This window comes from Aphidius gifuensis, linkage group LG6 (genome assembly GCF_014905175.1).
Source record: "Aphidius gifuensis isolate YNYX2018 linkage group LG6, ASM1490517v1, whole genome shotgun sequence".
NCBI lineage: Eukaryota > Metazoa > Arthropoda > Insecta > Hymenoptera > Braconidae > Aphidius > Aphidius gifuensis.
The window spans coordinates 12598008-12670096 of NC_057793.1; the positions used below are offsets into that span (position 1 = coordinate 12598008).

General features: G+C 29.0%; 6 protein-coding genes across 6 annotated transcripts; all 6 read right to left on the reverse strand.

Annotated features, from left to right (window-relative positions):
• Positions 1-2517: 2517 nt before the first annotated feature.
• LOC122859526 lies at positions 2518-3662 on the reverse strand. The gene is made up of 3 exons (XM_044163160.1): positions 3170-3662; positions 3022-3087; positions 2518-2884 (listed from the first exon to the last, which is right to left on the reverse strand). The coding sequence occupies exons 1-3, from the start codon at positions 3504-3506 to the stop codon at positions 2649-2651; spliced, it is 639 nt and encodes a 212-aa protein (XP_044019095.1). The 5' UTR covers positions 3507-3662; the 3' UTR covers positions 2518-2648.
• A 1302-nt stretch (positions 3663-4964) lies between these two features.
• LOC122859515 lies at positions 4965-7054 on the reverse strand. The gene is made up of 2 exons (XM_044163143.1): positions 5715-7054; positions 4965-5441 (listed from the first exon to the last, which is right to left on the reverse strand). The coding sequence occupies exons 1-2, from the start codon at positions 6208-6210 to the stop codon at positions 4978-4980; spliced, it is 960 nt and encodes a 319-aa protein (XP_044019078.1). The 5' UTR covers positions 6211-7054; the 3' UTR covers positions 4965-4977.
• A 258-nt stretch (positions 7055-7312) lies between these two features.
• LOC122859859 lies at positions 7313-15129 on the reverse strand. Its single transcript, XM_044163538.1, has 7 exons — positions 15006-15129; positions 13928-14433; positions 13518-13792; positions 9281-9287; positions 8242-8797; positions 7856-8028; positions 7313-7773 (listed from the first exon to the last, which is right to left on the reverse strand). Exons 2-7 carry the CDS (start codon positions 14415-14417, stop codon positions 7457-7459), a joined length of 1818 nt encoding a protein of 605 aa, XP_044019473.1. The 5' UTR covers positions 14418-14433; positions 15006-15129; the 3' UTR covers positions 7313-7456.
• A 3183-nt stretch (positions 15130-18312) lies between these two features.
• Positions 18313-21480, reverse strand: LOC122859519. Its single transcript, XM_044163148.1, has 3 exons — positions 21028-21480; positions 20773-20948; positions 18313-19959 (listed from the first exon to the last, which is right to left on the reverse strand). The coding sequence occupies exons 1-3, from the start codon at positions 21282-21284 to the stop codon at positions 19550-19552; spliced, it is 843 nt and encodes a 280-aa protein (XP_044019083.1). The 5' UTR covers positions 21285-21480; the 3' UTR covers positions 18313-19549.
• Positions 21481-41435: 19955 nt separating this feature from the next.
• Positions 41436-42743, reverse strand: LOC122859521. The gene is made up of 3 exons (XM_044163153.1): positions 42276-42743; positions 42114-42216; positions 41436-42015 (listed from the first exon to the last, which is right to left on the reverse strand). Exons 1-3 carry the CDS (start codon positions 42606-42608, stop codon positions 41654-41656), a joined length of 798 nt encoding a protein of 265 aa, XP_044019088.1. The 5' UTR covers positions 42609-42743; the 3' UTR covers positions 41436-41653.
• A 5076-nt stretch (positions 42744-47819) lies between these two features.
• On the reverse strand, positions 47820-49155 carry LOC122859517. The gene is made up of 3 exons (XM_044163146.1): positions 48491-49155; positions 48273-48368; positions 47820-48158 (listed from the first exon to the last, which is right to left on the reverse strand). Exons 1-3 carry the CDS (start codon positions 48987-48989, stop codon positions 47878-47880), a joined length of 876 nt encoding a protein of 291 aa, XP_044019081.1. The 5' UTR covers positions 48990-49155; the 3' UTR covers positions 47820-47877.
• Between the last annotated feature and the right edge of the window lie 22934 nt (positions 49156-72089).

Below are 72089 nucleotides of genomic sequence, written 5' to 3' on the forward strand. Positions count from 1 at the left end.
TGGCCGTGTTGTAGTCTCCTACACGGGATTGAATTTGTTCTTAGATATATTAGGTTATACATGAAGTTCTGTTTTCTTGCTTTATAACATATTTGATTTCCTCAAAAACGAAAGTGTCTAAATTTTAGACAATTCGGTTTTGACGTAAATCCATGTATGTGTCAGTTCATGGATCTTATATACACAAATTGTCTTCATACATGCAATAATAGTTTCGAATCAAAATAATTACATTCTTTTTTCATGAACAATATTGCCTCGAATCAAAACTTAATTTTATTTTTACAAGATTCTATTTCTTAAGTAGAAAGCAATTTTAGTATGATTCAAGACGTATACAGATATTTTAAAAAAATTTCAATTAAAAAAAATTTTTAGTAACGAATTCGTTCTATTGAAAATTGAAAATTTTCAAAACTCCGGCGAAAGCCCGTGTGGTTTATCTCGATTATTTCAAATTCATTACAGTTTAATTTTTTTTACAATTTTAAATTATATGATTGAATTTTTTTTTTTTTTTTTTTTTACCCTGACGTGCGTTGTCAAATTATGTACACAAATCAAAATACAGATATATAAAACAAATTTGAGGTTATACTTCATGTAGGTATTGATATCAATGATTCTATTAGATTTGTTCAAGAAATAAATCAATACAAATATTAAAAAAACAATCGTTCAATTTACTTTTTTTTTAACTAAACAAATTTTTTTTTTCAAATCATTTTGTGTGATACTTTTATCTATAAAAATTTTTCCGTGGCAATTTTTTTTTTTTTTTTGAATAACGTGATAATTTAAATAACTATTTTATCGATCAAGCAAATTATAACCACAGCAAAGAAACTTTTACGCATGCGCGCATCCCTTTTTTGTCAAAAAACAGTGTTAAAATTTAAATTGTTAGTTGTTTATACTTTCAATAACTTTTAAACAAATAAACATAAAAAAAATTTGTAAAGCCCAAAAAATTCCTGTTTAAATTTCTGAGAGCCACACTCTTTTCTAAAAAATCGTTTAAAGCAATCCTTCATGTCTATTTTTTTATTAGAACATACGAGACACTACTTATTATTATAAACAATTGTTGATAACTAATTAACGCGAGCTCGGAGCATTTTTTATCAAGATAGTGTGGCTCTCGGTATTTAAAAGGCCAACAATTTGAGACCAAATGGAAGTATATAAGTTAATTTTTTAGAAAGTTATGCGAGGTATAAAAACACGTAAATTTTGTTTTTTTGTTAATTAACAAATTTCTAACAATAGCAAAAAAAAAACTACCTCTTAATTATATAGATTTTGCAATTTTAAATGTCTAGGCAAAAAATCGCACCCACGATTTGTTTTTAGTTTTCTTAATATTTTGATTTTAAAATTTTTGCAAAAACATTTTTTGTTGACAACTAATTTATTAACAATGAGAATATTTTTTTTTCTATTCTCGGTTGTAGTATTTCTTCTAGGCTTTTTATTTGGTTCTAATACGAACATCCTATCTATATTATTTCAGAAGATATGAACATTTTGCTAAATTCATATAGTGAAAACAATACTAGTAGGCTTATAATAAATGCACTGGTATTCCTCGTGTTTTTTTTTATTTTTATTTTTCTGGTTTTGTCAACACAATGAGATGTAATAGTGGTGGGGACTCGGTGGAGGAGAAAAAAAAAAAAATTATTTCTACTCCAGCGCCACTGTGTACGATTGACTTAAACTTTAACTTACCGACATTAACAGATTTGATTGGTCGAGAACTGATCGAATACAAGTTTTTACTAGTAAAAACACTAGTTCAACATCTCATTGGCTGATTCATTTCAATTTCGTCCTAGGCTCGAATTTAACGAAATACGGGAGGTAAAAGAGTGGCGAATATTGGACGAATTCGTGCGCGTGTGATAAATAAATAGATTTTTGTTTCCTTAGCTAAAGATGTCTCAACAGGGATTCGATATTTACAGTTTATTTTTTCTTTGAGGTAATACATGTACATTGAACCTACGACTATCTAAATACTGAACGCATGCTTATGCCCGCGTGGCCATCGTAACGTCATGTAATCAGGAGAGATTTTTTATACGAATGGTATAAGTCGGCCAAGATGACTCAGATATTCGATAGTCCGTGTCACAAAAAAATTATTTATTCATATTTCTCTGGTATAAAAATAAAAAAATAAATATAAATAAAATAAAAGGTGTCTGAGAAAAAAGTTAGGCATAGAAAACTGAATGGACGTAGATAAATTTAGATTCGTGGCACCCCTCGTGGCGCCTTATTATGGATTATGTCTATTTAACCATTCGTAATTCCCTTTGCATTTTATTTGGTTTTGGCTAGTAAATCCAATCAATTAATAAGTTAATTGAGCAATTTTTGAGATATTTTTTCATTTCAAGATTGATAGCAACAAAAAATTAAAAAAAGCAACTATCATCAATTTCAAGTTGATTCCATATTATCTTCAAACCATCAGGAATAAATATATATATAAATTAATTAACACAACTATGAGCTTGTTCAAATTATCTTTAATCCATCGAAAATAAATAAATAAATGAATAAATAAGTATTATAAATAAATACAGCATTGAGCTTCTTCGTTTTGATAATGTGAAATTTTTTACATGAAATATTTATTTTTACAACGAGGGAGCATGACCAAGAGATCTTTGCCAACCACCATAAGCGCTGCTACCACCGAATCCTCCATGTGGTTCGGATGCAGTCGCATAAATGACTTCATGATTTCCTCCTCCGCTGGATACCAGTTTTTTCAATCCAATAATTGCGCTCAAAACTAATGCAATTTTCGCTGTTAAGAGAGCTGTACCAGCGAGAAACGCAATTTTTCCGAAAGCCAATTGTGCAAGTACACCTACAAGCCAATTAAATGAAAAACAAAGAAAAAATAAGAATTTTTATTCATTATTTACTTGTAATAATTAAAAACTATAACCAATTAGCTTTTGCAATAAATTTAAAATTTGACTTCTGAAATTTATTTTATCTAACCTGCCATTGCTATTCCACCCATCATCATAGCAGCACCAAGTCCTCCTTTGTCTTTTTTTTTACGTCCTGGAAAACATTTTATGTGTTTTATTCATTGCAATTTGGTTTTATATAATTCGAGGTTTGAAAAAATTATCAATTTATTTACCTTGTATGGCATCACCAGGAATAGTGAGCTTAATACTTCTTGACGATACAAAGTTATGAAACTTTTTATCTAACTGTGCATCTAAGCTCAGGGATGTCTGATTATTATTGTCTTCAATTACAGTTGCTGGATCTTTAGCAATTGATACATAATCATTAACCACATATACTGAGTCATCCTTGAGAGCTTTGTCAAGTACATCAACTGCTTTACGTTTAAAGCAATCAAACGTATTTTTTTCATAAGCACATTTTTCAAAAAATTTTGTAAAATCTGCGGCAGTACTGGTTATTAAACAAGCCAATAAGGCAACACTCACAACTTTAATTTGCTTCATTATTATAAAATCACGTAATAATCTGGATAAGAATATTTTTAAAAAAGAATACAATCAGCACTTAATAACCTAATATGATATAAATTTTTTTGTCTAAATATATCTATCTATCTTCTTGAAGACTCAAGTACAGACTAACCAAACGACTTAGCTTGTACCGTTCTTTTATACGAGAAAATATTAGCTATATTATATTATATATATATATATATTTTTTTTTTCTATTTTCATTTCCTACTGCCATTACAATTTCATACGCAATTCAGTAACTCTATATTTATAATGAACGTGTATTGCCCTGCTCACAATATTTTTTCCTTTCATGTATACCATGAGCTGGTTAACGCCTCGAGGAGAGCACACCTCAACCAAAACAATGTCGTATAAGGCTTACGAGCAAGTATCCCTCTGACCCTGTTGCCAAACGATCCTCGAATAACTATTATACAGACTAACATTGAAGAAAAAAAATATCTATTGTTATTTTTATTTTTATTTGGCTACATGACTAAATTGAGCATTTCCAAAAAAAAACGAAAAAATTATCATTTGTTAACTTTCAAAAACTATTCAATTATTCTGTATTTCACAACTAATTTTCATTAGTAATCCAAAAATTTTATTGAATACTATATTGCAAATATGTTAAAGATATCTCTATAAGATTAAACGACGATGAATATCAAGTGAATGAAACAACGAATGTATTAAAAAATATATTCATATGCTTGCAAAGTTTATGGTTTCAAAATTTCGACGATCTTATATGACTATAATGTATGGTGTTACTCAATTTGTATATATAGTACAATTATCTGTGTAAAAATAAACAATAAGAACATACAGAATGTCTTAATGATCTTTTCATTTAATCATTTACAAAATATATATATATATATATTTGAATACTAAAAAATCTGAATACTAAATACAGAAATAATAGAACTAAATGATTTTCACATTGTAAAAAAAATCTTCAGAAAAAAAAAGTAATAATTATTTTTGGGACAATTTTTTTTTGATAAAAGCAATAATTTGTAAGTTAAAACACTCTAATGGCTTTTTTTATAGATATGGTGAATGGAAAATGTTTAGACTTTGTTATTTATAAATACAAAGAGAAAAAAAGAACAAAAGTGCGAATATGAAAACAATAGTTTACAAGAATTCATGTTCTCAATCGTGTTAATTGAGAAACAAGATTCGTTCTTCTTTGTGAAGCTTTGTCCATTCTTCAGTTATTGTTTTTTTTTTATTATTTGATCGGTTGGAACGTATCCAAGATCAATAAAATTCATCGTGTCGTTTTATTTTTGTGAAAAATCGCATGAAAAATTCAGATAAATTTAAAAAAATGATGTGAAAAATATTCTCATTATCATTTATTATTTAGATTTTTATTAATAACTACTTAATATAAACAATAGATAAATTCTTTTTTTTTTTATTAACAAAAATATGAATAATTAATTTAAGCACTTGCACTCCAAATGAAATTTTTTCCAGATCTACTTGAATCAACTTTTTGATGTCCATGATTATTTGTAGGTTCATAAACATTAAGAATCTCCCTGATTATATGTTGGTTATTGTAACCATCAATGCTTGGATTACGTTCTAATTTGTACGGACCATAGGCAAATTGATTATAATTTGGATTATTATTTCCATTAGATCCATAGTAATTATGATTTTGTCCAAAACCAATATTAGGATTACCTAAATTATTGATATTTCCGGTATCCTCAAAACTCGGTATTGTCCCAATCGAATTCCAGCCGAAAATGGCATTTAAAACGAACGCAATTTTTGTTATAATCAAAGCTTTCTTCGTAACTAGTAATAAAATTCCAAAGATCAAGGGAATCAGTGATGAAAGACTGAAATTGAAGCCAAGGAGAAACGGAAGCACTAGGTTTCGCATTAGCATTCTTCCTGCAAAATATTATTATCAAGTTCAAAACTAAACTGTATACTATAGTTATTTATGTTAAAAAGAAAGTCATTGGCCTTGACTGTGCTGCGAGCTATTGGAACAATCACCAAGTTTTTCAACCTACGGCTCTGCCAAGAACAGTCAATGATTATTATTTCAAGATCTTTAAATTATCGACTGAGTTAAATATTTCAATAACATTTATTTCACGAATTTTAAACATTATAATTTTCAATGAAATATAAAGACAGTAATAATGGTATGATATTTACCCATTCCAATTCGTCGGTCAGTATATTTAGCAGCTTTTTCGTCAAGAATAAATTCTAATACACCGTTACCATTGATCATCGGTCCAACATGCATTAATAAACCTGGATAGATATTACTCAAATCCCATTGAAAATTACGTCGTTCCACTAATCTTCCTGCAGCTTTGACGACATTACCAAAATCTTGAGGATCATAGTCAAGATCAAGAAGGTTCCTTTCGTCAATACTATCACTTCTATCCATTTTGATATTTCCAAAATCTAAATGGTCAATATCATTAAGTGATTGCAGTACACTGAGACTACCACGATTAAAGCACTCAAATGTACCATGTACTTTGTCTGCAAGACAATTGCCAAATTCTTGCGAAAATTTTTTATTATAATTATCAGCTTGAAAATCAGGCTCATTTAGTTTATCTTGACGCTCCAAAATCACAGTTATACCACTTGAAATGCAAATGAAAAATATAACTTTTTGTAAGTTTTTTTTCATTATATCTTTGGCTAGAAAACAAGTAAAATATTAACGAAAGAAAACTGAATGATCAGACAATGAATACAGACAAAGTAAAACTGTTGATCTTAGAATAAAAACATGGTAGCTTTATAGCTTCTGGGGATTTACACTCCAAGGAACAAACAGTTTCACTTTGCAAATCTTCATCATAGTGAAAGTGAGTATGAGTATATCTATTTTTTATTCATATTGAAGGACTATATAAGCCTTTGTCTCATTTTTCGATACACTGGATGCACCCAACAAATAATTTTTATTCTTCCTGTATTGTCTTCCAGTGTAATATGCCAGTTTACTTAAAACTGCTAAGCACCTTCGCTATCATGCAGTTGAAGATAAAAGCTATCCCTTTCTCTTGGTCTATTCTGTTTGCTTAATTTTATCGTAAAATTTTTAAATGATTTTCAAAAGAAGGATAAAAAAAGAGTTTTTTTTTTTATATTAAAAATTTATTTAATTCATAAATAACAAATATATAAGTTACATGGTTCGAATTTAATCGATATAAATAATTGATTATAGGTAAGAAAATAAAGGAAATGAAGGAGAAGAGAAAGATAAAGGAAATGATAAAAGGACAAAGATACATTTTATGGATTTTTTTTTTTTTTTTTTGAGACACTGACTAAGAGTATCTCGATTGCTGATGGTTAAATCAACAATCATATTTTTTAAGTTACAATAATGATGGTAATAATAATTACGATATTTTTTCCAAGTAGTGAAAAATACGAACTGATCGATCTGTTAATGTCAAGTTGGTTTATATTCCAAGAAAATTGGGAAGTGAGCTGAACGAATCCGTGTACGAGAGTCAAATTCGTTAGTATGTTTTTTTTTATAACGCTGTCATTCCATGATATGTTTTGTTACAGTTTGAGTCATTGTTTTCGTCCATTTGTATTGTCGTCCAAGCATTAGGTATTATTATTATAAAAATTTTTTTTTTTTAATTATACCAACGTGTTGTCAAAAAAGTTGTCTGTGTAATTGTAGAATCGGTCATTTTTTAAATCACTTTAAGTGGACCATATATGGCAACTAAAAAAGCTTGTCGTATGCATTAAACTGTCCGATATTTTGTACTGACTTCTTTACTAAAATAACCGTTTTTTTTTTTATATGTATGAGACAATGATGATACTAAAATTGAGCACAAAGACAAATATTTCGAAATATTTTTTTTTTGTCTTTTTGTATCAGTGATTTAAAGTAACTATTTTTAATTTGTTGGTTTGTAGGCGTTGTAAGCAAGTTCAGCTGCTGGAACTGCTGATCTTCCCCATCCATGTTCATGTTCGTCATGATGAGGAGCTGGATGAGCAACAACTTCATAACTCTGTTGTCCTTTGCTCGCCAAAAGTTTCTGGAGTGCCAAAACTCCAGAAATGATGAGGGCAATTTTACCAATAACGAGGGCTTTAAAAGCCAGAAGAGCCAAACCACCAAGTAAAATTGGGATTAAAAATATTGCTTTGACTTTCAAAAGAAGAAGAAGTGGCATCAAGGATTTCAAAACCTTTTTTTTCTTTCCACGTGCTGGAATATAAATCGAATATATGATTATTTATTATTTTTGGTCTATTACTATTTGAACTTATTCTTAAATTAATTTAATTACCTTCTTCGACTGATCGAGAACCTTCTTCAGGCATACTTAGCTCAAGTGTATGTGTTGCAAGGAATCTGCTCGCCCTTTCCAAGATTGCTTCATCAACAGCAGCTTCACGAGCTTCAACCTCAGCTGGTAAATTTGCTTCAATGTCATTTAATGCTCGTGCGTTGTCAGCACGACTGGAATTAAAAAAATAAAAAATTAACAATATGCTTTATATATACAAGATTGAGTGTATAAATTCAGCCATAGAAACATAATAATAGCTCATTTTAAAAGAAAAATATTGCAAACTTTGAGTTGGAATCAAAAAATGCATGTCTCACTTTCGTTTGCCATTGATCTTAATGATGTATTATTTATTATTATTTTAAATTAATTGTCATTTTCACCTGATTACGGCATCATCTGCCTTAACAATTCGAACACCATCAACAACAGTTATGTCTGCAAACCTTGCAGCACGATCAACAAAACGAAGTGCTTTCATTTTAAGACATACTGACAATGCTTCCTCAGCTCCACATGATGCATACATATCAAATGCATCTTCAATTAGAGATTTTGATTCAAATGATGATTCTTTGGTTGGCGCAGCAAATGCCACAGTGCCAATTAATGCAAAAACTATCACGTAATTCATCATTCTTAATATATGTATATTTATATATATATATATATATTTGCTATCCTCAATGATTAACAATATCACACTATTTTTACTTTGAAAAACTTTAAATTGATAATAATTTTTTTTTTTTAAACTCCTTGACCGACGCTGATCGTATCGACACTGACTGAAAGAATCACGATTCCGCCTTTTATTCTCAACGCGAAAGGGGTCCGTGTACGTTTTTGAAATTTTGATGGCCCCCACTTTTTGGTCATCGTAGATGTACGGTTTGTCCCCCCAATGTAACACTGACCCTTCCGCCTCCTCGCTTTCAACTTACAAAAACACTGAATTTCTGTTTCTTTCGTTTATTTTTTTTATTTTTATTCCAGTTTTTTTTTTCTTAGTAGCGCCCTCCAATGTTAGGCCTACATGAACTGACGATTTGGCTCGAACGAAACGCATGGGTATTAAGGGGGAAATGCCGATAAAACACCCCCCTCCTGTCCATTCTTTCTTTTTTTTTTTACTGCCCAAGTGTATATTGGCTGTTAGGTCTCACGATTCTGTCGTTGAGTCGTTCATCCTTTACTTTAATATGTGCACACAGTGTAATGTGTTTTCCAATCGTTGTCTTCATCTGTTTTCTTCATTCTCATCTCTTTTTTTACGCACCAACAAAAAACTTGGTTTGTTGGCAAATTATTTGCCACTTTGGTATTTTATATACGTATATGCACACTGAACCATACAAGAAAGTTATATTCCGGCTAAGCTTTTTTTAAATTCACCTTTTTTCATATTTCAGCTTCTGTTACAAATATTCTGAATAAATATCAATGAAAACTTATTGCTGTTTTTGAATTTCATTTTACGTATAAGATTACAATATACGATATTTAAAAAAAAAATATAATTCAAAGATTTATTCTATTTTGAAATGTGGACTGTATATAGTTGATTATCTTGTTGACAAGCTATCTTCACGAGAAAGTACATATATATCACTTTTTTTTTCCTTGTAGTTGATAATACTAGACAAAATATTGAGTACTTTTGGGTTTAAAATATCTTTATTAATTTACAGTTAAAGTGATGAAGGCTTTTCAGAAATCAAATAAGTAGGTAACCCATAAAATTTATGTCAAATATGAGTGGGTTAATGGATGAGAATATGGATGATGATACTATGAATAAATTATATTTGTAAAATTTCATGGTGAGAATTTGTGATTTTTTTTTTCTTTGTATAAGAATATTCATTTCCTCTTAAAATTATAAGAAAAATTTAATTCTTTAATTTAAATTTTAATGATTTTTTATTTAATTTTTTAATTTTTTTATGTTATTATAGAATAAGATTAAGAGAAATTTCAGATTATTTATTAAGTTAATTTTTCGTTGATATTAATTGATAATAATTTATATATAAATATAAACATATTCGTGAATACATATTACATGTAATATATCCTAAAGTCGAAAAAAAAAAGCCAGAGGGACATTTAACGGTTTTTATGGAATGCGTGAGTTGGACCTGAGCCAGACCCTCCTCGATGAGGACGGCCGCGCCTCCTGTTGACCCGAAACTCATGTATGTTGCTCTTGCCTAGAGCGAGAAAGATCATAAGTAAAGAAAAAAAGATCATGACGAAAAAAATGCGAAGATATAAAAAAAATATATAAAAAGAGAAAAATAAATGGGAAGAAGCACCTGAAGGAATAAATGAAGAAGCAATGAACTTTCTCCGTTTCAATTCAATTATTGAAGACGATAATTTTTTTTCTCCATTTCTTGTGTCAACTGGATGAACGGATGTTCAGATCGAATGATCAATTATGTGTCAAACATCAAACTATCGTATTTATATCGTATAAATTTATAGAATAAAATTTGTCATAATATTCTTGTCATCAAATATGAATAAAAAAAAATGTATTTTATGATTTTTTTTTCTTTTTTACAGTTTTATTTTTCCGATGAAAAAGGTTCATTCATTGAAAGTCTTATTATACACGCAATAATTATAGGCTTTTATTCGAAAAAAAGTGATAACTGAAGAATTTTAAAATAATAGTGAAATAATATCAATAATAATAATAATAATAAATAATTTCAATGAGACAATTCTTTGATAATTAATCCTACTTGCCTAGTTACTTGATATATGTAAATGAATAACAATTCGAAAAAATATAGATAACACAAAAATTATAGCTCTCTAAGTTCAGTATAATAATAATAATAAAAATTTGCAACTAATGTATCTTATAATAATAATAAAGAGAGAAGGCTTGTTAACAACTCATCGCAAATTAAAAAGAAAAAGTTTAACTGAGACACATATGCTGAGTTAGAATTGGATAAATATAATCGTGGAAAAAACTGACTTTTTGTATCATAGCTGTATCTATATCTATGATTTATATTTCCATCAATTCAAATATTGAAAAAGAAGAAAACTTGCAGTAGATTAGAAAAAGAAATAAAAAAAAAAAAACAGAAAAAAAAATTTAAAGATTGAGGATACCAAAATTTTTCGGAGATGTGTGAAAAAATGAGCCAAACTGACTTTCACCAAAATCAAGTGAGGACGAACCCAATCTTCAGAAAGTTTTCAAACTTCATCAGCTACAATAAAATGAAATCATCTTTGAAAACTTCTACACCTTAATATACTGATTCTTTTGTTTCTATCAAATATGTCTGTGAATATGATAATAAATATAGTTAACTTATCAGACGTAAAAAAATTACAGACGAAGAAGTTGAAGTCTGTGGACAAGAGCGTGTATATAGTAGTAGTGGAACACTTTCCTCTGAGTCTGGTGAGAGTGAACTGACTGAAAGATCGAGGTCAGGTCAAGGCCCCCGTTCGACCGACGCAGACTCTCAAGAAGAAATCTAATAAATCCATATAACTTTACTTTGCAACATTTTAAAATTTGGTGACTTCAACTTCAACTTATTTCGAATCTTCACCAATTTAATTTTCACCATAATTTGTCCAATGTGTTCCACTTTTCTTCAAGTATCATCATTTTTTTGTGTCAAACATCACAATGTAGAAACCAAAAAACAAAATAAATTACAAAGTAAAAAAATATTTAATGGGGTATAAAGATTCAAAACAAAGATAGCTATATATAATATCTATATATAATATCTAAACAGTTTTTTTTTTTGTTATCAAGTATATAGATATCATTTAACGGCCATTCTATTGTCAATAGATCTTTTTATTTTAATTTCAAACTTTGAATATGAATTGCATAAATTTGAATAAATTGCAATATTGAACTTATCATGATGATAATGTTGATACTGAAAAAAATATAGTTAATTTTTACATTTGTTTATAAAAAAAAAAAATTCACACAATTTAAAGTGGATAGTTTATTAATTAATTATTATTCATTTGTACTTTCGTAAAAAAAAATATTAAAATATGGTTTCATATGGGTATTAAACGTATGGCTTGCAATTGTTTTTAAATTTTTCCGTATTTATCCGTATGTAAATAGCTTTGTTGATGAAATTATTATTTCGATTATTACAAATGGGTAGTGAGTGGTGTTCTAATGTTGATGAACATGTAAGTCAACGTGGGTATACAGTAACAGTTTTTAACCATCGGGTACCTCAAGAATTGCGCACGGATGCTGGCCTTTATGGCCTGGTTTACTTTGATGAACGTGAGCGAATCAAGTTACAAACACATTGAATTTATATATACTACATGTATGAATGTATTTGAACAGGAACAACAATGCATAGAGGAGGTGAAATAAATGCGTGAGGTGCGTGAGTTGTATTTTTTTTTTGTGTTTATTTCATTTATTTAATTCGTTCATGTTGATTTTTATTTATGTAGGTAAAACCGCCGGACGTAATGCCGACAAGTGTTCTCATTGCTTGCATCGTACCTCTTCTTTTGATTTTTTTTTCTTCAAATTCGAGTAAAAAGTAAGTTGTAAGCTTATCATAAGTTGTGTTGGTTTTGAGATATTTCATTTTTTTAAAATAATTTTAAACTTTACATAAGTAGACTTTAATTCTTAAATATAAGATCTGAGTCTCTACTTTATTAGTCTTAATCAAGGGCTAATTTTTATTTTTGAAGATTTTTTACATTTTAAAATGAATAAATAAATGAGATACAAAAACTTTTTTACTCATTTCTCTTGCAGTTATTTTATTTTATTTTTTTCGTTACCCCTGTGTGATTGTAAAATTCCGTTAGTCTATAAATTGTCGCGTGTCCCGTAATTCAACTTTTTTTTTTTTCTTGTAATTTTTAACTTAATCATACTTATTGCCCAAGTTTTAATTTCACCGTGAATCCAAATTTCGGTCAAATATTTTTATATGTATTTTTTTTATATTTGCTGAAAGTGTGTAATTTATACGGAGTTGAATTAGAAAATAAACAACATAAAGAAGCATATAAAGTTGTTTGGTATGCATGGTATAAACACATGATTTATCTTATAATTTATTAGTCTTATTTTTTTTGTTTTTTTTTTGTTTATATTTTTTTCTTATTTCGCTTCATTATACTTTTCATTTTATATTCATTTATTACTATAAATACACATTTGATTTTTTACACTTTTTTTGGGATAGTTAAAAAAAAAAATAGTAAATACTGTGAAAAGGAATGATAAAGATCGTGTATTGAATGACAAATTAAAAAAATGAGAGGTAAGTTAAAGATAAAGAGATGATTGAATTTAAGAAATGATTTATGGTAATAAAAATAAATTAATGTTAACGGTTGGTATGAAAGTATTGAAAACAATAGGGAAAAGAGATCTCGTATTGTCTTCCGAATGATAAATGAATAAGAGATATTAAATCACAGTGCAGCAGTGTGGACAAGTTAGAATAGACTTTTATCAAAGATAAGAGGTGATTTCAGAAGAGTAATATGAAAAAATTTGATTAGTATAAAAAAAAACAATAATTTAAATTTTCAGTGTTGATGTTATCGCTCATAGTTTACGATGAATGAAAAATATATGTCCTTAAGGATTGGTTGTTCAAGATGAAACTGGCTTATAAGCTGAATAGGCGAGATCTTGGGCTGACCTTGCCCACCCACTACCGCCATGTCCACCAACCTGGACTACCTCATGTCCATGAGATTCGTGACTCGAGACGAGTTTTTTCAGACCGATGATTGATGCCAAAACAAGTGCAAGCTTACTGACAATCAAAGCTTTTCCTGCTAAAAGAGCAAGTGCACCAAGAGCTAAAGGCACCAAAGTACCACCGATTAAGAGTGGAATTGCAAGAAGTCCACCCATATTCTTCTTCTTTTTACGACCTGAAACAATTAATGAAATATTAATCAACGTAACAAGTCTATTTAGTTTAACAATAAATATAAGCACAATCTTCAATTTTAAAATAATAAAAGTTGACAATTTTCACAAAGTGAATATAATACATTATTGCTCACCTTCCTCAGTAAGACTTCGAGAAAATTCATCAACATTTGGCATCTTTAATTGCAATGTATGGCTTTGGAAAAAGCGTAGAATTTTATTAAATATCATTGTATTTAGAGCATCTTCTTTGTCATCAAGTGCTCGTGGTAAAGAAGCTTCAATTTCTTGTTGTGTCTTTGGTATATCCTCATTTTTTTCAACTGTATCCGTACCATCATAAACAATTGTAATACCGTCAACAATATTTAATTGGGTGCTCCTAGATACTCTTTCCATTGCAGTTAAAAGCTTGAGTTTGAGACAAGAACTCATCTCAGCACCTGTGCACTCCTTGTATATTTGATAAACATATCGTAAATCTCCAAATACACCATTTGATCCAGATCTAGCAGTCTGATCATCAATTGAGTTTGATTTGGATGCTCCTTCTGTTGACCTTGCTGAAGCCGTAGCTACTAATAATAGAGCAAGGCAAAAATAACGGGGGGCAAAATCCATCATCTTGGTAATTAGTTATCTATCGAAATGAAAAAAAAAAAAATTTTGAATATAAACTTGATGAAGTATAATAAATAATGATAGAATATAAATTATGATCTTTATAATATTAACTATAATATGCAATAATCATAGAAGAGTAAATTATCTAACTGTTAATATCTAACGTTTCAACACGAACCGGATTAAATTTCAACGCACATCCTGGATATATATATATATATATATACTGGGTCTATATGAAGAATCTATGGTTGAGTAGTTCGATTAAAATGAATTAAAATTATTGACAAACCGGAAATGGAATATACACAGAAAAGATTAGAATCTAAAAAAAAAAATAATACAACTTTATCCTTTTTTTCTATTTTTCATTAGTTATAACTCGGTTAAAGAAATTAGGTTAATTCAATTTGATACAATAATGAACTTTTTCAAATGGAAAAAAAAAAATTATTCCGAAATAATTTTAACAATCAAACTAAAGATAAAAAAAATAATAAACAAATAAAACAAAAACAAACTCGTTTGCGATAAATAAATAAATAAATAAATAATTTTATTTCAGAGTATATTGTTTAAATGCGTTACCCTCAAGAGCACTCTACGTAGACTGTACGTAACAGAAGCCCTGCCCTAGCTCTATATATCTGGTCAGGTGTACCTCAACACCATACAACTAATACTCGTAGGGGTAAAACATTGCCCCCTCCTCTATTATTTTCCTACCATAGGGAATATAAATCGCCCCCGACTATTTTCATACCACCATACAACACCAATGTCATGTCCACTATCATTTAAACGACAATAACTACCAGAGTGAAACGAAACCAAACGAAATAGAGGTCCGACAATTTTCTTGGCTCTACATTAACCAACGCAAAACCACATGATCTAGTCGACATATAAAACATTAATTATACATATACATTATACACGTACTTACACATTTATGACTTTACCTAGTTGCAATTTTTATTTCCCTCCGTTTCCTCTTTTCCCATAAATGTGCATATGTGTTAAATACCGATATATTTACTTGATCATGATGTCGATGCAGAATCCTACGTTCCCCTGCATCAACATCCCATGTCCAATCCTGTCTCGCTAGATTCCGTTTTTATTTTTTTTGTTTAATCCAGACTCCTCCTACTTTACAGAACTTCTCTCACATTAATTTATATCTCTTTAGACTTAGACTTGTTTCTTATTTTTTTTTTTTTGTTCTTTTTATTTTATAAAACACTTTTTTCATGTTTATTATATTCATAGAACTTTTGTTATAAAGGCATGTATGTACACAGATGTACACAGATTTCTATAGTTGAATGAATATAAGAAACTCTGAGGTAAGCAGTAAAAAATAGAAAAGATATCTAAAAAAATTTATTCATTTTAAAAAATGCAAGAAAAAAACTTTCTAAGACAAACATCTAAACTTGAAAATCATTCATATTTATTTGATTGATTCTATACATAATTTAATTACTTATATAAAAAGGACAAACATCATCGGTCTTCCGAATATTTGATTGGTCGTTTTTCTTCTCACTTACTCTTATATAGTTTTTTGTTTTTTTTCGTTTATTTCTATGATTTTTTATTTATTTCGTTAGCAACAAAAAAAGAGTGAGTGAGACGTAGTTTTTTTTTTCTATACATAATGTATATAAAAATATAAATATTAATTCACGTAAAACTGCCGAGGGGCCATTCATGAACGTAGCCATGGTGTCACTCGGCTCGTAGTTAAGTCATAGTCAATTATACTTATATAAAAAGGACAAACATCATCGGTCTTCCGAATATTTGATTGGTCGTTTTTCTTCTCACTTACTCTTATATAGTTTTTTGTTTTTTTTCGTTTATTTCTATTATTTTTTATTTATTTCGTTAGCAACAAAAAAAGAGTGAGTGAGACGTAGTTTTTTTTTTCTATACATAATGTATATAAAAATATAAATATTAATTCACGTAAAACTGCCGAGGGGCCATTCATGAACGTAGTCATGGTGTCACTCGGCTCGTAGTTAAGTCATAGTCAAGTTGTGTAGTCAAATGTAGTCACCAAAAATTTTTGACTACGTATTTTTGCAGTCACTTTCGTAGTAAATCGTATTCATCTTAGTACGTTGTAGCCAGTCGTATTATTGGTGGGTGTATTGCATTTTTTTCAATACATGCCTAAACCAGTACCTAGTTGATAAGAACAATTTCAAGACTTGATTTATAATAAAATCAAGCATACTTTTAGAATAAAATATGTAATAGTTTAAATATTGTCAAGTACAAATTTTTCAATTATTTATTAGTGTTTTCAATAACAGCAATTGTTTATTGATTTGTTATTGGCAATTATTATTTTTAATGAATTCTTTTGTTGAAGTGTAGTCAAAACGTAGTCATATGTAGCCATGGTGTCACTAAATCAGGGCATAAATGGCCCTACGAAAATTATTCAAATAATGCAAATGTGGAAAATTTCAATGACTATCAATTTTTATTAACTCTGTCAATATGCACAAAAACTGTCAATATCGAAACTATTTTTTTCGTCATTGTAAAAATTATAAAATCCAAAAAATTCGGTTTTTTTTTTCTAATTTTGTTAAAATAATAATTTACAATGAATTCAAATTTTATTTCCTGTACTGCCTACGTTTTATGATTATAAACTGGGTCAGACCAAGTGAAAACCATAGAAGTGTGTATGGTATGTACAAGCTATGTGAAAAGTAAGAAACAGAGAGAGGGAGAGACAGTCATAGATCAGCACAAACAACATAGAAAAGTGTGATACTTATATCTCTTTCCTCTTATAACGCGCGATTCTACTGGAAAAAATCATTTTAATTTTCTTCATTGAGGCTTGTCGGAGCTTTCTTGTTTGATTAACATTATATATTTTTTTTAATACGTAATTGCAAAATAATAATAATAATAATAATAATATGCTGTATAAAGCTGTAATTAATTATTTTATAATTAAAATTCTAATATTTTGGTGGTCGGAAATAATCAAGTTTGTTCGTATACTTCGCATGATTGACCAAGAGAGTCGATAAAAAATTAAAAATATTTCCCTTTTTTTAGGTTTCGAAGCAGGTCATCAAGTCTTAAGTAGAAACAGATCAACAAATATTCTAAAAAAAAAAAACCTTGCAGTAGAATATAGAAATCATCATTTCATTAGAAAATAAAATTATTAAAATGAATAAAAAAAAAATCATTTTTGACTTGATGTTGTACAAAAATTATTAAAATTCAAATATCATCCATTTTTATTAACTATTTAATTTTCTAATTGTTTATCAGTGGAATTTAAGCAATATATAGATGTAAATAAAGTGACAAGTCATACTAGCATATGTACTATGCATATTTAAATGACTGGATATGAAAATTACAGTTAGACATAATCACAGTAAAAATATTGATGGATCTGAAAAAAGTGTGTCATCGATGTACATATGTTCAGATCTTGCAGTGCGGAACAAACATTGCCAATATATGTGATTCTTCGATAAAATTTCTCTCTCTCTCTTTCTCTCTCTGATATAAACATATAAATTTTGCCATTTGCTTGATTATTCAGGTGAATGGTTTGTTTCTATCAATTTATTGTTGTCTTGATATAGTGAGTGTTTTCTAATTCTAAAAATTTCTCGCATGTTAACAATGAATAACACTTATATAAAAGAATAATTACAAATTTTATATTTTCGTATTAATTGTTTGTATGAATTACAAGGACTATATTCTGTAAAACGCTGAAGCAAATAAATGAGTATAGTTCGAAAGTTCCAGTAATTATAAAAAAAAAAAAAAACTTTATTTTTTAGTATGTTGTACCAAATTAATAATGACATTATGAAAATGAAATATCAAAACAGAGTGAATTTGATAGTTTTTTATTATTTGAAAAAATAAGTAAATTAGTCATGCTTCACAGCTTCTCTTCGAACTAATAACACTGACGATATTACATCCTTGAAAACTTTCTTGTTTTTTTTTTTTTTGGGAATAATTATCTATAGTTCATTATTTTTTGTCAATAAAATTACGGGATTTGTCAATAAAATTACCATCATGAAAAAAAAATAATCAATTAGAAAAAGTATACCCACGATTTGTCAAAATGTTAATCTGACACCGCTATATTCGCATGTTTTATAGCGGTAAATAGAATCATCTTGAGATTCCCGCATATGTATCTCAATCAAACAGAACTCACGACAAATAGTTTATGTTTTGCATCTTTATAAGCCATATGTGTGATACCTACTTCACTACCGCTTTCAAATTCACAAGTACTTTATCAGTCTACATAGACATTCTATACGTAGCAGCATATCTAATTTTAGATACTAAAACACCAATTTAATCTCAATAAAAGATATTATTTGTGAGGCCAGCAAACAGGAAATTGTCTCGACAAAACTCATATTATGGTCTTTGGAAATTTAAATGCTCAACCCGGATTTTTCGAATCTCGTAATATTTGAATCTGGTTTTTGTTTTTTTCTTTCCAGTCAACAGTAACATAACACAGTCATCGCTATTATCATTTAGTACTTGCATTTTCATTTTAATACTTATACATTCATCTATTCTAGTGTTTTATTGATTTTTTTTGTTTTTTTTCTTAATAGTTTTATTACAAATTCAACAAATTCAACACAAATGTGGTATACAGTCATTGTTACAATTATATAATACATATGTATTAATATTAAAATTAAAAAAAAAGAAAATAAAAAACAGTTCCTATTTTATAAAACTATAGTATACACACAAAAATAAATATTATTAAAATTATAAAATACGTAATGGATAACAAAGTTTATCTTAGAAAACACAAATTAACGAGGATTTTCAAAGGTACTAGTAATTTTAGATGGTTATAAAATGTGAAAAATAGTTATAAAAAAATATGCAACTCAAAAGTATATAGTAGAAAAGAAATTGTAGAAAATAAAAGTAAGATGAAATAGAAAAAAAAAATAAAAAGAATAGTTAAATAGTGAGGAATTTTTACAGAGTGAATAAAATGACAGTAAAAAAGAAATGAAAAATAAATAAATTCAAAAAAATTAAATAACGTTCGGTGGTTTTTTGTCATGAATAGCTTATTAAGCAGGAATTTGTCCTCTATAAGCTAGTTGTTGGGCATCTTGTGATAAACTTCTTGCCCAGCCATGTCCAGATGAACCACCACTGGCTCCTCCAAACCCACCGCTACTGAAGTCACTAGCTCCACCAAATCCACCAGAACCATGACCACTGTCATCATGACTGACAACGTGACTGCTACTACTACTACTACTATGATGTGGATGAGCAACAACCTCATATGTTACATGTTTTTGACCTCCAAGTAATTTTTTCAATCCTATAATTGCAGAAATGACAAGTGCTATTTTTCCGACCAAAAGAGCTTTACCGGCAATTAAAGCAATTGCACCAAGAGCTAATGGAAGTAATGCTGCAGCTTTGAGTGCAATTGCCATCATCAATGGCCCCATCATTTTCTGTGATTTTTCTGTAAAACAAATTATTTATTTTTTTATTAAAAAAAAGAAAACAAATCATTACTAAAGTTAGCACTCTTAAACAGTCTGCCATGTTCATTATTAAGAAACTCAAAAAGTCAAGAAATTAAAAAACAAAAAAAATCAAAGGTCAAAATGTAAAATTGAACTATGAACCATTGGTAAAAGAAAGTATGTCAAAAATCTCCTTATAATCTGATGAAAGATTATAAGAGACTGTGATATTTTCTTTTTCATGACCAATAGGTTTATTCAGTTACTTTTACCGAGCTCCAATCTAAAGAACCGTGGTTGTGGTACTACCATACATAAATTCATGTGTACTATATCATTATATTACTTCACTTGTGTATGTGAGTGTATGACATTCAAAAGGGGAAGCAAAAAAACCAGTTTTATTCAGTAGGTCAACAGCTTGGTGAACGTAAAGTGCTTCTTTATGTTGACCTCTCTATTCTCCCTCGTGATAGTATCACATTCAAACAGCCAAAAATCACAAAAAATATTGACATTGACGATGATTTTACTATTATCTTTCTATACATGAAATTCATTAATTCAATCATCACATTTTTACGTTCTAGGAATTAATATTTTATGTTGAGTCATGTCTATGTTTAAGAATCGACTTTACGTCACAAGGTAATCAATTCAGTTGGTACCATAAATCATAACATAAAATTATTGTCCCATGAATAATTAAAATTTATTTTAATTATAATTTTCAGGATATCGATCCAAATACCAATTTTTTTTCTGCGATTTTGATGTTTGTATTTAATGAGTATAATGATATTACGTACTTTTTTTGCCACGACTTTCAGCAATACTGTCATTGATGTCTTCAAGATTTCTTCCAGCAGATTCAACAGCACTCAAAATTTCACTTCCTTTAAAATCAATTTTGATTGAATGTGACTTAAGAAAGCTTCCTAGACGATCAAAGATCAAGGTATCTACATCAGTTGAATCAATCGATCTAGAAATAAGATTGAAAAAATGTATTAATCTATCTGTTTAATGTATAAAAATATAAATAAATCAATAATCTGACAAACCTTGGTGCCCCTTCTTCAGCTGATGATGTTTTGACAACGGTAATGCCCTCAGACAATGTAATATCATCCTTATCAGTAAGCATTTTGTCAACATATGAAAAAACCTTATACTTGATGCAGTCAAGTGATTCCAGTTTTAAGCAATCAGAATATATAGTTGCCATGAGATCAGACTCACCAGAATCTTTTTCATTTATTGGTGTTGAAATTACTCCTGATATCAGCGTAGCCCACAAAATTGACACGAACATTTTCATAATGTTTTTGAGTCTTTGGTTGATTTTTAAAATACTGAATAAAAAATTTTGTCACCCACTTAAACAAAAACTATGATTCTATATTAATTTATAATTTTAGAAAAAAAACACGAATGACGCTTAGACGCGGGATGTTTAAGATGCGTGGAACTTGTATGTTGCATCTAAAAGACGTTTGCTTTGCTTTTATACTGATGCAGACAAGGAAATTTATGTGAAGAAGTGGCAGAAAAGGTTTGAATATCTCAACGCTTAAGATTGTGTTCTGCCCCTTCTCGCTTTGTCAATCTCTTTTGGATTCATATACAATCTTATATGTTTATACCATCACAAGAGAGTAGCATCTTTTCCCCTACCTACATCCCTCCAGGAGTACGATCTGATTCTACCCTGACATAATTCCCTTCACATATCTTATTGCCACATATAGTAAGAACTTATCAATTGACCAGTAAAAGTTAAGGAAGTTAATTTAATTTTCTGTCTGGAATTTTTTTTGTGATTTGAATTTAACAAAAAAATTGATCAAACTAAAATGTGATACTGGATTTCCTGATTAATGAAAATAAGAAAATACGATTAAGGCTCAAGATGGATATCAAAAATTGTAATAAAACAATCATTATCACCATCGTCATTATAATCATCATCATCATCATCATCATCATCATCATCATCATCATCATCATCATCATCATCATCATCATCATCATCATCATCATCATCATCATCATCATCATCATCATCATCATCAGGAACATCATCATTATCCATGTATTTGACTTCGTCTCTGTAGAATAGCATGCAGAACTACGTGAGGCCTCATTAGAGATATTGACGAGAAAAAAAAGAGAAAGATCGTGATCACTTGGTTAATCGGGAACTGAAAGCGTTGGAGGGAATGAAAAAACTTCTTTTCAGTCGATTTCACATTGTAATAATTGGTCCATCAATCCAATTGTCTGCAGGCTAACTTCAAATTTTGATATATACCTACGGAAACTAAAGGCGTTGGAGGGAATGAAAAAACTTCTCTTCAGTCGATTTCACATTGTAATAATTAGTCCATCAATCCAATTGTCTGCAGGCTAACTTCAAATTTTGATATATACCTACTTTTTGTGCAAACATACCTTTGTTTAAAAAATTACATATAAATGTGATGTTGCAAAAAAAAGAATTTATCTATTAAATTACTTATCTCAACTATATACAATTATCTTTGTTTTCGTTAATGACTTGCTGTAGATTCCATCAAATGCTATTCTTTATTCAGAAAAAAAATTTAAGTCTTCAATAAACAGTGCTTGTTTTTCAATTGGAACTTGGTGCTACTAACTATTCTTAATATTTAATGAATCTATACTAACGATCAAAAAATTATAATAGTTTCCTGACAAAATTAAATATCATGGTTGTATTATTAAGTTTTTTATGTAAAAAAGATTTATTTTCCATGGAATCGAATAACCAAATATATTTATATGTTTATAAATATATAAACAGTTTTTAGGTCGTTGAGTTCTTGTATCAAAGTAAAAATAAAAATTAATTATATGCACATATTTATATTGATTATCATTACCCTTCAGACATCAATGTATTTAATAGCCCATAACCAGTTAATTATTTATTTACATAATAGAATCTATTAGTGTAAAATTAATGAAGAATGTTTTAAAATCACATTTGTATGATGAAGCACTACTTTTATGAAATCATTTAGGACAAAACAGTAAATTATCACCAAATGTGAGAAAAATTTACTTAACGAGTGATTGTAAATCTTCCCAGAATACCATGTCATTTGTTCCCACAATGAAGATCCATCAGTTACCGTAGTAATTGTTAACACACCAAATGTTACTTTCAACAAAATTATATATACATATATTATATCTTAAGCTCATATAATATCCAAGGTACCTGTAGGTTGAATATGCAGGCCACCCTAGTAAAAATGATTTGGCGGATTATGACATAATATGCCATAATCTGACATCATCTGTCATTATTACTTCCCAGAATTTGTAGGAAAATGCCGAAATTTCTAAAGTTATTTGGACTTCCGAAAAACTCCGACAAATTCTAACAAGATTTTTTTTTGATGATTATGCCATATTATGACATAATCCGCCATTTTTTAACGTCAATTTATGGCATTTTATGTCATAGTATGACATAATCCGCCAACTTTATATATTACGTCATGATCTGCCAATTTTTTATGGCATATTATGCCATAATATGACATCCCTGGCGGAAATGACAAGAGTTGATTTCGGTGCTTTTACAAGAACGAATCAATAGCTATTACAGACCAAATTAAAATTAATATTACAGAATCCTTAATTATAATATGAACCATCAAGTACGATAATAAAATATTAAAATATTTTACTGACACACTCAGAGAAGGATATGTTAACAGTTAACATATCCTGTTTAATGTTAACATATGCCATGTTTAAATGGTTGGTGGCTGATAAGTTTACATCAAAGATATATATGGCTAGTTGCACGTGAATTTTAAGTCGAAAAATTGAATTCACTTGGAATATTTTTTTTATTGTTCTCGAGCGAAAAATATAGAATAGGTATTTTTTTTTTTTTTTTTTTCCAAAAAATTTTCACTTGTGATTTTTTTTAGTTTTGATTTTTAAGGATTTTTTAAGAATGTACCAGCTTTTGGATGCTTTTTACTCAAAAACTCTTGACTGAATCAAAAAAATTATAGAAACAAAAAAGTTTCACTTTTACTTATAGTTTATAAAAAAAACATTTGAAAAATTGTTTAAACAATTTTTTTACCATTAATTGTTAAATAAACAATTGAAATCGATTTTTCTCAAACTTGGACCCGATTGTTTTTTTTTTTTTTTTTATCAATAAATAATCCTTAAAATATAAGAAATTTTTGAGCAAATTATAGATTTAGCATTTTCATAACTTTTTGAGATACGAATAAATAAAGAGTGAAAAACACAAAATTCCCGGCGGGGGAACTTCGTTATTTTTTCTAAGTTTCTGGTTTTTTTGAAAACCCGGGTTTCGAACCCGGGTCTTTTGCTTTCCGGGCAAACGCCTTGACCACTAGACCACAGAACTTCTTATTTTTTCTAAGTTTCATCAAGTTAACTCCGACGTCCTTCTATGCGTCAATTCATTTTTTAAAAAAAAAACCAGAAACTTAGAAAAAATAGCGAAGTTCCCCCGCCGGGAATCGAACCCGGGTCTTTTGCTTTCCGGGCAAACGCCTTGACCACTAGACCACAGGGCTTCTTATCTTTTCTAAGTTTCATCAAGTTAACTCCGACGTCTTTCTATGCGTCAATTCATTTTTTGAAAAAAAGAAACTATTAAGATATCTGTAATTGACACAATTTGAAGGTTAGGTTGATAATTGAGGACATTTACGTATGTAAATATGAAAATTTAATGTAAAATTAAGAATGAATTTACAAAAAAACTAAATTTAAATAAATTTATGACAACACGAGTACATATTGTATTATCAGGAGACCCGGTAGGGTCTCGCCTCAATTTTAGAACGAAAAAAATATATAGAACGAACGCGAACTCTCTACCGGGTACAACACTGAGAGAAATTTTAACTAAAAATTACAAACGTATAAGAAAAAATTACAAAGCGAATAGTAAAAACTGCGTTCCTCCGATTATTTGTAAGAATTATTCGTATATTGATAAATAGTTTTTACAATAAAGTTATGTAAAAAATTTGGCCATTGACTATATACAATACTAAGCCATAAATTTTACATAATGTTATTGTAATTTTTCTTTAAAAAAAATGACTAAATTCACGATACTCACAAGTAAATTCTAGCAGACTGAGAATTTACGCACTACCGGTTTTAGAATTTACTATATTTTATTATAAATTTTATATAAAAGTTGGACATTTTTTGTGCTAAGTTCGGCAGTTTGTGCTAGATTCACGGAGAACGGCAATCAATTCCCGGCAACATTTTTTCTTTTCTGTTTACACGCTCAAAACTCGAAAACTAATTGATAAATAGAAAAAATTCATTCTTGATAAATTGTTTAGAAATAAATTACCAACAATAAACCTCGCTTAACCCCATTTAAGAAATTACATGACAATTCAATCATTTGTTCAATCAGTCGGCCATCTTTGTATTATTTCGCCCCACAACCAGAATTTTTACAAAGCGATATAGTAAAAAATATTTAAGTCTATGCTAACTTTTATATGTGTACATGATGACTATTGGCCGAAAAAAAAAATGAAAATAGTTTTATTATATATATCGATGACCCTCTTTCTAATAAGCCTACTTTCGATTTGTTCCAATAACTAATAAAAAAGATATCAACATCAGTAAAAGCCGAAAACAAAAACTTATTAAAAAATAAATTTCTCAGCTAAATGTCCTCGTTGCCCCCACTCTCAAGACGTTTCATGTCGTACATACGGATATGTGCATGTATGCATAGTTATCGATTTTTTTCTTGTCCGAGTGTGTGCTTGTTCTTTTTTTTTTTTAATTCTCTCTTAGCTACATGTAAGTATATACATATATATACATGTATCAATTTTCGATTTATTTATATGCAAGAAGATTCGTTATTTCTTATATATAATTAATATCGTTATTATTTCATCATTCACGGTTAAATGAAAATATGTATAAGAATTATACAGGTGCGTGAACCTGGCTTGCATAATAGTCCTAGAAAAATTATCTAGAATATACTCATTAGAAGCGTCTTAATTTGTACCATTTTACACCGCAATTGTTTTGATTTGTACCTTAAAATTAAAGAGTGGAGAAAGGGTTAAAACCGATTTTTTTTCTAGATGACTCAGGGGGAAAAAAAATTGCTACAGACGCAGAATAGTTTGTACTAAAGCCCTGAATTTGTACCTCAAAAATAACAACAAAAAAAAAAATTATTTACTCCAAAACGTTAATTAACAATTGAATATCTGCTTTAATTATTGAGGTACACATTCAATTCTAGCTCACGTTCTACTCTTTAAAATAAAAAATAAATTATTTAAAAATATTTTTGAGGCACCATGCGATCGTTAATGAAAATTTTTAATCAACAATTGCATGGTGCCTTTAAAAATCAATATTTTCAAATATTTTTTTTTTTGTTTTAAAGAGCAGACGTTAAGCTAATTTGTACCTCAATAATAATAATAAAAAAACATGTTACTCCAAAGTTTCAATTTACAATACTTTGTTATTATTATTGAGGGTACAAAATTAGCCCACGTTCTGCTCTTTAAAATAAAGTAAAAATTATTCACAAATATTGATTTTTAAAGGCGCCATGCAATTGTTAATCAAACATTTTTATTAACAATTGCATGGTGCCTCCAAAATTCAATATTTTAAAATAATTTATTTTTTATTTTAAAGAGCAAACGTGAGCTAACTTGTACCGTCAAGCCCTAAAGGAAAAATTTCTCCACCATCACTCCGGCTTCCTTCGGCATTACTCCGTTTTTGGCCCATTTCCGGAGAAATTACTCCGGCATGAGATTAATGTCGGAAAAATTAATCTGCCACGATTTTTTTGCCGGAATAATTTCTCCGCCATCAACCTCATGCTGGAGTAATTTCTCCCGAAATAGGCCAAGAACGGAGAAATGCCGGAGTAATGCTGAAGTTATATTTCCACCAGGGAGAGCAAAATTTGTACCTCAATAATTAAAGCAGATATTCAATTGTTAATTAACATTTTTGAGTAAATAATTTTTTTTTGTTATTTTTAAGATACTAATTCCTTGCTTAGTGGTACAAATTAGTACAAATTAGTACAAAGTGGTACAAATCAAGACGCTTCTGATGAGTATTCTATATAATTTTTCTAGGGCTTATGCAGGCCAGGTTCACGCACCTGAATTGTACGAATATAATTCTTTATATTCTCTCTCACCAATTTTCATTCATTATTATTAGTTAAACAAAATGAGTGAAATACAAACAAAACATAAATTTATATTGATGTCCTGGAAGCTCTTAGATGAGCTGTTTTTTTTATCATAGCTTAATATCAAAAGAAGTGAAATATAAAATAGCAATTTTTAGTATGTTGAATAATTTGCTGGATAAAAAAAAAAAATAAATAAAAAAATTAGGCGCTTTTTCACGATAACGCTTGCGATACATGTTAATAATATTATAATAAAAAGCACCTAATTTTTTTTTTTTTTTTTTTTTATCCAGCAAATTATTCAACTTTATACTTTCAAATTTTGCTATTTTTTTTTTATATTTCACTTCTTTTGATTATTAAAGCTATGATAAAAAAATAAACAGCTCATCTAAAATTGAGGCTTCCAGGGACATCAATTGTAAATTTATGTTTTGTTTGTATTACAATTAGAAAAGTATCACAATATAATGTCAAAAAAAAAAGATTACAAGAAGTAGACTGGCGCATCAAAATATTTGGCCGCGTGAAGATACGTATGTTAACTATAAACATACGTATGTTAACAGTTAAGATATCTATGTTTATTGTTAATATATATATATCTTAACATTAAACTTTTGTATGTTTAATGTAAACATATTGGTATGTTAACTGTTAACATATCCTTCTCTGAGTGCAATTTAGACACATTACTTTTACGTGAATTATCTTTTATTATTAATAATTTATATGATTTAAAAACATAAGATTAAAAGGTTAGAGAGCGAGCTGTCAAACCGATTACAGACACAAAACACAAAACCATCCATAGCGCCATAGCGGTAATTTATGAAAACTTACCACTAAAATCAAAAACGAATCAATAGCAAACCAAGAGCAATTCAAGAACAAAAAATTATTATATTTCTTTCATTGAATTTTCTGTTGGTATTGACTATTTACATTACGGTCGGTATTCATAATATTGTTTATTTTATATTAACTAGTAAAATTCATATATTAAAATAATGCGGTAATTATGTCAGGAATTCAAGATATTCGTTGTGATATGTAATTATTATACAATAATGAAAAATGAGTATAAAATTTTGTATTTTTATATATTTTCTTGTTATAAATTATTGTTGTCTAAAACGATATTGCTATACACGTTCAGTACTTGAAACAGGTGAAGATTTTGAAGCTAATAGAGCACCAGGATTTTCCTGTAATTTTTTTGGTTACACTATTAAGAAAAATACCCCCCATCCGCATCGATTTCAGTTCATAAAGATGACGGTTCTGACATAGTAGGAATCAATGTGTTGATCAAGATATACACACGTTCTTTGAGACTAATAAACAGTGTGGGAATTTCCAAAATAATGTGTAAATCTTAAATCATCGATAATACAGGGCCCTAAATCTAGTGCTATTGGATGGACAAAATGAAAAGTATCGTGAATAGTTTATGTATGTGTATGCTATTTATATGTGACTGTGTGCTTTTGACAGATTATTTATTTATTTCGTGTTGGTCAGTGTTGTTATTCTGCTATCACATGATAAATATGAAAACAATAATATATATTCCATTAGTTGTCAGTTGTCATTGATTATTGATTTCAATTTAATTTAATTTGATTTTATATATTCATTTAACTTTTTGATATTAACTTTTTTAACTACAGACGAAAATATGTGTTCATTTCCTATCTCTACGTGTTAAAAGTGTAGACTTCGACATCAATTATCTAAAAAAAACGACCCACAAAAATTCAAAAAAAAAATCAACAAAATAGATAGTTATTCTGGCTTCAATATGAAACCAAAAAACCAAAATTATATAATGAGAAATTCTACTTACTTTCAACCTTAACAACAAACTTTAAAACAGTATTTTCTGAATGTTGACCAAGTTTTGGTTTTTCACTTTTAGAGCCGGCCTTAAATAGTTAAACCAATTTTACTTTATCATTAACAAAAACTATGATTTTTTCAATTTTATCCCTGGTAGGAAAAATTTCTCCAGATTTGGTACAGATTTCTCCAGATTTTATCAAAATGTCTACGCAATTTCGGAGTTTTTTTGGATTTTCTCCGGATTTTTTTGGAAAAAAATACCCTATTTATGTTTTCTAGGTAGACTCTTCTTTTCCGTTTTTTATGCATTTTTCCATTTTTTATCCGTTGGTTCGTTAAGTGGAAATTCCGGAAAAAATCTGGAGATATTATGAAAATAATCTGGAAATTACTCGTCAATATTTCCGGTAGTCTCAATTACGTAGAAATACGGAGCGATTCCGGAAAAATTCGGAGAGATTTTTCACACCAAGGATTTTTTGGGTTTTCTGATATTTTTTCTTCATTTGTTTTATCAAAATTCGGCATCATGCAAGAGCTGAAGATTTCCGAAAGTTTCACTGTAATATATTTAATGTTTTATGTGGCGTTACTTATATTATATGTATACTGTGTTGCATGCAACGTTTCATGTGGCGTTGCTTATGCTATTTCCGTCCGCGATTCCCGTCTCTGACTTCCGTCCCCGATTTTCGTGACGAATTTTTTTTTCAACTACCCTCCAAAAAGAAATTTCACTTCAAAAAAAAAAAACATGAAAATTGATAATTAAACCTATTGTTGATTAGTTTATGTCATTTTATCATATTTATTATAATTTTTGTAGTCATTTAAACTACAGAAAAAATATATATAGAAAAAAAAAAAAAAAAAAAGTACACCACGTCTGCGCAGTAACCAATCCATAGCAAATCAAGAGCAAATCAAGAACAAACCCAGAACGTTTCAATAGCGAACCAAGAGCGAATCAAGAACAAAAGAAAATCATGAAAATTAATAAATAAACCTATTGTTGATCAGTATATGTCATTTTATCATATTTATTATGATTTTTTTAGTCATTTTAACCACAGACAAAATATATATAGAAAAAAAAAAAAGTACACCAAGTCTGCGCAGTAACCAATCCATAGCAAATCAAGAGCAAATCAAGAACATTTGCATTTTTTGCTCAATAAAGTTTGTCAGAATATGCCATATTCTGACATATTCTTACATGATTTTCGTATGCCAGAATATGCCATTTTCTGGCAAATGAATTTTTGTCAGAATATGTCATATTTTGTCATATTATGTCATATTATGCCATATTGACATATTCCGCCAAATTATTTCCACCAATCAAATTAAAAATGATTATATTTTTTGATCAAATTATGTGATTTATTTCTTGATCACATTGATAGAATAATCACACATCTTGATCAAAAAAAATAAAAGTGTTTTTAAATTGAAATGTGATCAATAATTAAATCACATAATGTGATCAAAAATATGAATGTGATTTTAAATTAAAAATGATTATTTTGTTATGATTAGTGTAAGTGCTGTGCGTGTGAGCTTGCAGCTGCGCATTCATTCAGCGAATTTATGATTTAGCTACATCTTGCGTTCGAGTTTTCAATTGATTAAAAAAAAAAAAACAATTTAATCTATGGCGCGTAAACACACACGTGGATTCAGACGCCATAATGATAATAATTTTCAGCGCTTGATTCTGATTGGTCAACTTAAAATGTTAATAACTCAGGCACAAAGCGTCGTAGACCCAAACTGTAAAAACGGTAAAAACATTTACTATTTAAAATTTCACGTACAATCTCGTAGTATACCTACTGTTCGTGACTTACGCTTCATCCTGTATTTTTATATAGTATTGTAATTTTATTAATTCTTCAAAAACTTGTTGTAAGAATTCTAAACTATATTCTTTTAATTTATTTGACACAAGCTCATCCATATCAATAACTATAGTCTTTATTCAAATTGATAAACAATGGAAAACATGTGACAAACACACAAGATATTAATTTTTATTATTATTTATTTATCACGCATTTGCATCACCAGATGACTCTGTTGCGTGTGCACGCTGATTTTTACGTCCGCTGGAATAGTCCGATTAAAGTCCGGCAATCTGGATCCAATTCGGATCAAGAAAGAGTAAAGAAAGCCGGATCCGGTTAGCCTTAGCCAAACCTGACTGAACCCGGAGATAACTTTGAAAAAAAAAATAAAGTCCGATTAAAGTTCGGCAATCTGGATCCGATTTGGATCAAGAAAGAGTAAGGAAAGCCGGATCCGGTTAGCCTTAGCCATAACGGATCCGAAAAGGGTCAGGAAACCCGGATCCGGATTACCTTAGCCATACTGGATCCAATTCGGATCAGGATCTGGCCAAGCCGGATTCAATTTCCACTCGGGGGCAAGTACTGATTTATCTAATGTCATAACTTTAGACTGTAAGGCTCGATTAACTCTGTCAATGTTTTATAGAATTTTATCCCAAATTGCAAGTGTACAAATAAATTCAAAAGTTATTTTAGCTAAAAAGCCACCAGCAACAATCCTTGTCTCCATATTTTTATCAGTTGAATATTCTTTTAATTTTGTATAAATTGCAAGAAAATTTGTATGAAAAGCTTTCACAGCATTCGATCGTGAAGACCATCTGGTATCAGATAACCGCTTTTCTGACAGCTTTAAATGTTCATTAAATTCTCCCACTGAGCAGTAGGACCAGAGAAAAAAGTATATACTCTTTTTAAAGTATGAAGTAGAACCTTTTTTGTGGCATTCAATGTGCATTTTTAAGGTAGGATTATGGTGACTTATTAATTCAAGTAAATTTAAAAAAATACCAGCTTGGAAATTTACAGTTTTTTCTTATGATCCTCTCAGGGCAAGGAATATTATTCGATGTACAGAATATAATAACTTCAACAATAACATGTAAAACTTCACGCCTTTATTTTTTCTCTTTTTTATTTTGATTTTTTATCAAGTCATCAACCGTTAATACACTTTTAAGTCCTTTTTGAAGGACTTTCCATCGACAATAATTATCACAATGCTCTACTGATGCTTCACGATTCGGTAAAACCGAATTTAAATGTTCCCAATCTTCGAATCTTTCTTTGGATTTAATTAAATTGGATCGGGATGAACCACTGAATAAAATACACGGGAAACAAAAAATTGCATTTTTTTTTTTTTGCAGTAACCCGAGACGAAATTTTAGTTCTCAATTTGGCCTTAAAAAACTAAATTTAGTTCTAAGAGGACTTAAATGAGTACTCATTTAAAAAAAAAAAAAAAAGTTTTCTATTCAACTTTAGACCTCAAATAGGCCTCGAAGAGCCGAATAGTGTCGTTTTAGACATTGCAGGACTAAATGAGGATCAACTATAACTCAAAATAGCCTGTAAGTTTTCAGGAAAATTAAAAAAAATAAACCTACACTGTGCAAGCACATGTACTTGAATTTCTTTGAATATATGGAAAACATTTCAACTACTGCACTTTAAATTTAAGGTAAAATGCTATAATTTTAATGTACAGTACTTGAAAATATTTTCCAGTCAAAATTTGATGCACGGGATTGCACTGTAAAAAAAGATTTTATATTTACGGATTTCGGAATTTTCCAAAAAAATTTGTAGAAATTCGAAGATTTATTGATCAAATTATCTTCAGATTTTACGTAACCGTTTTTGAGATTTTCTAATCTTATCGAAATGACTCTAAGGGGACCCGAACCTACGTACTAAACTACCTAACCGATTGCTAAACCGAACGCTCTACCGCTGTGCCATCGGGGTAACGTGTGAATTGGTTTCTCTTAAGGCAGTATGTAAATCCCAAGGTAGGATAATTCTTTGGGTTCAAAGAGGCACCCTTGTAACTATAGCTTAAAAAAATAATAAGTGCCCTCTAATGTCTAAAATTTGTATACTTTACTGACGCGTCTTTAGAAGTATGAGTGAGGGCGCCTCGTATTTACACACACTAATACTACTTCAGCAGATTTTCAATGCTTCGCCTGGTACTTTTTGACTGTTTTTGACTCTAAATTTTCGTCTTAAATAATTAATAACTTTTACAATTCGTGGTAGAAATCGATGATTTTTTTAAAATTATTTTTGTTATTAAAAGAAGTATAAGCTGTAGTAAAATAAAGGTTTTCTGTGAGAGCGTTTTTTCAATAGAAGTGAAAACGTGCCGATGCTTCCTATGCTTGTGTGTTAAAGTGTTAAATTGTTGTCAACTTTGACCCTAATTATCTCGGTCAAATCGTGGTAGAAAATTACAAAAAAAATTTGATAAAATAGATCTTTATTTCACTTAAAAAATAAGCCTACTTTGATCAAAATCTGTGAGAGGGAATTTTTTTTCAATATTTTGACATACTGCCTTAAAATGTTTGTCATGCTTTTTTTTTTTTTTGTTAAAAGATTAAAGAAACTCAACAAACAAAATTTCTACTACTGTAAAGTAATTTTAAAGTAAGATGCTGGGATTTTAATGAAATGATTTTTAGTACAGTGCATCAAATTTCTATAGCATCTTACTTAAAAATTACAGTACAGTAGTTGGAATTATATAATATATTCATTTATCGTCAATGTTATATTTATTTGTCCTGAATAAAACGGATATTAATATTGAAAAATGAATTAATAACTTTTATTTGCAAAATCATATACATATATTTATTATTATATATTTATTATTTATATTTAAATTAAATTTTTCTAAGAACATATTTTTTTCCAATACTTGAAAAATTTCCAGTATGAGGCTTTTCAGGCCAAAATGAGGTTTTTTTTTTTTTTTTTTATTTCAGAAAAATTTAAAAAAAAAAAAAAAAAATGCATTAACAGACGACCTTTAGTCTTTTACCAATTGGAAATTGAAAATTTCCTAAACTCTGGTGGGATGGCACGTTTGGGTACATCATTTTTGGTCCGATATACGCAATATGTATAAAATTAAATAATTAAATTCTTAACCTTACAATTATTTATGATAAAAAAGATAATGCTTTTATTCTCAATAAACAGTGTCTCCATCTGTCATTCAGTTTTTACACTCATATGCTTTTGTATAGAGAACATTAGGGAATTATAGGAAAATCACTAAAATTTCGTGCTGCTATCTGCCACTGAATTTCGACAACTTTTAAAAAAATTATTAAATAACGACTATCGTAATTGTTTAGATCTTTATTTATTAATTAACTAATCAATTAAAAGAGCTCGTACTATCGTCAAAAAATTCATTGAAACATTTTCTACAAGTTTCATGGTTGAAAATGCTCAAGAAATGACTCTTTTGTGGTTTATTTCATTGTGTAAAGCACTTACTCAGGTTTTTTTTATAAACAATTGCTGATTATAAGTAAACTAATTGTTGAAAAAATTCCAAGTATAGCCTTGGTTGTAGATTTTGGCATGTATAATCCAATAATACCAAAAAAAAACATGTAAAATGATTTTTAAAGAAGTTGTGTAATTTCTAAAAAAAACAGATATTGGTTTTTGTTGAATAAATAAATGAATTTAACAAATGAAAATAAAAACGACCTTTAATTATATCAATTTCGTTCCGTACTTTATTCTGTCAAATTTTCGCATCCATGAATTTTGCTTAGTTTTCTTAATATTTCCCTTTGAATATTTTTTTCAAAGTTTCTTTTGTAATTTATAGTTTCATTATTCATCTGAACAATTTTATTTTTATCAGAGGTTGTGGCTTTTGCTAAAATCTTTCATTTTTCATAATTGCTTATGTTTATCTATGTTGTATTTCAGATATCTAACTTATATGTTTATGTCTATCTTTATGTCAGTATATACAAAGATACTATTGAATATAATATATGGAAAATTATTAGTAAAATTCTTAATTTTAATTCTTATTATATAAATGAAATAGATTATCAATTGCAGTTATGCATATTAACTTATCGGATATCTTAACTTATCCATACTCATATTCTTAGGATAAGCTGCTAAAATTCTAATATGAACAGTCTATCTTAATTATTATGAAAACTATGAGTGGTCTTCTTAAAAAGTGTACAGAAAGCAATACTAGTAAAAATTAATTAGTAAATTATTATTTAAATACCAATTACCTGATCAAGATAACATCAGGATATCCTTAACTTATCCTTAACAGGGATATCTTAATCCATTCTGGATCCAGACTTGATCAGGTAAAAATTGAAACATACATAGATTATTTTTCAGAATACAATTTGCCTGATCCGGATAGCATCAGGATAACCTTAACTTATCCTTAATAGGGACATCTTGATCCAATCTGGATCCAGATTTGATCAAGTAAAAATTACCACACAATTCATTTTTTTCAATACTATTTGCCTGATCCAGATAGCATCAGGATAACCTTAACTTATCCTTAACAGGGACATCTTGATCAAATCTGGATCCAGATTTGATCAAGTAAAAATTATCACATAATTTATTTTTTAAAATAGAAGTTGCATGATCCATTCTAGATGGGGATATCTTTAACTTATCCTCAACAGGGACATCTTGATCGAATCTGGATCCAGTCTTGATCAAGTAAAAATTATCACTTAATTCTTCTTTTAAACCACAATTTGCCTGATCCGGATAGCATCAGGATAATCTTAACTTATCCTTAAAAGGGATATCTTGATCCAATCTGGATCCAGACTACATCAAGTAAAAATTAATAAATAAATATTTTTTTAAATACCAATTGCCTGATCAAGATAACATCAGGATAACCTTAACTTATCCTTAATAAGGATATCTTGATCTAGTCTGGATCCAGTCTTCATCAGGTAAAAATTATCACATAATTTATTTTTTAAAATACAATTTGCCTGGTCCAGATAGCATCAGGATAACCTTAGCTTATCCTTAATAGGAACATCTTGATCCAATCTGGATCCACATTTGATCAAGTAAAAATTATTACATAATTTATTTTTTAAAATACAATTTGCATGATCCATTTTAGATCAGGATAACCTTAACTTATCCTTAACAGGGTTATCTTGATCCGATCTGGATCCAGTCTTCATCAAGTAAAAATTAACACATAATTTATTTTTTAAAATACAATTTGCCTGATCCAGATAGCATCAGGATAACCTTAGCTTATCCTTAAAAGAGACATCTTAATCCAATCTGGAACCAGATTTGATCAAGTAAAAATTATCACATAATTCATTTTTCAGAATACAATTTGCCTGATCCGGATAGCATCCTTACGTTATCCTGAAGACGACATCAGGTACCCTGATCCAATCTGGATCCGAACCTTACCAAAAAACATTACCATCCTGATCCATTTCGGATCCAGAATCTGGATCCGGTCTTGATAATCTATCGTGATCCAATTTGGATCATGTATCCTGACCAGGATTGGATCCAGATTCTGGATCCATTATGGATCATGTATCTTTACTACAGCCTGATCAGGTATCCTGATCCATTCCGGATCCAGAATCTGGATCCGGAATGGATTTGAAATCAGGATATCCTGATCAGGTCCTGATCAGGACCTGACTTAAATTTCTACTCGGGGATCTCTCCCAAATCTCGTTTGTGAGACGGATGGAGATTTTATAAAGACAAATCGAAGAAAAATCAGAGACAATAATTAGATCGTCTAAATTTTTATAATTTTTTTTTTTTGTCTGTGTCGGGAAAATCTTCTTTTCAACTCTGATTTTTTCTTTAATCTATAAATTCAAGATCTCCGTCGTAAAAAAAATTTTCCAGAGACAAATTAAAGAAAAATTAGAGACAAAAAGAAGATTTTCCCGAGACAGGGAGACTTATTTTGACATTAGTATTTTTTACGCTCTACAATTTGAATTAATGATAATAATATGAACGAAAATAAACGGCGTAAGGGTCCTAGGTCTCTCACGTGGAACTCCAATGCTTTATCAAGTCAACCGCCGGGGTATTCATGAAAGAGTCAGTAAAAATTTTTGATATGAATGAATCTATTCGAGACTTTAGTCCTTGTAAAAGCCTGGCACAATAGTCAAAACCTAATAATTGCTATTTAAAATTCCTATTTACAATTCATAGATCTATTATTATAATTTTTTTTTTAGGGAATTTTAATTTCCTATTGTTTTCGCTTTTCATCTGGACCCCCCCCCCTCCCTTAATCTAAATTCGATATGAAGAATTAATCTATAAAATATAGAAAAATCACTGAATATAAAGAAGAAAAACCATAAATATGGGAAAATATCAGTAAATATGAAGGAAAAATTACTGAATATAAAGAAAAAACCGATAAATATGGAAAAATATCAGTAAATATAAAGAAAAAAGCGCTAAATATAAAGAAAACTCTTATATCTATGGAGAAATATCAGGGAAATATCAGTAAATATGAAGAAAAAATCACTGAATATGAAGAAAAATATGATACATATGGGAAAATATCAGTAAATGTAAAGAACAATGTAGAAAAAAATAGAAAAATATCAAAAAAAAATCAGTGAATATAAAGAAAAAAAAGGGAATAAATATGGGAAAATATCAACAAATATAGAGGAAAAATTACTGAATATAAAGAAAAAATTGCTGAATATGAAGAAAAAACCGATAAATATGGAAAAATATCAGTAAATATAAAAAAAGGGGTAAATAAAAAGAAAACTCTCATAATTATGGGAAAATATCAGTAAATATCAAGGAAAACTTACTGAATATGAAGAAAAATACGATAAATATGGAAAATATCAGTAAATACACGGAGAGAAATCCGCAGCAAATAATGCTGTAGAGTATCAAACAAATTTTACTGTAGTCTACTGGAAATTGAGAAGTTGCGTGGGGAGGCCACCAGGATCGACTAGAATTTCCTACTACACTACAGTAATTTTAATCAAAACAAAACAAAAAATTAAATAAAACCTTATTTAAAACATCAGAATAAAAATGTAATGTGTTTATTAATTTTAAAAAATAAACCATTTTATAATCAGTATCACCGTATTTTATTTAAATTCATGAATAAAATAAAACAATAAACTAGAAGAGGTTAGGAACACACTTGATTTCCAATAAATATTCGTGTCATCTGGCGGGAAAACCTGCTGTACACTACAGTAATTTCTGGCATAAAGTATACCATTAACTCGAGACTTCCAAAAATTCCGGTAGACTACAGTAAAAAATTTAGATGAAATATAATAATAATCATTATAATAAGTGGGAATTAGTCGTTTTAATGACGTCAGCTATGATTTTTACGATACCACTACAGTAATATTTGGTGCGGATTTCTCTCCGTGTATGAAAGAAAAATCACTGAATATGAAGAAAAAGACGATACATATGGGAAAATATCGAAGAAAAATCAGTGAATATAAAGGAAAATATAGAAAAGTGACTGAATATAAAGAAAAAAACGATAAATAAGGCAACATATCAATTATGCCCCCCCCCCCCCTGAAAATTTTCTAAGTCCCTTAATCAATCTAAACACGATGAATATGGAAAATGAAGAAAAATATAGGAAAATAAAGAATATATAAACGAATAAACAAAAATATAGAAAAATCACTGAATATAAAGAAAAATACGATAATTATAGGAAAATATTAGGAAAATATCAGTTAAAAAAAAAGGAAAGTATAGCAAAATATCATGGAAAAATTATATTTTTCAACAAGATTTTTCAACAAAAAGATTTAAAAAAAATTTATTAACACGATAAATTATTAAATATTCAATTTAAACAAAATATATACGATCACTGGAGGATTATTGAGAAAAATTAATGAACAATACCCATCAATAAATAATAAAGAAATAATGATACCAGTAGAAGCTAATATAAAATTCGATGACGATGAGGAAAATGAAAATATACCAAACATTAATTTCGAGTTTAAAAAAATACAAGAAATTGTACATCTACCAATTAATTCATTTGCAGGCAAAATAATTTTAGCAAAAAAAAAAAAAAGAAAACTATTCAATAGTAATAATGACATTATTTAGATATCATCGCAATCATAATAGCAATAAATAAAGTGGAATTTATATATGCAATGTCAGGACGGTTATTAAAATAAAGAACAATAACATTAGCAGACGACAGTGATTATGAAGTAAAATAAAATTTAAATGAAAAAAAGTTTGATTAAACTAAATAAAGATAATAAATTTACCAAAGAAAATATATTTTAGATTGAACTAACTATATGGAATGAAAAGGCAGAAAATTTCTAGGGAAAAAAGGGTGATGTGCTAGTATTAAAGGAATTGAAAATAAATGAATATAAAAAAATTAAAAATATAATGACGACTTCAGCAACAACTAAAACGTTAAACCCTGATTCAACCGAGAGAAAAAAGTAAATAGAATAAATACAATCGAACTCGACAATTTTGTAATAAATATTTAACATTGACAGGCTAAAATCATAGTACAACAAAATGAATAAAAACAGAGAGTTTAAAAGGTTAGGAGAAAGCGATTCTGGACATGGAGATGACCCATTAGAAGGAACAAGCAAAATGAATGAAAATTAAATAAATTTTATCTGTAACAATAATCATTGTAACAATAGAGAATGAAATAAATTTGTAGTCACGAATTTTAATATATATTAAAGAAGAAATTAAAATTCCCCCCGCAGGGAAGGCACAGTTGCTTCAGCAACTGTAATATTTATTTTTTAATTGCATATATGCAAAAGTCAAGTCTCGTGTCAGGCTTGGTAAAACGAGGTTGACACAAGGCTTGTGTGAGGCCGGGGACAACAAAAAAAACAGGCTTGACACCGGCTTGGACTATTAAGGCCTGTGTAAGGCTGGTTGAAAACAACGGGGACAGTCTTGTGTCAAGCCTGTGTTAACAAGGCTCGTGTGAGGCCGGAGAAAACAATGGGAACAAGCTTGTTTCAAGCCTGTGCTCCCAAGGGTTGATACACGACCCTCGCACAAGCCTGGCACAGTTTATCAAGCCCAAGAACTCCTACCTGGGAAGCCTCACCTAGACTTGACAGAAGCCGAGTAGCAAAACTTGACACGAGCCCGAGAACCGAGTAATCAGGCTTGTCCCAAACTTGTGCCCGTCGTCAATTTCTACCTGGAAATTACTATCAAAATTTTATGTCTGTTACGTTAACGGACGATGGTTCAGGAGATAACGCACTGGCTTTAGAAGGATATAGGTATAGATCAAACAGTGGTTTTTATACTTATACGATTCTAATACTCCATTGCTTTCAGAATTTTCACGAATTTCTGTTTAAGTTTTTTTCAATTTATTAGAAATTTTTTTTTTCTGTTAATATAATTCTATATAGAACATAGTATATTATATACGATGCTTAAGCAAATTTCGTCCACAAGACATTAATCAATTGAAAACAAGTTTTTTTTTTTTGGAACATACTCTAATATCCGTTATTTTTTTTTTGTTTTTCAATTTTTGTAATGAGGTTGGATAATTAAGTTCATACACTGGTGCCACTGACCTATATTTTCAAGCTAAAGTGTCACTTCATAACTTGACACATCTTTTCTCGTCTCGTTCTGAACGAGTTCTATGTATTATAGGCGCCTCAAACGCTGGCGCTTCATATAGTGGACGTCAGTAAATCAGGCCTTTTGGACACGAGATTTCTCAGATAACGGTTAATCGATTGGAGTATGCTGACATGTACGTAAATATAATCAGTTTCAGAATGATGGGTTATATCTGAAATTATTTTCAATTGTTATGATAGATATTAATTTAAAAAGTGTTAACTTAAATTGAAGATAAAATTGATTGATTTTGACACATTTTTGTTCATACATATGTTGTATATATATATTTGACATCTTAACGTCAATACCTGTTTGTTTCGGAAATTGTAGAAAGCGAAATTCAAACTGAAAAAAAGTTGTAATCCTTATAACTGGGTCAATGTGAGAGAAAAATATATTTCACAATGAGTCAGGGTCCAACTCGTTATATATACCACTTAAAATTCACTTTTAGGAACATATCAAAAAATAATAACTTTTCCACCCACATTTGACCTCATTTTCAATACAATAACTTTTTTCATCACAATTGCATCTAAATAATTGAAATTTCGATTTTGACACAAAAAAAAGGAGTTTTAGAAGAGGTCTGTTTACTTTCAACAGTATCTAACTCATGAAATTAACTTCATCGGCGATAATTGACAGTCAGACAAGAAATTATGATAACAAAAAAAATCAAAGGGATCAGTTAAATGGTAGTAATTTAATAAACGTATAAAAGACATACATATATATATATATATATATATATAAAAAGTATATAAATATATACAAAAATTATTCCAAAATTATTGGATATATCCTTAAAATAATGATAAATAACAAATAAATATTTTTTTATTACTTCTAAGCTGTGTAGATAAAGAACGTATACATCCATACGATTTTTTTTCTGATTATCAATCATTAAAAATTTAAAACTAAACTGTCTGATGATGAACAATATTTTTAACGTTGGTGAAAAATTATTTGGCAGTTGTCATTTATGCTATAAATTTTAGATGACATTTTATCTACCTAACGATGATAGCCAGAGAAGGCTTGGCTTTGTGCCGTGAAAGAGTTTGATGAATGAGGATCTTCCCAGCCATTTGATCCAGATGACGGCCACCCATTGCTTGGAACTGATGGTGCTGACCAGCCACTTGAACTTCCAAATCCACCAGCATTGTATGCAGTGGCATCACCACCTTTTGACCACAAAGATTTTAATCCAAGAAAACCGGAAATAGCAATGGAAATCAATGATGCAAATATTGCTTTTTTTGCCAAGAAACTAATTGCAAAGAAAGCGAGTGCTGCAAGAATTCCAACTTTGGCTTTAGCAGCAACAATTAGGGGAGCAAGAGTCTTCAAAAGCTTTTTTTTTCCACCACGACCTGTAAAAATAGAAAGTTGCAAACAATACATTATAAAAATATTCAAAAAAATAAAAGTCGATAATGTAAAAAAAAAAATTAAATTAATATATGCATACCCTCAACGAGTACATCGACAGCTTCATGAATTTCTTCAGGAACTGAGTTAGCAATAGCTCGTGCAGACTGTCCAATTTTTTCTATTGCTGGAGTGAAGTTAACCTGGAAAATATTTATAAAATTTTAATAAAAATCTAGTTAATAAAATTTAATCATTTTACCTTCAGGCTTCTACCAGACAAGAAATCCTTGGCACCTTCACCAACGAAATTTTCAAGTACATTTTGTCTATCAGCCACGTTGTTAGCGGCATTGATTTCTTGATCATAAATCACTTCTTTACTGCTTCTTGCATTTCTACTATCAGCACTTTTGACCAAAGTAACTCCGTTTACAATTTCAATGTTATCATTATCAAAAAATTCCTTAGCTTTTCTGTACAAATTTCTTTGAAGACATGATATGCTATCATTTTCAAGACACTTGTTGATTTCTTCGCCATTTATGATGATCATTGCTATCGATAGACACAATATTCTTAAGATTGAATTCATATTGCACCGTAATAATTTTATTTTATTTAATGATTAATGAACACACAAAAAATTTTTTTTTAAACTTTTTTGATCGCGCTTGTTAGTCTCACTGGCTTACACGTGGTGAAAATTTCGTGTGGTCCATCCGACAGGCTCTTTACCTTATATTTGGTCGTGCTCCCACCACAATCACTGTGCCCCTCCTTTGTTGACCACGCATGTTCGGTTTTTTTTTCTTTTTTTTTACCTCTTCTTTTCTTTTTTTCATATATCTATTTTCGTGATGTGTATGCGTGCTCAATGTCTTTGTGACGTTCATTACCGGATATTTGAGCATGAGTCCGAAAGTATTCACCAATGAAATAAACCAGTAAAACATGACGATGTACGCTTGTGTGTACTCTTCACCCTGGGTCAAGGCTTTACCAAATCAACATACAAATAGCCGCACCTATACATCATTCCATCATGTACTTATTGATTGTCTTTTTTCTAATTACTTTTGTACCCATTCTTCATGAATGTAAGAGAAATTATTTTTGTTTTATATTTTTATTCCGTAGAAGCTTAGTGAATAGTTGAATTGTGTGATAAAAGCACAAGCAAATTTTTTAACTGGTACTTATTTAAAACTAAATACAATAAAAATAAAATATGTACAATAATTATTTTTTAAAAAAATAATTCCCCCCCCCCCCCCCCGCATGGAAAAATATATATCCGCTGAATATATTCAAAAATATATAAAAATTATAACCGATTATATAAAAGTTATAGTTATTTGGCCTGAAGTTATATCTGTCATCTATATCCACATAATATATTTTCAATATATATCTTATAATATATTTTTGAGATATAGCTGTTTTATATTTTGTGTTTATTGAGTTTCACAAATATTTAGAATATATATCTGTATATATTCCACATGGATATATCAGAAAATATATTCATAGAATATATATCTTATTATATAATTCATATATATATATTAGTAGGATATAATCAAAAGGTTGTAACTAGCAAAATGTATTTATATTATAGTTTCTGGATATAGTTTCACAAGATATATTCTGAGGGCCAAATAGATATATTTCTCAGTTATATTTTTTTCTATGCGGCCGTTATTAATAAGGATAATAATAATATTGAAATACATCCGGTAATAATTATTAAAACCTTAAGGGGTTTTCAAATTAAAAAAACATAAGTAAAAGCCATTCGAAAACCTTTCTTATATGGGAAACTATAGTGTTATTTAAGCGATATCATTTGTCACTCTTCGAAAGATCTACAAACTACCTACATTTTTTTGCAAATATTATTTGATGAATGACTTGAATTGTTTGTCGTTTCCTACATTCTGAAAAATTATTAATAGAGAAAAAAAAAAGTAGAATTTATTTATTTATGTTGATGAAAAAAAGAATGTATCAGTATTTTTTTTTTTTTTTTTTTTTTTTGCAAGAGTTGTTGAGTTACTCATTGTCAGTCTTAAACATAGTGAAAACGTATACGTCATAAAAAATGAAAGTTACAAATTGGAATAACTATTCCAGGCACGAGCAAAAGATATTATCCATGTGTGTTTTAAAATTTTGATGACACTCAGTTTCAAACATATAAAAACGAAGTTAATTTTTTTTGTTAATACTCCAACTTGGACATGCAAAATTGCCTTTTTTTTTATTGTCACTTCAGTTTTCATTATAAATGTTTTATAATTAATTTTTTATTATATATGACGATAAGAAAAAAAAAGAAAAACAAAAAGGATTTGTTTATTTTAATTTTTTATGATTGTTTATGTAGCAACTTTGAGATTATCAAACAAAGCTTTGTGTATTCAGTGGATTTAGTGGGTGTATGAACATGTGCAAAATGCCTGAATGATTTTGATTATACTGTAAAAAAATACATTGACAATGCGAAATTAAATTTTTTCTAGTTAATTATCGTAACATTTGTCTTATACGCAAATTGCAAATGAAAAATATGTTACTGAATATGAATGAATCAAATTACACATCGTCCTGACAAATTGTTCGTGTGGTTTGAACATATCCTGAATTCTTCGTTAAGTCACTTATCATCTACCACTTTCTACTCTGACCCATGGATTCCTACTTGCTTGAGCGGATCTATACTACTTTCCCGTCCTCTTTTTTTTTGATTTTTCTGTTAGATACATGTATTGGCTTCTCTTCTCGTTTTCGTTTAGTCTTCTTCTGAAGATAAGAAAAGGCTTTCAATTCGTAATTAACTAAACGGAACTCAATCAGTAAAAGTTTAAAAATTCCATTATCATATTTTATTATTCCCATCATAAATAAAAAATTACATCTCGTTCACTTCTATGATATCTAATAACAAATATATAATTTTTTAAAGCTTGTTTTTTATTCTTATTTTATTTTTTTTCTTAAATATTTTTTACAATATTCGAAACATATGAAGCATAGAAGAAGAACAATGAATAGAATTCCGCCTGAAGGTCTTAATCGATTATTTATAAACATAATTTTTTATACGTATTAATTGTTCAATTCTTATTCAGTTATAAAAAATACATTTGACAGCTTAAGCCCAAGTGATTACTTCCATTCTGTTAAACCTTACTCAAAAATATTTTATTTGGCTACACTCAGAATTATTGCTAGACTGTATAAAACTCATAATCATAACTAATCACAATTTCCATATGACTAATCGCGTATTCTCAGAAATCTCAGTCATTATTAACTTCCAGTTTGACAACATGTTACAAATAATACAAATCTTTGATTATTTATTCGTAAAAAGCTTCATCTCTAAAACCTTTAATCATCACTAAAGACATGGTGATAAAGATAAACATAATGATAATGATGAACATATGAAATGAAACTTGTAATGAAATTTGAATTTCAAATTTTTTTCATCATTTTAAAGTAGGAATGTAACGGTATTTTTATTAATCCTGTACTGAAATTTCATCATCATTTACTTTTGAATAAGAATTTACAATTCCTATCAAATATTCTATTCTCAGATCTTTTCAGGGAATGATGAAATTATATTTTGATTATAATATATCTCCACAAATTGTTATAGACCCAAAAAGATCTTCCTGAGTTCGATATTAAATCTTATGGCTCCACAAAGTGTTTGTAGAGATTAAAATTTATCTGTAGTTCGCAAAGATGCAGATATAACTTACACAGATTTTTTTCTTTTAGATCAAATAGACTTTCCCTAAACAAAACCAATGATTCATGAATAATTCAAATTATATATATATATATGAAGAAATCTATATCTATATATATGTATGTATAACGTAATTATGTATCTTAATTTTTCTCAATTCATAAAATGTCCTATTTTCCGTTCTATATATCCTCCTCAAATTATTAGATATATTTTTACAAAGAAAAAAAAAAAAAACATATATAACGAAAATTAAAATTTTCAATACTCCGGTGGGTTATGTGCAATTATTAGTTAGTGTAATTTTTTTTCTTTCAAATAAAATATCATATTGTTCAGTCACAACACTACGAAATTTTATCATAAACATATGTTCATCTGTGTGAGTGAGCAGGGCTGCCAACACTGCGCGTCGAATCTCCACAAAACATGATTTTGTTGGGTTCCAATGTAAATCGGGAAAAAAACAGCCACATCAAATTTTTCTATTAGAATTCTAATAAATTCGTGAGTTTTAAAGATATCGTTTTCAAAATAGCGGTGATTTAAAGATCAAAATAAAAGGAAACTTTTAATTAGTCGGTGCAAATCGATCACGCTTACAGATAAAAAGTTATTTAATATTTAAAAAAAAAAGAAAAAAAGGTTTTTAACATTTTTGGTTCTGGCAACTTTAATAATTATTTGAGAAAAAATCAAAAATATACAAATTAAAGAGACTAAAAATACGCTTCTTTTGGTTCTAACACGAAGTGTCTCTGACAATTACTTAAGAAATGAGAGCGTTTTTTAATTTTCGGTAGACAAATCCAATACGTAGGTGACGCGAAGCGTCCCACCTACGTAAAAAAAAAAGGAAAGAGTATTATAATGAAATAACATAAAGCTTATTGATAATAAAGTGATAAAAATTTAAAATATGTGAATCGTTAATATTCGTCGATCAAAAATATATTACAGTTGTTTTCTTCTTGAATTTGTTGGCTTGTGGTATCAAGAAGGTGCCATTCTCATATGCGCTTTACTCATCATGGAGCTCCGCGTTTTATGATATTCGAAACGTAAAAAAGGAAGTGAGTGGAATTCGTGTCAGTAGGTCTTGGTCTCTGTCAGGGTTTCTTGTCGTCAAGAGAATACAAGATGGTATGGATAAGAAAAGAAAGGTGGTTTCAACTTGTATATTTCCGTGAGAGTGAGTAAGAACGATAAAAAAAGAGAGAAAAAATAACAACATTTTTCTCTTGTTTCAATTGATTCCGGATGTAGTAAAAGAGAGAAATTTTCAAACTCAATTCACGATCAAATAATCAATTCAGAAATTGAAAATTAAGAATAAAGAAAAAATTAATTCACTGTATATAAAAGTTTATCTAATATCATCATCGTTCATATACGGAAAAAACGTGAATTCTATTTTTAATTCTGTTTTAAATTATATTAAACCTGTTCATAATTTTAACAAAAAATTTCAAATCAACCAGTGTCAAGGTCAATGAATATGGATCTCGTGAAATTAGTTTTTGATTCAAGAAATATGTAAGAGACGGGAGTGTGTAGGCTTCGTTTCTTGGCACACTTTTCTCATTGGTCAATAAACTCTCTTCGGAATTCTTAAAATTTTATTTCCTTCTTCATTTTTACACATGTATATATTTCTTTTTATTTTTTTTATTTTTTATCAAATTGTTGACCTCACTTAAGTGAGGAAACTGTGACACCAACACTTACTCCATATAAATCGGATTTCAATAATTTTAATTTTTTTTTAAAGATATGAATAATAATTTCTATTCTATGGATTAATATATATATATATATATATATATATACATTTTGTTTTTCCGAATTTAATTTACGAATAGCAAAATCGCGTTATAGATAAAATATTTTTTCGGTGTTTTCCTAAGGATGATTAAATTTTTACTACACTGAGAGAATTTTTTCTTACTAGACATTAAAATTTAATAATACTTTTTCTTTGAAATAAGTAATACATAAATAAGAATATAAAAATTAATAATGCAATAGTTTTTTCTCGTTTACGACGACAATTTCTTACATTACAGTTTTACCAATTTCATCTAAAAATTATTTTAAATTATTGTTTTTGAACCTTAAGATTTTGAGGTGTATCTCCATAAATTTCTGCATATCCTCTGTAGGGTAATAAATTTTCATCTGTGACGCTTCTTTTTTCATGGGAAGTTTGAATATCTTGGGCATATACAACATGGTGTTCACCATCAGATTTTGGTGAACCACTTGAATATTTTTTCGCTGCAAGGAAAATTGATAAAACTAATGCCAGCAATGATACACCCAGTGCCTTCATTGCAACAATACCAAGTGCTCCAAAACTCATCATTCCCAGCATTTTTCCTAGAAAATACAAAATTTCAATTATCACAATTAGTCAGTGCATTACAGAATGATTGTCAAATTATTCTTATTTATATTTAATGATGTATTATATCAAATTTTGAATTATTGTACCCATCATTATTGCTAGAATGACGAAACTGTTGTCGCCTTTTTTTCCACCACCGAACCCGGGAAGTCCGCTTCCAATGCCTCCTTCTTTTCCACGACCTTAAAAAAGATAATTAATAACTTTGACTACAATCAAAAAAAATAATTACAATTCTACTTTATCTCATATTTTTTATTATAAATAATAAATTTTTTCAATTTACAAAAAAAAAAACACTGACCTGTTGGAATACTATCAATTACCGATGATTCAATACTATTTGGTAATAAACTTTGTAGTTTCATTCTCAATTCTTTACCTTCTAAAAAATCGTGAATGAAATCCTTTATGGTTCTCGAATTTCTCACATTAAAATTGTTATTTTTGATAAGGCTTATACCATCAAAAAGTTCAATGGTTGGTGCATTTGCTGCAGTTTCCAATAACTCTTGTACTACACGTTTAATTATTCTCACCCCATGACACGATACAGATATATTTTTTGGATCTTCCATTGAACAAATCAGTGGCAAGTCACGCCATGGGTTGATGTTAACATTTTTTAAATTTTGATGTATACTATAACAGTTGACTGATATAGCCAAAATAAATATATGAAACACTACACACAATAAATGTTTCATTTTTATTTTTTTCTTTGATATTTTGTTATTTACAATGCAGAAATATGAACTTCTAATAACAACGAAGAAACAATGAAGAATGACTAGGCATATCATACTGAAGATCGCATTTATATAGATTGTTGTGAAACCATGATTGCTATACTAAAAAAAATATTACTGTTAACAAGAAACAAGATGATTTTTTTTATAGTACTAGTGAAGTACAATAACGAAACCAATTCATTCCTTTTTTTTTTTTTTTATTGTATTTTTTTATTTCCTCGTCAATTTTTAGTCTTTTTTTCTTACTAGAAACGTTATAATTTGCTCGTTTAAATAATTTCAACAGCCGTCTGCTCGTGTTTTTAGAGCGTTACAGAAGCTGGGCAAACCAAATGAACCATTACAAGAATCAAATTAAATTATTTACTGGTATATATTTAGGTAAAAACAGATGTCAAGATTCAACCAATCGTTTTGAAGCGCGTCAGATATTTCATTATTGGTATTTTAGACACTGAACATTTAAATTGTATTTACGTTTTATGTTCTCTGGTATAGAGAGTTATTTTTCAACTTGACGATTCTATTGTCACCGATTTAATGACGTTATTCATTTTTTTTTCATTTTTCTATTAGTTCCTGATAACTCTGATATTATTGTTAATAATTGCTCAGATGGATGTCATAGTGAAATTGATGAGCAGTTTTTGGAATCACGTTAAAATTATTAGAAATCAGTTTTAAATATGAAATTTTCTTTTTAAATATGAATTAAATTTTTATTTTTTTTCAAAATCAAGCTTGAAATTTTTATGGAATTATATTATTTAAAGTGAAAAATTAATAAGCTGTTCAAAATTAATGATTCAATTAAAATAACCATATTGATGATGATGATGATAATGCAGAGAAATACGGTGAGGGAATCTAGTTCATCTCTTTTAGCCTTTCTCTTATGGTCCACTTAATTCATCTGCCTTAAACACTGTACAAAGTACACATTGGAAAAGATTAGGTTCGAGTGGAGCTTATTTTCGTACCGTCCAATACTCTACTACAGTGTTACGACCTATGACTGATTACTATGTTGTTGAATACTATCATATTCATCATAAATAGCAGAAAAAAACACACATTAATTGCAGTTTCAAAAAATTTAAGTGCATATTTACCACGAAATTGCGATTATTGATCTATAACTTTTTGATTTTATATTTCACCATTTCATTGTTTCTTATATTTTCGTGTGAAGCCTTATAAACTGGTTTCTAAACCTGATGCTCGTTTGTATTTCGAATTTTTCGTCTTTTAAAGCTCTCCACACGATGAGACCCATTAAAATTTCAAAAAAAGATGTTACCATATGAAAAAACTGAAAAAGTTGTCTTTTTTTACCTCTAATAACTTTTTAATTATTGTAATGTCAAAGATATATATCAAATCAATACTTTTGATTGATATATATATATATATATATGTATATAGCGAATGGAATATTCAAGCATTACCCCAAATCGGTAACACAGATTGGATTTGTAATGCAAAGTAGAGATGCCGCGCCCCCACAAAAAAATATATATCCTGGATATCCAATCCAATCCAATCAAAATAACCGATGGAAACACTAGTTATTTTGATAGTGCCATGTTTTGTTAAACCTTAAAGATGTTTGTATTTTTATTTTACTATGTATTTTATCTTTTTATACTGGTAACCTTAGTATCTAGTTATTTTTATCTTATCATGTTTGTATTTCTTGTAACTATGTTGACGAACCATAGGGCTTTGTCCCTAGTGTTCATTAAATAAAAAAAAAATAAAAAAATATCCTGGATATATCCAAATGGCGTATATCCGGGATATATTCAGGATATATCCGAGATATAGCCAGGATATATCCAGTATATATCCAAGACCAAGATATATCCCGGATATATGCTAAAAATTTCTGGAGAAAATAATAGTAACGCACTCTTGTAGCAACACCTGTGACTATTGTGTGCACAAAATCACACAAAATTCAGAGACAGACCATATTAAGGTTTCAGTAAATTATACACCAAGCAAACTGTCACAGATATAGGTGAATCATAAATTATAAATTTACGTTTTATAATGTAACAATAAATTAAAAAAAAATTAATAAATAAATAAAAGTATGTAATAATAAAGTATTATGTTTTAATATTTGAGTTGTCGATATTATTACTACTGTAGACATTACTTGGTATGAAGGAGCATTAATATTGTCGTCCATTTAATATTTGAGATATAATATTTAGAAAAACTGCTGCAAGAGCGTTTTATTCTTTTTGGATAATATTTTTAGGATATATCTTGGATATACGCCATTTGGATATATCCAGGATATATATTTCTTCGTGGGGGCGATAATCAATATTATCACGACACGACAATATGGTAATAGCATTTTTTATCGTATTGTTTTCACGACAAGACGCGATTTTTGACTGACGTCAATCAATGAAATAATCGTATTATCGCGATATTCTCGTCAAAAACATAAAAAAAATTAAAAGAAAACTCGTCAAACAATCAGCTGTTTTAAAACATAAACACTCAAATTTAACAACTTTAATTTCATAAATGTATTGAGCTCCACATTATGTCATAACTAAAAAATAATAATAATTCCCTGGTAGAAATTCACCTTCGTTTTGCGAGAATAACTATCGCAGCAAGATAGAACCAAGTCAGAATATGCAAGATTCACGAACCCATTTAGCTGCAAAGCAGCTGCGAAGCCATGAAGCATAGAGGACGTAAATTAACTCTCCTGTCTCTTGTCTTTATGTGCGAAGCTGTACACATATTGTTTTATTTGTGCGCACGCATTTTTTAGTTTCAGACCAAGAAGACTGGAAATACAGGAGGACTTACTCCCTATCTCGCCTGTATATAAAAACCGTATCGCTATATGGTCGCCGCAAAATTGAGGGGCGCTAGTAGTACCACGGTAACGTGCGCGACTTGTATCGCTTTTTTTTTACAATGCGCACAATACAAACATACTCTAACAAACATCATGTGTATAATGCTCTATTAGTGTTTGTCAGAGTATGTTTGTATTGTGCACGCAATAAAAGCGATACAATCGCGCACTGACCTGCGCCCCTCAATATCACGGCGACCATCTCTGGTTTTGAACAAGTTCGTCCTCCTGTATTTCTAGTCTTCTTGTTTCAGACATAATAAAATAATGAATCTAACCTGTATCAATCAACAATAACTTGTGACAACTTGTTCACTGGATTAAATAAAAATTTTAAATTATTTAATTTACGTGCTGTTATATTGACATATAAATTATGTGAATTTGAAAGTTCTTCATTTCCCGTTTTAGATAAGAATATTGCATTCCATAATACTGGATTATTATCATTATTATCATTGTCTCATAATAATATTAATATCAATCATAGTAATGAGTATAATACACGGAGAGAAAAAAATATTATGTTTTACTATGCTACTGTAGTACCGGTGGATGTTTTCGGATTTTTGATAAGATATAATATTTTTTTTATATTTTTTATTATTTATTTTATATATTTTAATAAAGGCACATAGTAAATTAAATCATTTGTAATCAAACTATGGAACAAGATTTTTTTTACTGAAGACATAGTCGAAAGTACTAACAAAATCTTTTTTTTTAATAAACTGTAGATACAAAGTGCTATGTGTAAATTAATGTTTATTATGTTAGCATAGTAGAATTGACAATTGACGCTCGTTAAAATAATCATTCGGTACCTAAATTCGAACAATGTTATTTATACTACTCATCAATTTTAAAAAATACGATTCCCGATTTAATTTTTATTGTGTGTTTTATATTAATTACGATATTTGAAGCGAATTTTACTATGTTCACATGGTAAAAAATGCAGAAAGACGAAATATCAAACAAAAGAGTCAATTTTACATTAATTCCAGTTTAGTCCCGTAGCTGAGCGGTCTAAAGCGTATCCGACACCACGTCAATACATACTTCGCCGGTTCGATCCCCGGTCAGAGTGTGAAAAAAAAAAAAAAAAAAAACAAACAAAACAAAAACTTCTGCGTTAATAATACAACAGAAAAAAAAATGACGAATTTTTAAAATATTTTTTTAATCAAATATATTTTTGACTATACAACATAGTACTTTTTATTTTAAACATGGCCATTTTTACGATTGAGTATTATGATACTTACTACGTCTGATTAAAATTCTCAAACATAGTAAAACTCACTGTTTACATGATAAATGTTGCTAAATTTCCCAAAACATCCACCAGTACTATAAAACATAGTAAAATCCAGCGTTTTTTTTTTAGTAAAACCTAATATTTTTTTCTCTCCGTGTAGTAATAACTAAGATAATGAACCAGATCCAAAAGTTAAATATATTACAGTGAAACTTTCAAAAATCTTCAGCTCTTGCATAATGCCGAATTTTGATAAAACAAATGAAGAAAAAATATCAGAAAACCCAAAAAATCCGTGGTGTGAAAAATCTCTCCGAATTTTTCCGGAATCGCTCCGTATTTCTACGTAATTGAGACTACCGGAAATATTGACGAGTAATTTCCAGATTATTTTCATAATATCTCCAGATTTTTTCCGGAATTTCCACTTAACGAACCAACGGATAAAAAATGGAAAAATGCATAAAAAACGAAAAAGAAGAGTCTACCTAGAAAACATAAATAGGGTATTTTTTTCCAAAAAAATCCGGAGAAAATCCAAAAAAACTCCGAAATTGCGTAGAAATTTTGATAAAATCTGGAGAAATCTGTACAAAATCTGGAGAAATTTTTCCTACCAGGGATAAAATTGAAAAAAACATAGTTTTTGTTAATGATGAAGTAAAATTGGTTTAACTATTTGAGGCCGGCTCTAAAAGTGAAAAACCAAAACTTGATCAACATTCAGAAAATACTGTTTTAAAGTTTGTTGTTAAGGTTGAAAGTAAGTAGAATTTCCCACTATATAATTTTTGGTTTTTTGCTTTCATAAGGAAGCCAGAATAACTATCTATTTTGTTGATTTTTTTTTTGAATTTTCGTGGGTCGTTTTTTTTAGATAATTGATGTCAAAGTTTACACTTTTAACACGTAGAGATAGGGAATGAACACATATTTTCGTCTGTAGTTAACAAAGTTTCTATAGAATTTCGCTAAATTTATTATCAGTTTGTAGTTGTAGGCTGATATTGCTGATGTTGTTTTATTGAAGTGAAACTTTTTTTTGGAGGGTTGTTGAAAAAAAAATTCGTCACGAAAATCGGGGACGGAAGTCAGGGACGGGAATCGCGGACGGAAATAACATAAGCAACGCAACATGAAACGTTGCATGCAACACAGTATAGTATAGTTTGAGAGAAAGAACAAAAAAAAGGCAAGACTGAAAAAAAAACTCCAAAAAGAAATTTGAAAATAATAAATTTAATATGACTCAAATAAAATAAGAATTGAATGGTCAAAATATGTAAAAAAAAATAAATTAATAAAAAAAAACATAATAATGAAACAATTAAAAATAATAAAATAAATGATTAAACTTGATTTAATAAAAAATAAAACAGTACAAGTCAAATCGTAACAATTAATTCAATAATAATTATATAAAATTAAATGACAATTGAAATCAATAATCAATGACAACTGACAAGCAATGGAAAACACAATTTTAAAATAACCAAAAAAAAAAAACCGTACACATTAACTATTACTTTCTAGGTAAAAAATATTCAAAGTTTTCAATGCTTTCTTAATCTTTATTAATCGAGTATTATCTATATATTGTTTTTATATTTATCATGTGATAGCAGAATAACATCACTGAACAACACGAAATAAATAAATAATCAGTCAAAAACACACAGCCAGATATAAATAGCATACACATACATAAACTATTCACCATGCTTTTTATTTTGTCCATCCAATAGCACTAGATTTAGGGCCCTGTATTATCGATGATTTAAGATTTACACATTATTTTGGAAATTTACACAGTGTTTATTAGTCTCAAAGAACGTGTGTATATCATGATCGACACATGAGCAAAAATAAAACAACTGAGCCCCCCTCAAAATGCCTTACCCGGGACTATAATAATAAGTACTATTTTTTTATAGTTCTTAAGGATACAAGAATACGTATTCGTTGTTTTTTGAAAATTTCGATTATTTTAATTGTTATTAATAAATGAATTTTTTGCTAGTGTTAATTGAAAAAAATGATATCTATTGATCTGCTAGAAGGAAATAAATAATTTTTATACAGAATATTGAAAATTGTATTGTGCTGATGGAAAATTTAATTTGTCTAACTTCGAATGAAAAAAAAGTCGAAGAAATTTAAAAATCGAGTAACTTGTCAGTGGCAATATTGTTGAGCAGTATATCAAGAAGTTTTATGCAAATTTTTGGGTATTTTTATTAATTATCTATTGAGTTATTAATTTAACAACAAATTGAGAGCCACCGTTAAGGCTTCGCGCGCAGTACTTTTCTTACTAATTGTCGCGCGACGCACTAGAAAAATATTGATAACTTTTTTAAATATTAATGTTAATGAGTTTTTTTAACGTGAAAAGTTGCGTAACGAAATGGAGAATAAAAAAGATAAAATGAAAAAATGTAAAAAAAGAAGGAGAAAGTAGTAGAATTTCCATTTGTTTATAAAAATTGTTAATAACTTTTGCTAATTTTTGATTTAAATTTATTATTTTATTTTTTTTAAAAAGATCGGTTTATTTTCAATATTCTGTATAAAAATTATTTATTTCCTTCCAGCAGATCAATAGATATCATTTTTTTCAATTAACACTAGCAAAAAATTCATTTATTAATAACAATTAAAATAATCGAAATTTTCAAAAAACAACGAATACGAATCCTTAAGAACTATAAAAAAATAGTACTTATTATTATAATCCCGGGTAAGGCATTTTGAGGAGGGCTCAGTTGTTTTATTTTTGCTCACATTGATTCCTACTATGTCAAAACCGTCATCTTTATGAACTGAAATCGATGCGGATGGGGAGTATTTTTCTTAATAGTGTAACCAAAAAAATTACACGAAAATCCTGATGCTCTATTAGCTTCAAAATCTTCACCTGTTTCAAGTACTGAACGTGTATAGCAATATCGTTTTAGACAACAATAATTTATAACAAAAAAATATATAAAAATACAAAATTTTATACTTATTTTTCATTATTGTATAATAATTACATATCACAAAGAATATCTTGAATTTCTGACATAATTACCGCATTATTTTAATATATAAATTTTACTAGTTAATATAAAATGAACAATATTATGAATACCGACCGTAATATGGATAGTCAATACCAACAGAAAAATAAATGAAAGAAACTTATAGTTTTATCACCGCAATCACTCCAAAAAAAGTTTCACTTCCCCCGCGCGTACTCGCAACACGCATAATTTTTATTATTTGTGCTTGATGTTTGTGGATCTGATGTTTTTTTTGTATGATGATGCTTTAATCCATTCATCATAACGCGTATTCTAACCAGTATAATGTACAAGATAAACAAAGTTAATAATTTTCAACACGTAGTATATCAATATCTTTTGATTCACATGTTACTTTTGAATCATCTGTTGGACCATAATATACTTCAAAACGAGCACCAAATTGTATTGGTTTTTTGTGATATGGTGCTGAACAATTGTGTACAATAAGGCTGATTTTATTGACATTCAGTTAAATGACTAGAACTTGGTGATAATGTTGCTATTGGTGCACGGAGAGAATTTTCCCTTTATAATTAAGGGAATTTCACGGAATCGTCAGACGTAACGACGTTCACGAAATTTCTACGGGAGTTTCCTCAAATATTCTCGTGATTTCATGAATATTTTTGATGAAAATAGAGTAAAATGTTCGGTTTTTTATATATGAGGTATTTTCCCTGAATTATTCCGGGAAAAACTGAACTTATTTCCGTTATTACCGAATTTTTTAATGCAAAGGAACGAACTTTATTAAGGAATTCTCGGAATTGTTCTGATCGATACATGAATGACCTTCAAAATTAAAAAAAACAACATTTTTTTATATTCGCGGGAAATTTACCCGAGTTTTTACGTGATATTCCCGTAATTTTTTGAGTGACTCTGCCGTAAATATTTATCGTATGGATGTCCTCAAAAAATTACGGGAATTACATGTAAAAAATTCGTGAATTCTCCTGCAAATATAAAAATTATAGTATTAGTTATTTATATATATTTTTATCGAATTTTTTTTCTTTTTAAAGGATATGGTAGGATGGCAGCAATAATAAAAACAATGATGAAAAAAAAAAAAAAAAGAAAGACGTTAGCAATTTCTTTAATTCTATATGTTAATCGTCAGTTCTTGTTGAGCCATTGTGGTTGTCACTTGGGTTATAATTAATTGAAAAAAAAATTCTATTTGTTGAACAATTGTCTTATTAATTTATTTAATAAATATAATATTCAATATATTTATCCAATACATTTGTGTGATAACGTGTAATTGTAGTGGTATATTTAATTGAATATATTAAAAAAAGACATTGAAAAAAAACTGTGATCGGTATTGTTTAATTAAATATTTAAAAAAAATTTTGTGAGCCATCTAGACTCGCGGGTTTATTATGTGTAAACATCTTCGGCGTGTTTCTACGAAAAATTCCTACGAATGCGCAAAGTGGTTAAAAATGAAGTTGAAATATGAAAAAACGGCTATTTATCGGTTATATGTCGTATAGTTATTGAAATAACGAATTATTCTCAAATTCAATAATGGCAATCAATAGAGATCGTCGGGGAGAAGAAAATGTTTTTAAAAAAATTTCAATATCTCGAATAGTTTTCAAGTTATAATATTTTTTAAAATTTCGATATATCGATTTTTTTTTATTTATTCATTTAATAATGGAAGTCGATTAAACTCATCAAGGAGAGAAAAAAATCGAATACAATTTTTTGATCGCGCGAATAGTTTTCGAATTATCGATATCTTTCTAATGTGAATGATAATTTTTTTCATAATTGATAATATAATAGAGCTAAGTAAAAAAATAAAGCTAAGTAAAAAATATAGCTAAGTAAAAAATATAGCTAAGTTAAAAATATAGCTAAGTTGAAAATATAGCTGGTAAAATTATGTAGATATTGTGTGTTTGGCTATAAATATATAGCTAAGTAAAAAAAATAGCTAAGTAAAAAATATAGCTAAGTAAAAGATATAGCTGGTAAAATTATGTAGGTATTGTGTGTTTGGCTATAAATATAGCTAAGTAAAAAATATAGCTAAGTAAAAAAAATAGCTAAGCAAAAAATATAGCTAAGTAAAAAATATAGCTAAGTAAAAAATATATAGCTAAGTAAAAAATATAGCTAAGGAAAAATATAGCTAAGTAAAATTATGTAGATATTGTGTGTTTGGCTATGAATATAGCTGAGTAAAAAATATAGCTAAGTAAAAAAAATAGCTAAGTAAAAAATATAGCTCAGTAAAAAACCTAGCGACCAAGTAAAAAAAACTTGGATATATTCATTATTTTCGAAAAAAAAATATATATTCGTGCTTAACAATACGTGACAATCAATAATTAGCAGTTTTTTTGAAAAAAAAAAACAAAAATTTCGACTTTTTTTTTGAGAAAAAAAAATTGTATACATTTTAAAAAAAATATCGATAATTTAATAACTATTCGAGATATAAAAATTTTTATTGGGCTTTTTTTTTAGCTTGGCGAGTTTTATCGATTGCCTTTATTAATATTAAAAAAAAAAACTTAATATATCGAAATATATAAGTTATTATAACTCGAAAACTATTCGCGATATCGAATTTTTTTATGTTGACTGTTTTTTTACTTGACGAGATTCATTGATGGCCATTATTAAATTCGAGAATGAATCGTTATTTCAATAACTACACGATTTATAACCGATAAATAGCCGTTTTTTCCATATTTCAACTCCATTTTTAACCACTGCGCATTCGTAGGAATTTTTTCCGTATTTTTCCCGTAATCGTGAGAAAATTTTCTATAAAAACCGAATAAAAACATGTTGTCTCGGTTATGATAATATCTTCTGAAATTCTTCTGTACAATTACAATAATAATTTCTCTTTCAAACTAACACATCAGTCATCAATGTCTATTTCTCTTTTTTTAAAACATAAAATTAGTCAATATTATAAATAAATTATTATTGTATAATAATTCCATATTATGTTTTGTATTTAGGAAATATTATTTTATATAAACAATAATAATAGGTATATTAATCTTGTAAATGAAAAATACTTGCATATGCATGTATATACAATATACATATATGTACAATATGAACTTTACTTCGCCTAACAAATGCAAGTATAACTAATAAATGCAAATAAAATACTTGTATATTAATATATACAACGGCGCATAAATATATATAATAATAATAAATAAATTAAATATATAAATACGCGCATTTAAATTCATCTATACTACAGAACGGCTGATGGTAACGGTTACCGACCGATTACCATGGCGCTGCAAGGCGCAATGTAGACTGAGGGTGCGAACTCACGACACGCAAAAGTTTGCGTTTTTACATGGCTGCCATAATTCTAAACATGGCGCCTCCGTGATTTAATCCACCCGCTCGACAATGTCGAGCGGGTAAATTCACACGCGCGTTTAAATCACTCGAAATTACTATATATTGCTATATATTACCAAAATATCACTGAAAAATGTAGTTGTGTGTAATGTGTGTGTAGTGTATCTAGTGTTCAAAGCTTGGATCACGGAGGCGCCATGTTTAGAATTATGGCAGCCATGTAAAAACGCAAACAGAAAATGGATTCCTGCCCAGATCCGTTACCGGATCTGACGTCTAAACTCTATGTTTTTTCCTTTTACTCTAAGCCAACCCGCGCCTAAAGATGTTTACACATCAAAAAACATTGGTGTTGTAAAAACCTTGTGTGGTGCTTTGTAAAATTGAAAATTCAGGATCATTATTGTGTGGTAAGTACCGATTAGTTTATATATTTATACGTTAACTTGAATATTATAATGCTAAAAAAAAAGAAGGCAATGATTACTAGTTTCTATAATTATTATATTTTATCGTGTGTTAAGATATCCTCATATTAATTAATTGCATAAAATAAATAAAAAAAAATATATGTATTATTTATTATGGTAGTGAGATGACGAAAAAAAAAAAAAAAAAAAAGACTAGAAGATTCGGTTGCTTTGTTTCCCGTGATATATTTTTTTCGGTTGCTTTGCGGCGTGGATGAAACGGCGATGTGTGGTGACGGCTCAAAAGCATGTATATGAGTGGTAGAGCAAGGAGGATAGAGAGAAGAAAGGAAAGAGACAATACATTCGCGTTTCACACATTATTTCAATAATAATATACAAGAGAATAAAGAAATGAAAATAAAGAATAACTTATTAGATATAAAGTTATATTAAAATTTAAATATCTATATAGATACACTAATACTTGTTGCTTTTTTGATCATAAAATTATTTGACTAATTTTTATTTCAATTGTTTTTACAGCCACAATGCCAGATGAAAACACAGTGAGTTTTTTTCTATATGATATATATATATGTATTGATAAAATAAATATCTGAAATTTAAATGTTGCAAGACTATTTACGTCTTAGGCTTAGGCGTATACGCCTTGGTTTTAGGCGAAAATTTGATAAAACGGAAAAATTAAAAAAAGATTGGATAAAAAAATGATGAATTTTTTACATGATTAATTTCTCAAAAAAAAGGTTTTTTATTTTTTTATATTTGTTGTTGGTTTTATTATTATTATCATCAATATAATTGTTCTACTTGATTTCACGATACCTAAATTTTATCAAAATGGCTTGAACCACGACATGTTTAGTTATGATCTAAGACGCGTTTAGTGCTAAAAATAAGAATGTTTCCGTATCATTTTTTTTATCCAAGAATTTTTTTGATTTTCAACTAAGAAGTTTTTAATGTAATTTAAAGCAATTTCTTTGTTATTCGTTTTAAATATCAAATTACATTTACCTGTTGCAGGTTCCAAACAAACCTCTACGTAAAATTGATAAGCATACCGTACGTTTTTTTTAATTTGTTATTATTGATAAGTTTGAATAATTTATCGAATGCATGCTACCTTCAACTCTTATATTTTATATTTCTCATATTGTCAGATTTCTCGGTAACATGATTTTGATGGTGCTTTGGGTATCTTGCAAATAGTTGTCAACTTTGATTAATTCAGAAGAACTATGAGATTAAAACAATTGTTATAGCTATATTCAATTTGTAAATGAACATATATACCTACCGATTTTTTTTTTTTTTTTCTTGAAATTCTGTAAAATTCATTTTTAAAAAACTTGTAAAATGATAACATTACAAAATAAATTGTGCCAATATAAATCAACCAAAACTAAATCATGACAAAATATTTTTTTATATTTACACAGTCAAATCAATTTTTTTTATTGTATCTTTTTAATGATTCATTTTACTAAAATTCATTATTTTTTAATTCATTTTGTCGTAATTTGTTTTGATGAATGTATTTTGACGAATTTATTTTTACATGAAACTGTGCAGAAATAATATCCAAATATGACTGTAATTCTATTTGTTTTATTATTTAGCCTCTTTACGACTTTTTGATGAAACTTGAAGACGGGGAATTGGTCATTAAAGCTTACGAAGAGTCAAAAGAATTCGACAGGGCTGAACGTTGTCTGCTTGCTCGTCTAATTATTAACAATGAAATTCGAAGAATTAGAGCCGAACGTGGTGAAACGGAAACCTCGGTGATGAGCGAACTAAAGTTAATATTGTTTACTAATATTTTAAATTTTTTATTAGAATAATCTCAGGTAGAAATTAGTGTTGATTTTCAATCCTAACTATTTATTTATTATATTTTTTTTATTGAATCAATCTGAAATAGAACAATTTTATATACATGTGCTATTTCACAGAGACATAAGCTATTTTGCGATATTAGTCTGCTCAAAATCTTTTCAACCTCGGGAATTTTTAAGGGTTGGGTTTATAATTTGATAGGGCTAAGGGAAAGGGTTAAAAAAAAATAATTAAATATAAAAAAGTCAATTACGCGTTTCCCGTTAGACTTAGAGTAAAATGTTTCAAGTAAAAGTTGTAGATAATGAGATTTTAGGGGGGGTAGTTCCTATAAGTTTCTTTGTTTTAACCGACCGTTTACGCGTAATTAATTTTTAAAGTTTGTGATTTTTTATTAAATCGTTACCCCTCACGTGTCCCCACTCAAAACTCCCATGGGCGAGCGCGATAGATATATGAAAAAGAGAGATAGTGTTATTTTGAGCCGACGCTACCCGACTGTACCCGACTCGACGCACGTAGACACACACAGCTATTGTATTTACACGCACTGTAATAGTATTAGTGATATACACTTTTAAATTCAATTTCAGGCAATTTTCTTAATTCTCGCGTTGTCGGCCCGGAATAACAACAAAAAGGAATTGTTAATAAAAAAAAAATCTTAACAAATGACCCCAATATTCAAAAATGCATCGATTTTGAAAATTTTTTTTTCATCGTGTTAAAAAATTACATGCACTACCGTATGCTGATAAAAATACTGTCGTTTCTATTTTCTATGACGCTGAAGCTGGCGACTCATTTAGCGGCCCAATCAGGGCCGAATTGAATTGTGGGGCCCCGAGTTTGAATTTTTTTAATTTTAGGTAATAGAGAGGTAATATATTCACAGGATCATAACAAGTAAAGAAGTAGAGCTATCCCTAAAGATCAAAGCCCTTATCTCGTGTCCTTGGGGGGGAAATATAATTATTATTGTTAATTTTTTTTTTACATTTTCTTAAAATTAATTTATTTGACCCGGAAAAAATTCAAACTACTTCGAAATTTTTTATTCCAATTAAAGATAATATAATTACAAACCTACCCTAAAAATTTAAAGCCCTTATCTCGTGTCCTTGGGGGGGAAATATAATTATTATTGTTAATTTTTTTTTTACATTTTCTTAAAATTAATTTATTTGACCCGGAAAAAATTCAAACTACTTCGAAATTTTTTATTCCAATTAAAGATAATATAATTATACCTACCCCAAAATTTAAAGCCCTTATCTCGTGTCCTGGGGGGGAGGAAAATATAATTATTATTGTTATTTTTCATCGATTTTCACAAAATTAATTTATTTACCCGGAAACTACTTCGAAATTTTTTTCCAATTAAAGATAATATAATTTACCCTGTAATTTGCCTTGTCCTTGGGGAAATATAATTATTATTTTTACATTTTCTTAAAATTAATTTATTTGACCCGGAAAAAATTCAAACTACTTCGAAATTTTTTATTCCAATTAAAGATAATATAATTACAAACCTACACTAAAAATTTAAAGCCCTTATCTCGTGTCCTTGGGGGGGAAATATAATTATTATTGTTATTTTTCATCGATTTTCACAAAATTAATTTATTTGACCCGGAAAACATTCAAACTACTTCGAAATTTTTTATTCTAATTAAAGATAATATAATTACAAACGTACCCTGAAAATTTAAAGCCCTTATCTCGTGTCCTTGGGAAGGAGATAAGGACTCTTAATTTCCAGAATAGGTTTGTAATTATATTATCTTTGATTAGAATAAAAAATTTCGAAGTAGTTTTAATTTTTTCCGGGTGAAATAAATTAATTTTAGGAAAATGTAAAAAAAAAAATTAACAATAATAATTATATTTCCCCCCCAAGGACACGAGATAAGGGCTTTAAATTTTTAGGGTAGGTTTGTCTTTATGTTATCTTTAATTAGAATAAAAATTTTCGAAGTAGTTTAAATTTTTTCCGGGTCAAATAAATTAATTTTGTGAAAATCGATGAAAATTAACAATAATAATTATATTTCCCCCCCAAGGACACGAGATAAGGTCTTTAAATTTTTAGGGTAGGTTTGTAATTATATTATCTTTAATTGGAATAAAAAATTTCGAAGTAGTTTTAATTTTTTCCGGGTCAAATAAATTAATTTTGTGAAAATCGATGAAAATTAACAATAATAATTATATTTCCCCCCCAAGGACACGAGATAAGGGCTTCAAATTTTCAGGGTAGGTTTGTAATTATATTATCTTTAATTGGAATAAAAAATTTCGAAGTAGTTTGAATTTTTTCCGGGTGAAATAAAATAATTTTAAGAAAATGTAAAAAAAAAATTAATAATAATAATTAAATCCCTCCCCCCTCCCCCAAGGACACGGGATAATGGTTCTAACTTTATAGGACATCTTTACTTTTTATTCCATCATTATTCTTTTCAACGTTTACGAGGTCTTCTGATGTTTATAGCACTTCCACGTACGTTATTCCCGGGGCCTCAAGAACACCCTATGGATCCCTGACTTTTCTTGCTTTAGCCGCTAAATGAGTCGCCAGCTTCAGCGTCATCTATTTTCTCATGACGCGTAATTTTTTTTTAGATAAAAGGGGTGGTTTTTTCGCGAAATTAATCTACTTTAATCAAAGAAAATTTTCCCGTTTTGACTTTATTTTTTCGTTGATTATTTGAAAAGTTATTCTATTTTTTTCCGGCACAAATACTTTTTTTTTTATTCTTTTTGCGACGCGTAATTATTTTTAAGTCTAACGCAATTGACTTTTTTATATTTAATAATTTTTTTTTAGCCCTTTCCCTTAGCCCTATCAAATTATAAACCCAACCATTCGATTCGCGAGCCCCGATTACATACCCCTATATTTTTTGTTTTAAAAAACTTAAAAAATTCCCGAGGTTGAAAAGATTTTGAGCAGACTATATATTTAATGAGCTATTAAGCATCAATGATGTGCACAAATAAAATTATGTTCTATTCTAGTAATTTTCATTCAGTCAATCGTGTGAGACTCAAAACTTGTACTTGGGAAGAAAAAAGAATTTATTTTTCTAAAATTATAAAATTTTCAGTAGAATGTCTCATATTAAAATTCATAGTATTACAATATATGCAATAAATTTAGTATTGTCATATAAAACTAAAGTAAATAGTTTAAAATTTGAATTTATACAATTTTTTTTCTTTATCGTCACGCATTAGAAATTTCATAAGCTACATAAATCCTTCTCTCGATGTTATCAAGGTGAACAGCTTAAACTGTATATACAGGGTGGTTTGATAGCGCAATAAAGTGAACTGTTGCACCATTTTTGAAAGAAAATTTTCGGTATCATAATTGAGTCATTTTTCGTTATACTATATAAAGTTGAATTATATCCCTATATCATGGATTGCTATAATTTAAAACTCACTCTGTATACATCAGTGAGAGTTTATTCGTCGATAAAGTTAGCTCAACAAAACAACAAATAATGATAGGACTATTGCTTTAAGGTTAGGCATAGAAAAAAATCAGGAGCGAATGAGCGACCACAGAACGCGACGAACATGAATCGTAAAAACATTGATAGCTAATTTTTATATTTTTATATTTATCTGTCCTCAATATTTTTTTATATTTTGTCAAAATAATATATAAACTTTCTTAGGCAAATAAGCGCCTGGAAAGTGCGACTGACAAAGCATAAAATAGCTCTCGTTCTTAATTTTCCGTTTGAGAATTTATCTGCAGATGTCTGACATGTCCTCAATTTTTTAATTTTGTCGAAATAAAAAATAAATTTAAGGTAGCAAATAAGCAACCGATTGATTTTAACTATAACAAAAAATATAGGCCACAAATAAATTCCGAAACGAGAAATTAAGGAGGTTATGCACAAATTCATTGCGGGTGTTGCGGGGCGCTTCTGACGTCACAGACAAAACTGAAATCCGACTACACTGTAAAAAAATAAAGTGAAAAGCGCCTGCGCCCCATATACAATATATGGGATTGCGGGTATGTATGTGTGTTTGAACATGCCATACGTTGCCACATCTAATTTTTGTAAAGTTTATAATTAATTACTCATTAATTGACCGATCAACATATGAAAATTTTTCGCGCAATTAATAAAACTCGGTTTCTAGTATATGTGTGATTTTTTTCAAGACTTTTTCATCATTTTTTCTATCCGAAAAAAATGGTTGAAATCTCCATAAGAGCCAATGTTAAATATTATTTTCAATAATTAATTACAAAAAATTTAACCGATCAACATAAGAAAATAATTATACCGTTGTATTCAGAATGAAAAGATCTACTTGTGTATAAAATTTCAGAACATTCTCATTATATTTTTTAAAAAAAGAGTAATTTGTGCATAACCTCCTTAAGGACGAACGCGATTACATGCCTTATTAGTCACGCTCTTCAGGCGCTCTTTTGCCTACGGATGGAGCTGAAGTTAGCAGAAATTTCAGCAGAAAACTTTTTATAAAACAGGGCCGAAACGTCTTCCGGGGGCCCCGAGCTGAAAAAATTTAGAAAATTTATTTAAAAAATATCTAGCACCTCTAAAATGATACGGCAACTATAAAAAACGCAATTTGAAAAAAAAGGAGTAAGTAAGGGTGGAAAAGGGTTAAAACCGCGAAATTTCATTTTTTTCTTAAGTTTTTATTTTTTCTTCTTTATAAAACCGGAAGGCTACTCGAAATTAATGACTGTTTAACCCTTTTCCACCCCTTTAGTCCTATTCAAATAGCCTCAAAAATATTCTAAATTTTCTGCTCCCACCAACAAACAATAAACAGTCATTAATTTCGAGTAGCCTTCCGGATTTATAAAGAAGAAAAAATAAAAACTTAGGAAAAAAATGTAAGCCCGGTCAACCCTTTTTCACCCCTTTAGTCCGATTTAAAATGTTTAAAATCTAAAAACATAGTGATTTGTCACTTCCTCATTTTAATGAACTCTTTCAATTTCTTCCCTATGTTTTTTTATAGTCGTTGTTTTATAATATAATGATCGGAAAACCCAGGGCCCCCGTTACCATCTATTCGTCCCTGCCCGTTGAGCATATTTCTGCTGAATTTTTTGGGCAACGTCCGAACTCAGGCCCAAGCGCTCCAGAGAGGAGGAAGTTGACTTATCGTTCATTCTGGCTTCCATGTCCGTCCGTTGTTATTTTTATTTATTGACTAGTTTTGTCTAGTTTTGCCAAGCTAAAAATAATGGACTTGGAAAAAAAAATTAAATTTAAAAAAAAAAAAACTTAGATATCTACATTATTTTACCAGCAAAATTTTTTACTTAGCTAGATTTTTTACTTAGCTGTAATTGTAGCCACACAACCAATATCTACATTATTTTACTTAGCACCTCTATAAAGCTAGCTCACCAACATGGGCACAAATAGAAAAGGCTATAATGGGAATTTTGGGTTTTTTTTGGGCTTTTTTTGGGTGGTAATATCGATTTTTGGGCTTTTGTAGATTTTTTTATATGCAGTGTTGTGCTAGCTTAAACTTAAGCTAGCACAACTTTGTCAATAATTGTTTAAATTAAAAAAGGTAGGCTCATTTTTATGGGCTTTTTTTGGGTTTTCATTCTATCATAGTAAATTTTTTTTTTTTTAATTATTTTTATTTTAAGTCTATTGTTGTGCTACCTTAAGCTTAAGCTAGCACAACTTTGTCAATAATTGTTTGAATTAAAAAAAGGTAGGCTCATTTTTATGGGTTTTTTTTGGGTTTTCATTCTATCATAATGATTTTTTTTTTTTAATATTATATTATTTCCCCCTATTAAAATATCTCTAGAAAATAAAAACTTTTGCATCAATCGTTGCAAAGTCTAACTGTTCTATAATATTGTTGTTTATTTTTTTCAATAAAATTAGTAAATAAATACACCATATTAAATTTCACAAATAATAGGGGGAAATAATATAATATTAAAAAAAAAAATTTCACTATGATAGAATGAAAACCCAAAAAAAGCCCATAAAAATAAGCCCACCTCTTTTTAATTTAAACAATTATTGACAAAGTTGTGCTAGCTTAGGTTTAAGGTAGCACAACAATAGACTTAAAAAAAAAATAATAATAATAAAAAAAATTCACTATGATAGAATGAAAACCCAAAAAAAGCCCATAAAAATGAGCCCACCTTTTTTTCATTTAAACAATTATTGACAGAGTTGTGCTAGCTTAAGTTTAAGCTAGCACAACACTGCATATAAAAAAATCTACAAAAGCCCAAAAAGCGATATTACCACCCAAAAAAAGCCCAAAATTCCCATTATAGCCTTTTTCATTTGTGCCCATGTTGGTGAGCTAGCTTTATAGAGGTTTACTTAGCTATATTTTTCACTTAGCTAGATTTTTTACTTAGCTTTAATTATAGCCAAGCAATCAGTATCTACATTATTTCCTTTAGCTAGATTTTTTACTTCAAAAAACTTGGGAAAAAAAAATTTTACGAAAAAAAACTAAGTCCCTTATTTTGATTTTGGCAAAACTAGACGAAACGAGTCAAAAAAAAATAAAAATACGGATGGTCATAATGGCCATAATCTGCAATGAGCCGCCACGGGGGGCACCATGGGGTGCTCGGGCCTGAGTTCGGTATCAGCCATTTTCTGCTAACTTCAGCTCCATTGCCTACGATAGTTATTTTTCTATTTTGACAAAAATAAAAATGTGGCAGACACCAATCCAAAACAAAAAAGTGACGATAAATTCCACTGCGATTGACCTTTGTCGTGCCCTGCGAGCGCTCATTTGCTATCAGAATATGTTTTTTCAATAGATAGAGTAGGTATAAGCAGAGCCGTGCCAACAGCGGATTCAGATTCACCATATCCTGCTTTTTGTATGGAGTTGGTATGGGCAGAGTGACGTCACTTCTTGGCAGCTTTTCGCCTTTGGCACCACTCTGCTTTTACCCACTCTATCAATAGATGCTTGAGAGCGCCCTCTGCTCGGATGAAAAAATATATAAAAAATTTATTCATTAAGACAAAATTAGCAAATCGAGATTCTCATTATATAGCTTCTTTATAGTAGAGGGCGCTCTTGAGCAATTATAAAAAAAAAAAATTTCCCGTAGCAAATTTCTGGATTTATTTTTGGATTTATGTGTTCCCTATATTTTTTATTCTTGTCAAGATAGAAAAAACTTTTGTAGACGAATAAGCGCCTGAAGGGTGCGAGTAACAAGACATGTAATGACGTTCCTCCTTAATTTTTTGTATTAAAATTTACCCAAACCTTATATTTTTTGTTTCAGTTGAAATAAATCGGTCGCTTATTACCCACTTAAGATTCATTTTTTATTTCAACTGAAAAAAAAATATAGGACACAAAAATTCTAAAATATAAAATTAAGGATGCTCGCAGTTTTATGTATTGTGAGTTGCACCCTTTAGGCACTTATTTGCATACAAAATTTGATTATTTATTTTGAAAATAAATAGAAGACAACTAAATCCAAAAGAAAAAAATTAAGGATCAATTCTACTACGCTTCACGTTTGTCGCGCCCTGCGGGTGCTCATTTGCTACCGGAACATTTTTTTTTAATAAATAGAGTGGGTATAAGCAGAGTGAAGCCATAGATGATTTTTATCTCAAAAGTAACGGAAATCTCTTATACCCACTCCATACGACGAGCACAAAATGTCGGGATAATAAAACCCTGTGGCTTCACTCTGCTTATACCCACTTCATTAGTAAATGTTTGAAAGCGCCCTCTACCAGGATAAGATAATTTATTGAAAATTCATTAATTAAAAAAATATTGGCAAATCAAGAGTCATCTTGTATAGCTTCTCTAAGGAGGTTATGCAGCTATCACTCTTTTTTCTTTTAAGCGGTATGTAAATCCCAAGGTAGGATAATTCTTCGGGTTCAAAGAGGCACCCTTGTAACCATAGCTTAAAGAAATAATAAGTGCCCTCTAATGTCTAAAATTTGTAAACTTTACTGACGCGTCTTTAAAAGCATGAGTGAGGGCGCCTCGTATTTACACACACTAATACTACTTCAGCAGATTTATTTCAATAAAAAAATGGGCCTACTTTGATCAATATCTGTGAGAGAGATTTTGTTTTCAATATTTTGACATACCACTTTAAATATAATGAGAGTGTTCTGAAATTTTGTACACAGTTAGATTTTTTCATTCTGAAGACAACGGTATAATTATTTTCTTATGTTGATCGGTTGAATTTTTTGTAATTGATTATTGAAAATATTATTTAACATTGGCTCTTTTGGAGATGTCAACCATTTTTTTCGGATAGTAAAAATGATGAAAAAGTCTTGAAAAAAATTACACATATACTAGAGACCGAGTTTTATTATAATTGCGCGAAAAATTTTCATATGTTGATAGGTCAATTCATGAGAAATTAATTATAAACTTTATAAAAATTAGATGTGGCAACGTATGGCAAGTCCAAACACACACACACATACATACCCGCAATCCCAGATATTGTATACGGGGCGCAGGCGCTTTTCACTTTATTTTTTTACAGTAGGTGCTTTCTTTTGTGTATTTATTTTTTTTCCTGTTTATTTTCGCGCATGCGCAATTGAATGCGCAGTCAGCAAAAAGTCAGTTTGCAACAGCGTAAGACATGAGGGGCTGGATCAGCCATGTTTTAATTCTTATTTTTGAAAAATTATTTGTTCGACGCCACTGTTCTCTCAACAAGTTTGCATGACAGGCGCATGTGCATGATCATGCGCATTAAAGTGAAAAAAAATAAATACACAAAAGAAAGCACCTAGCGTAGCCCGATTTCAGTTTTATCTGTGACGTCAGAAGCGCCCCGCAACACCCGCAATGAATTTGTGCACAACCTCCTTAAAGTAGCTGGGGCTCTCAACCATTTATATAAAAAAAATTATCCGTAGCAAGTGATCTTTAATTTTTTATTTCTAGATTTCTTTGTTTCCTAGATTTTTTATTTTTTCCAAAATAAAAAAAAAAACTTATGTAGGCAAATAAGCGCCTGGCGGCGCGATTGACAAGGCATGTAATGGCATTCGCATTTAATTTTTTGTATTAAAATTTACTAATATTTATGGTTTCAATTAAACTAAATCAGTTGCTTATTCGCCACCTTGAATTTTTTTTTTATTTTAACTGAAAAAAAAAGTATGGGGCACGGAAAAATTAGAAAAACTTGCTATTTCATGTACTGTGAGTTGCGCTTTTCAGGCGCTCATTTACCCACAAAAGTTTTTTGGTTCATTTTGAAAATTTTCTCCTAAGCTACTGCTTTTATGACACTGAATTTGGCAGCCACTTCTAGCAGCCAAATATTTTTTCCAGGAGCGAAGTGCCTCGTAGTGCCCCGACATATTATAGAAACTTATTGTGGCTTTTACCAGGATAATAAAATATGGAGAGACCTCCATCCTCTGATTTTTTTTTCTAGATTGTTGTAGACAATATTAACAATGTATATAAATTTTTCTAGGATTATTCCATGTGGCATTCCATGCAAAAAAAAAATTTTCAAGTTTTTTTTTTTTTAATATTTTTTTTTTCAACAGAAAGCCACATGGAAAAATTCTAAAAAAATTTAGAAACATTGTTTATATTGTCTACAATAATCTAGAAAAAAAAAGTCAGAGGATGGAAGTCTCTAATTGTGATTTTTTTCAAGTATACCGTTTAACGAAATATTTAGACCCTGTAATAATTGGAAAATACATTTACAGACCTCCATCCTCGGATTTTTTTTTCCTAAATTGTTGTAGACAATATTAACAATGTCTATGAATTTTTCTAGGATTTTCGCATGTGGCTTTTCTATGCTAAAAAAAAAAAATCAAAAATCAAAAACTTGAAAATTTTTTTTTTTTGCATGGAATGCCACATGGAATAATCCTAGAAAAATTCATAAACATTGTATATATTGTCTACAATAATCTAGGAAGAAAAAGTCAGAGGATGGAGGTCTCTAATTGTGATTTTTTTTTGTAGTATACCGTGTGACAAGATATTGAGACATTGTAATAATTAAAAAATACATTTAAAGACCTCTATCCTCTGACTTTTTTTTTCTAGATTGTTGTAGACAATATTAACAATATTCATGAATTATTCCAGAATTTTTCCATGTGGCTTTTCTATGCAAAAAAAAAAAATAAAAAAACAAAAACTTGAAAATTTTTTTTTTGCATGGAATGCCACATGGAAAAATCCTAGAAAAATTTATAGACATTTTCAATATTGTCTACAACAATTTTG

Coding starts and splice junctions, on each gene's coding strand:
- LOC122859517 (XM_044163146.1), bottom strand. CDS start 48,989: ATGATATGCCTAGTCATTCTTCATTGTTTCTTCGTTGTTATTAGAAGT. Junction 48,369..48,490: donor AATTGATAGTATTCCAACAG/GTCAGTGTTTTT, acceptor ATCTTTTTTAAG/GTCGTGGAAAAGAAGGAGGC. Junction 48,159..48,272: donor CATTCTAGCAATAATGATGG/GTACAATAATTC, acceptor TGTATTTTCTAG/GAAAAATGCTGGGAATGATG.
- LOC122859521 (XM_044163153.1), bottom strand. CDS start 42,608: ATGAATTCAATCTTAAGAATATTGTGTCTATCGATAGCAATGATCATC. Junction 42,217..42,275: donor TGTCTGGTAGAAGCCTGAAG/GTAAAATGATTA, acceptor AATATTTTCCAG/GTTAACTTCACTCCAGCAAT. Junction 42,016..42,113: donor TGTCGATGTACTCGTTGAGG/GTATGCATATAT, acceptor CTATTTTTACAG/GTCGTGGTGGAAAAAAAAAG.
- LOC122859859 (XM_044163538.1), bottom strand. CDS start 14,417: ATGATGGATTTTGCCCCCCGTTATTTTTGCCTTGCTCTATTATTAGTA. Junction 8,029..8,241: donor GCAGATGATGCCGTAATCAG/GTGAAAATGACA, acceptor TTTTAATTCCAG/TCGTGCTGACAACGCACGAG. Junction 7,774..7,855: donor TTCTCGATCAGTCGAAGAAG/GTAATTAAATTA, acceptor TTTATATTCCAG/CACGTGGAAAGAAAAAAAAG.
- LOC122859526 (XM_044163160.1), bottom strand. CDS start 3,506: ATGAAGCAAATTAAAGTTGTGAGTGTTGCCTTATTGGCTTGTTTAATA. Junction 3,088..3,169: donor TCCTGGTGATGCCATACAAG/GTAAATAAATTG, acceptor AATGTTTTCCAG/GACGTAAAAAAAAAGACAAA. Junction 2,885..3,021: donor GGGTGGAATAGCAATGGCAG/GTTAGATAAAAT, acceptor ATTGGCTTGTAG/GTGTACTTGCACAATTGGCT.
- LOC122859515 (XM_044163143.1), bottom strand. CDS start 6,210: ATGAAAAAAAACTTACAAAAAGTTATATTTTTCATTTGCATTTCAAGT. Junction 5,442..5,714: donor TGACCGACGAATTGGAATGG/GTAAATATCATA, acceptor AATATTTTGCAG/GAAGAATGCTAATGCGAAAC.
- LOC122859519 (XM_044163148.1), bottom strand. CDS start 21,284: ATGAAAATGTTCGTGTCAATTTTGTGGGCTACGCTGATATCAGGAGTA. Junction 20,949..21,027: donor GCTGAAGAAGGGGCACCAAG/GTTTGTCAGATT, acceptor TCTTATTTCTAG/ATCGATTGATTCAACTGATG. Junction 19,960..20,772: donor TGAAAGTCGTGGCAAAAAAA/GTACGTAATATC, acceptor TTTGTTTTACAG/AAAAATCACAGAAAATGATG.